The sequence below is a fragment of the Rattus norvegicus genome, chromosome 8 (assembly GCF_036323735.1).
Source record: "Rattus norvegicus strain BN/NHsdMcwi chromosome 8, GRCr8, whole genome shotgun sequence".
Classification (NCBI taxonomy): Eukaryota; Metazoa; Chordata; class Mammalia; order Rodentia; family Muridae; genus Rattus; species Rattus norvegicus.
In genome coordinates, this window is record NC_086026.1 from 23211473 (window position 1) to 23283561 (window position 72089).

General features: G+C 38.1%; 2 long non-coding RNA genes across 2 annotated transcripts; both read right to left on the reverse strand.

Annotated features, from left to right (window-relative positions):
• Window positions 1-22067: 22067 nt before the first annotated feature.
• On the reverse strand, window positions 22068-32000 carry LOC134479999 (uncharacterized). The gene is made up of 3 exons (XR_010054086.1): window positions 30491-32000; window positions 24414-24488; window positions 22068-22775 (listed from the first exon to the last, which is right to left on the reverse strand). It is a non-coding gene; the product is annotated as an uncharacterized LOC134479999 (long non-coding RNA).
• A 2584-nt stretch (window positions 32001-34584) lies between these two features.
• On the reverse strand, window positions 34585-43101 carry LOC108351657 (uncharacterized). The gene is made up of 3 exons (XR_001839263.3): window positions 41923-43101; window positions 41575-41631; window positions 34585-34734 (listed from the first exon to the last, which is right to left on the reverse strand). It is a non-coding gene; the product is annotated as an uncharacterized LOC108351657 (long non-coding RNA).
• Between the last annotated feature and the right edge of the window lie 28988 nt (window positions 43102-72089).

The following is a 72089-nucleotide window of genomic DNA, read 5'->3' on the forward strand; positions in this document are numbered from 1 at the left end:
TTATTTTCATCTGTCTCTAGGAAAAGTACTATTAGTTCATTTATTCTGTAGCTAAGCAGGGAGAGGGGAGACAGAATGATTAAGTAAATGGTAGTTCTACAATTTTGAAAATATAGTCCTCCATTTTGTGATAAACAAGAAAGGATAAATATGAAAAATAATGTGTGTACTATTTCACAGGACATGATTTTGGAGGAAGTTTTCCCTACTGACAAGTATTGAATCACAAATATGAAGAGAATACAAAAGCAGCTGAAAAGAGATAATTTCTTCAATGGTGCAAGGAAGTAATGACGGGGTAAAAGTCCAAGTGGTGGAAGATAAACACCACAAAAGTCAGAGCACATGGGAGTTAAAACTATTGAGAATGACAGAGTATGTCAATTAACCTCTGGGGATGACTGACAAGTGGCTCAAAACCTTTGATAAAACTGTCTTGGATGATAATGTGGACAGAAAAGAATATAGAATATTGAGATGAATAAAAAGGAAGCATGGCTTTAAGGGGGATATAAGGACACTGGATACAAGGCTGACAGGTTAAGAGTACTTGTTGCTGTTCTGGAAGGTCTGGAATCAGTTCTCGGCACTCACATGGGCTGCTGCACAACTGCCTATAATCAAAATCTTAGAGGACTTTGTTCAATTCTGGCCTCTACAGGCATGAGACAGGTATATGGCACACAATCACATATTCAGGTAAACATGGGTATAAGTGAAGAGAGAGGGGGAAGGGGAAGGGGAGGGAGGGAGGGAGAGAGAGAAGAGAGAGAGAGAGAGAGAGAGAGAGAGAGAGAGAGAGAGAGAGAGAGAGAGAGAAAATAACAAAGCATGGATAACTGAGATCAGAAATAGTATTAATTCATTAGGGACGATACCAGAGTACGTGAGAAAGTGAAAAGTTGGTATTCTATCTAGATTTTAAAGACTGTATGAATGACATATGTCAAAGCGAGACAGAGAGAGAAGGAGAGAGAGAGACAGAGAGACAGCAAGGCAGAGACAGAGACAGAGGAGAGAATTTTTAACACAAACGTGTGTGCCATTATTGAGACGCTGAATAACCAACAAGAATGCAAGCCCATACACCTGTCTCAGAAACACTCAGATAAATGTGTATATATATATATAGCTGAAAATACAAAATGGGAAGCATAATGAGTCTGGAGTTGCACATTAGGAAACTATCAACATAATGATACTACAAGATAATATCATCTAGGAAGTAAACCTTGACAGTGAAATATTAAGTTGTGTTATAGTTGACCTTTCATTTAAATGTAATGACTTGTAGCGGATCATTATGTTAAGAGTCTAAGATACAGACTTTCTGGCAGCAGAATCTCTAATTGGTATATTAAAATGCAGCTATAAAGAGCTAACTTTCATTCCAAAGAGAAGGTTGAGTCTCTCGCACACCTTAAACGAAGAGAGTAAAGATAACATTGATACGAAGAGGTACCTGTTCCTCACTGAAGAAGAAAATGGTTGAAAATACCATGTGTTATATATCTTTGGGAGAGTGGTACCTAAACGGGAAGGTTTGTTTCTGTTGAATTGAGATACTAATGATTCAAAGACACAGGGTAAAATACCTCTTATTGCCAAGATTTTCATGGTGCTGAATTCTAGAAAAAGACTGTACCTTCTTATAAACTAGACAATGTGTGTCTGGACCCATCTTAGTTTAGAATATAACATTATACTAAGTCAATTATAATAAGAAATAGACTGCAAAGCTTATATCACTATTTTCAGTTAACAGTGAGGAATTTTGATTTCTACCTTGGATTTTATGTATACTGACTCTCATTTGTCAATAGACTGAATGTGGTTCGTCCGCTGTGGGATCATGTTTGAATATTTGGTCTATAGGACTGGGATATAAAGAAGGGCCTTCCTGAGGTGGGACATGGTGAGCTGTTCTTCAGTCACAGAAAAAAAAGAAACATCATTGAAAGCAATTTAGACTGCTGTTGGGAGATCTTCTCTCTACTTTTTCTTCTAAATCAGAGACTGGTTTCTCTCTTGGTTTGGGTGGCTGATATGATATACAACTCTTTCCACTTGTTTCAGCTCCTTCCTCAATATCATTACCATGGAATCACAAAGCCCAGTTATTCACCAGAACTTGGGCAACGCTCCTCAGCCCCCAGAAATATAAACTAAATAAACATATTTATTAAAAATTATTCAACTTCATGGAATCAGAAAAAAAATCATCCTGAATAAGGCAATCCAGACTCAAAAAGACAAATGTTGTGTGTAGTTGCTTATATGTGGATATTAAGTGACCTCATACCTGACCTGAAAGCTAACTCTAATTGATAAACTCTAATAAATAAAAATTAAGTTTTCTTCAGGGGAGCCTACTGGAAAAACTGTTCTTTAATGTAAGCTGAGGCTGCATGCCCAGAAGTAGACAGATAACAGAAAATAAACTCTATTTGGAGGGTCCTAGTCTTAAAATATTATATACCCTACAGGTCCTTTGTGCACAGACACACACACATGTATAAAATGGCATCCAGTCATCTGTGTGTGACAAAGTGGGTCTCTGTATCTATCTTTTGTTTGTTTCTTTGGGAGGACTCTTTTCCTTCTGTTTGTTTTGTCCTAGTCAGATGTGATAATTTTTTGCTTTATTTTATTCTACTATTATCCCTGAAATGCCATTTTGTGGATTGGTGAGGGTATGTATCCAGATATAGAGGAAAATGGGGAAGAGCTGGGATGAGTGAAGGGAGTGAAATTTATAATCAGATAACATTATGTGAGGGGGAAAAATCTCTTTTCACTAAAAGGGGGGAAGTGTTTATGCTATTCACAAAACATCCAACTTCACATGTTAATTGTAGTAATAGAAAAAATGTAGGTGGTCTTTCTTTAATATCTTTTGTGTAATCAATTTTCATTATAAACAGATTATACTGATGAGATAAAGGCACCATCTTATTAAAATAGTATTCTCAGTATATTGATACCATATCCTCCTTTAAAAAATGCTTTTAGTTTTCATTACTAAGATAAAGTGAAGACACAGTGAAATGACTTTACATATTTTTGACATATGTACAACTGCCCAGCTTGTGAAGTTCTATTACTGTCAGTAATTGAGTTAAAACATCATTAAAGACCTAGGAAAGACAAAAATCAAAACAAACAAACAAACCAATAAGACAAAGCAACAATCCCAAAACAAAAGCAAAATAATCAAATCAAAAAATCTACCCCAAAACAAAGCAAAAACAAAAACAAAAATGTGGAGTTTGTATTGTGTTGGCCAACCACTTCTGTGCATGGGACCTATAAAACAGTTACACAAATATTATGGAAATAGCCAACTGCTTTTTCAATGAAATTAAGGCTTAAATCATCACAGGCAACCCAAACCTAGCGTTGCTAAAGTGGCCAAGAATTGGAGACTAGAAGGGTTATAAACCTAGACAAACACCTACTAGTCTTGTTCTATTTAAGAAAATAACAATAAAATGGCTCCGAAGGAACAATTGCTATACCTATAATCAGTGCATCACTCAACCCCCACTAAGGGGTTGCTGTAGATAGGAATTTAAAAAGGGACAACAACTGGGCAATGTTCAAAGAGTGAGAAATTTTGGAGCACCCAATCATAAAGGGAATTTCTTCTCAGCCATCTATGCAGAAGAGGAGATAGAAAGATTGTAAGAGTCAGAGGTAGTGAATGACCAAAAAATAATGTCTTCCAGACATACCAGGTCTGATGCACATATGGACTTATGAAGAATGTGGCCGCACATGTAGGACTTCATCATTCCAAGCTTAATAGAGTCCCGGAATTAACAGAGAAAAATTGAGGCAGGGTCCCACCCTAACAATTTATTTTCTGCCAAAGGGAAAAATCAATTCTCCCCAATGGAATGTCAGTGGTTATATAAACTGCACTTCATTTTGTTTTCAACATTTTCAGAGAAAGAAAGAAGCCCCTTGACATATCTGCGTAAATGTGGCAGTGACTCTATCAGGTGGCTCCTTTGCTTAGTGACAAAACTTGCCACAGAAATCCACAGATCTTTTGGTGATAGAGCATATTTCATATCATTCATAATATTCAGGTAATGCCATCTGCAAAGGTGTAAATAGGCACAAATCAGAGTGTTTTAAAAGGAGACTTAAAAGAAGAAGGAGATTACACAATAAAAGGAAGAAGTAAATCTAAATTGGATAAGGCAAGCATCCAAGAATAATGATTTCCTGTTGTTCTCCATGTTACTGAATGATAGACTATGAAGTCAGAAAACCTCAATAATTTAACATGATGTTGTTCATAATGATGTGTTCTTAGAAAATAAATAAAATTTGAACATGTTATGAGAATGTTGATTCTTACACATGCTATAGCAGAGTATCAGGCAAATTCCTTTTTTGATCACAAGCTAAGTTTTATTGATTCATTAAAAAGTTGACTTCCTTTAGAGAGCCAAAATCCTGACCAGTAAGAAATATTCTTGCTCACTTAATTCCATGTAATGTATGTTAGTTTAAATCATTCTGAGTCAAGTTTGCACATCATCCTTGACAACTTTCCTCTCAGATAATACATCTCAGGTACACAGCTGTATTCTTAGATTGAGTTTTCTTCTAGAAAGATGTTAGTTCCTCTGTAGATGGACAACTGGGATTCTACTATTCAAATGCTTGGAAGTTGCTTTAATGACAATGGCCTACCAGCATCAGACACCCTTCTAGAGTGTTCAAAATGACCACTTTGACTTTGTGTTTCTTCTGTAAGTTGTGTCCTTAAAAGGGCTCTAGCTCATGAGAAGCAAAGGCACAGTAATAAACAATTGTGAAACATTGTTAACAAAGTTACAATTTACCACAAGGAAACAAAGAAAAGATAAATTTGTAAAGGAAAATAGAAACTCTTCCTTAGAGAATTGGGTATTTATTTAATTCTATAATATTAATGTTGTAATGTATAGCACTAAAATGAATAAGAATGTATTATTCATTAGAAAATACACTAGATTTCAAAGAATAGTTTCAAAACATACCAGACCATTGGGATTCACAGTAAGTCTAATAAAATTGGTCATAGGAAAAAAAAGAGTAGAGGTAGAACAGGGATGGAAAAATGGCTCAGTGGATAAATTACTTGCTCTTGCAGATGAGTTCAGGTCACATGATGGATCACAACAAATTTCAAATCTAGTTGCAGAAGATCTGAGATTCCTGAGGTTCCCCTCCCCTTTGGTTTTTGTTTGTTTGGTTGGTTATTTTGGTTTTTTTTGTTTGTTTGCTTGTTTTTTCATTTTGCATGCACATGGTACACATGTACTCACACAGGATGACACAAACATATGATAAAAAGGAATGAATAAGTAAAATTTAAAAAGAAAAGAAAAAATAGGGTTGGGGATTTAGCTCAGGGGTAGAGTGCTTGCCTAGCAAGCACAAGGCCCCCCCCCCCCAAAAAAAAAAGAAAGAAAGAAAATAAGGGAGAAAAAAAGAGGAAAGAACAGCAAAATGAAGAAAACAAAAATAATAGTAATAAAACAGAACAAAAGACTCAATAAGGAAGTAGAACAAGGACCTGAAGGGACCGGATCAACAGTTCTCTGAACCCAAATCCCCTGGGAGGGAGAGCTAAATCTTCAGAGGGGCAGACACACCTGGGAAGCCAGAAGAGACTATATTATGCCCACATTTCTGACTCCAGAGGAAAACACCTAACGCCATCTGGGACCCCGGTGCACAGGGGCTTCCAGTACAGCGCAGGCCCTCCTGGTTGCCACCCTCACAGAGAGCTCAAAAACAACCCCCCATGAGAAAATGTGAGCCGCGGGACCACAGGTAAGACCAACTTTTCTGCTCCAAGAGACCTGCCTAGTGAACTTAGGACACAGGCCCATAGGAACAGCTGAAGACCAGTACACAGGAAAAACTACACGCCCAAAAGTAGAACACTCTGTTACCATAACTGGCTTAATGAAAACAGAAAAACAGGTCGACAGCACTCCTGACACACAGGCCTATAGGACAATCTAGGCACTGTGAGAAATAGCAGAACAAAGTAACACCAGAGATAATCTGATGGGGAGAAGCAAGCGCAGGAACCCAAGCAACAGAAACCAAGACTACATGGCATCATCGGAGCCCAATTCTCCCACCAAAGCAAACATTGAATATCCAAAAACACGAGAAAAGCAAGACCTAGATTTAAAATCATATATGATCATGATGTTGGAGGACTTCAAGAAAGACATGAAGAACCCCCTTAGAGAAAAGCAGGAAAACATAAATAAACAAGTAGAAGCCTATAGAGAGGAAATACAAAAATCCCTGAGAGAATTCCAGGAAAACACAATCAAACAGTTGAAGGAATTAAAAATGGAAATAGAAGCAATGAAGAAAGAACACAGGGAAACAACCCTGGATATAGAAAACCAAAAGAAGAGACAGGAAGCTGTAGATACAAGCTTCACCAACAGAATACAAGACATGGAAGAATCTCAGGAGCAGAAGATTCCCTAGAAATCATCGACTCAACTGTCAAAGATAATGTAAAGCAGAAAAAGCTACTGGTCCAAAACATACAGGAAATCCAGAACTCAATGAGAAGATCAAACCTAAGGATAATAGGTATAGAAGAGAGTGAAGACTCCCAGCTCAAAGGACCAGTAAATATCTTCAACAAAATCATAGAAGAAAACTTCCCTAACCTAAAAAAAGAGATGTTCATAAACATACAAGAAGCCTACAAAACTCCAACTAGATTGGACCAGAAAAGAAACTCCTCCTCTCACATAATAGTCAAAACAACAAATGCACAAAATAAAGAATATTAAAAGCAGTAAGAGAAAAAGGTCAAGTAACATATAAAGGCAGACCTATCAGAATCACACCAGATTTCTCACAAGAGACTATGAAAGCCAGAAGATCCTCTACAGATGTCATACAGACCCTAAGAGAACACAAGTGCGAGCCCAGGTTACTGTATCCTGCAAAACTCTCAATTAACATAGGTGGAGAAGCCAATATATTCCATGAGAAAACCAAATTTACACAGTATCTTTCTACAAATCCAGTGCTACAAAGGATAATAAATTGTAAAGCCCAACATAAGGAGGCAAGCTACACCCTAGAAAAGGCAAGAACTTAATCGTCTGGCAACAAACAAAGAGAAGAAAAGAACACAAACATAACCTCACATCCAAATATGAATATAACAGGAAGCAATAATCACTATTCCTTAATATCTCTCAACATCAATGGTCTCAACTCCCCAATAAAAAGACAAAGATTAACAAACTGGTTATGCAATGAGGACCCTGCATTCTGCTGCCTATAGGAAACACACTTCAGAGAAAAAGACAGACACTACCTCAGAGTGAAAGGCTGGAAAAATTTTTCCAAGCAAATGGTCAAAAGAAGGAAGCAGGAGTAGCCATTCTAATATCAAATAAAATCGATTTTCAACTAAAGGTCATCAAAAAAGATAAGGAAGGACACTTCATATTCATCAAAGGAAAAAATCCACCAAGATGAACTCTCAGTCCTAAAGATCTATGCTCCAAATGCAAGGGCACCTACATACATAAAAGAGAACTTACTAAAGCTTAAAACACACATTGCACCTCACACAATAATAGTAGGAGATTTCAAATCCCACTCTCATCAATGGACAGGTCATGGAAACAGAAATTACACAGAGACGTAGACAGACTAAGAGAAGTCATGAACCAAATGGACTTAACAGATATTTATAGAACTTTCTATCCTAAAGCAAAAGGATATACCTTCTTCTCAGCACCTCACAGTACTTTCTCCAAAATGACCATATAATTGGTAGTAAACCAGGCCTCAACAGATACAGAAAGCTAGAAATAATCCAATTTGTCGTATCAGAAAACCACGGGCTAAACCTGGTCTTCAATACTAATAAGGGAAGAATGCCCACCTATACACGGAAGGTGAACAATGCCCTACTCAATGATAACGTCATCAAGGAAGAAATAAAGAAAGAAAAGAAAGACTTCTTAGAATTTAGGGAAAATGAAGGTAAAACATACCCAAACTTATGGGACACAATGAAAGCTGTACTAAGAGGAAAACTTATAGATCTGAGTGCCTGCAGAAAGAAACAGGAGAGCTGTCACCAGCTTGACAGCTCACCTAAAAGCTCTAGAACAAAAAGAAGCAAATACACCCAGGAGGAGTCGAAGGCAGGAAGTAATCAAACTCAGAGCTGAAATCAACCAAGTAGAAACAAAAAGGACCATAGAAAGAATCAACAGACCAAATGTTGGTTCTTTGAGAAAATCAACAAGATAGAAAAACCCTTACCCAGACTAATGAGAGGACACATAGAGTGTGCCCAAATTAACAAAATAAGACATGAAAAGGGAAACATAACTACAGATTCAGAGGAAATTCAAAAAACCACCAGATTCTACTACAAAAGCCTATATTCAACAAAACTTGAAAATCTGCAAGAAATGGACAATTTTCTAGACAGATACCAGGTACCAAAGTTAAATCAGGAATAGATAAACCATTTAAACAACCCCATAACTCCTAATGAAATAGAAGCAGTCATTAAAGGTCTCCCAACCAAAAAGAATCCAGGTCGAGATGGGTTTAGTGCAGAATTATATCAGACCTTCATAGAAGACCTCATACCAATACTATCCAAACTATTCCACAAAATTGAAACAGGTGGAGCACTACTGAATTCCTTCTATGAAGTCACAATTACTCTTATACCTAAACCACACAAAGACCCAACAACGAAAGAGCACTTCAGACCAATTTCCCTTATGAATATCGACACAAAAATACTCAACAAAATTCTGGCAAACCGAATCCAAGAGCACATCAAAACAATCATCAACCATGATCAAGTAGGCTTCATCCCAGGCATGCAGGGATGGTTTAATATACGGAAAACCATCGACATGCTCCATTATGTAATCAAACTGAAAGAACAAAACCACATGATCATTTCATGAAATGCTGAGAAAGCATTTGAAAAAATTCAACACCCCTTCATGAAAAAGTCCTGGAAAGAATAGGAATTCAAGGCCCATACCTAAACATAGTAAAAGCCATATACAGCAAACTAGTTGCTAACATTAAACTAAATGGAGAGAAACGTGAAGCAATCCCACTAAAATCAGGGACTAGACAAGGCTGCCCACTCTCTCCCTACTTACTCAATATAGTTCTTGAAGTTCTAGCCAGAGCAATCAGACAACAAAAAGGAGATCAAGGGGATACAGATCGGAAAAGAAGAAGTCAAAATATCACTATTTACAGATGATATGATAGTATATTTAAGTGATCCCAAAAGTTCCACCAGAGAACTACTAAAGCTAATAAACAACTTCAGCAAAGTGGCTGGGTATAAAATTAACTCAAATAAATCAGTAGCCTTCCTCAACACAAAAGAGAAACAAGCCGAGAAAGAAATTTGGGAAATGACACCCTTCATTATAGTCCCAAATAGTATAAAATGACTGTGTGTCTTTAACTAAGCAAGCAAAAGATCTCTACAATAAGAACTTCAAGACTCTGAAGAAAGAAATTGAAGAAGACCTCAGAAGATGGAAAGATCTCCCATGCTCATGGATTGGCAGGATTAATATAGTAATAATGGCCATTTTACCATAAGCGATCTACAGATTCAATGCAATCCCCATCAAAATACCAATCCAATTCTTTTAAGAGTTAGACAGAACAATTCGCAAATTCATCTGGAATAACAAAAAACCCAGGATAGCTAAAACTATCCTCAACAGTAAAGGACTTCTGGAGGAATCACTATCCCTGAACTCAAGCAGTATTACAGAGCAATAGTGATAAAAACTGCATGGTATTGGTACAGAGACAGACAGATAGACCAATGGAACAGAATTGAAGACCCAAAAATGTACCCACACACCTATGGTCACTTGATTTTTGACAAAGGAGCCAAAGCCATCTAATGGAAAAGAGATAGCATTTTCAGCAAATGGTGCTGGTTCAGCTGGAAGTCAACTTATAGAAGAATGCAGATCAATCCATGCTTATCACCCTGTACAAAGATTAAGTCCAAGTGGATCAAGGACTTCCACATCAAACCAGAAACACTCAAACTAATAGAAAAAAAAGTGGGGAAGAATCTCGAACACATGGGCACTGGAGAAAATTTCCTGAACAAAACACCAATGGCTTATGCTCTAAGATCAAGAATCGACAAATGGGATCTCATAAAACTGAAAATCTTCTGTAAGGCAAAGAATACTGTGGTTAGAACAAAGCGGCAACCAACAGATTGGGAAAAGATTTTTACCAATCTACAATAGACAGAGGGCTTATATCTAAAATATACAAAGAACTCAAGAAGTTAAACTGCAGGGAGACAAATAACCCTATTAAAAAATGGGGTTCAGAGCTAAACAAAGAATTCACAGCTGAGGAATGCCGAATGGCTGAGAAACACCTAAAGAAATGTTCAACATCTTTAGTCATAAAGGAAATGCAAATCAAAACAACTCTCAACAGCAAATGCTGGCGAGGATGTGTAGAAAGAGGAACACTCCTGCATTCTTGGTGGGAATGCAGATGGGTACAACCATTCTGGAAATCAGTCTGGCGGTTCCTCAGAAAATTGGACATTGAACTACCTGAGGACCCAGCTATACCTCTCTTGGGCATATACCCAAAAGATGCCCCAACATATAACAAAGACACATGCTCCACTATGTTCCTAGCAGCCTTATTTATAATAGCCAGAAGCTGGAAAGAACCCAGATGCTCTTCAACAGAGGAATGGATAGAGAAAATGTGGTACATCTACACAATGGAATATTACTCAGCTATCAAAAACAATGCCTTTATGAAATTCATAGGCAAATGGAGAGAACTGGAAAATATCATCCTGAGTGAGGTAACCCAATCACAGAAAAACACATATGGTATGCACTCATTGATAAGTGGCTATTAGCCCAAATGCTTGAATACCCTAGATGCACAGAACACATGAAACTCAAGACGGATGATCAAAATGCGAATGCTTCACTCCTTCTTTAAAAGGGGACAAGAAGACCCTTGGCAGGGAATCGGGAAGCAAAGATTAAAACAGAGGCAGAAGGAACACCCATTCAGAGCCTGCCCCACATGTGGCCCATACATATACAGCCACCCAATTAGATAAGATGGATGAAGCAAAGAAGTGCAGGCCGACAGGACCTGGTTGTAGATCTCTCCTGAGAGACACAGCCAGAATATAGCAAATAAATAAGCGATGTCAGCAGCAAGCCACTGAACTGAGAACCGGACCGCTCATTGAAGGAATCAGAGAAAGGACTGGAAGAGCTTGAAGGGGCTCGAGACTCCATATGAACAACAATGCCAATGAATCAGAGCTTCCAGGGACTAAGCCACTAAGCAAAGACTGTATATGGACTGACTCTGGGCTCCAACCTCATAGGTAGCAATGAAAAGCCTATTAAGAGGACCAGTGGAAGGGGAAGCCCTAGGTCCTGCTAAGACTGAACCCCCAGTGAACTAGATTGTTGGGGGAAGGGCGGCAAGGGGGGGAGGATGGGGAGGGGAACGCCCACTAAGAAGGGGAGGGGTTAGTGGGATGTTGGCCCGGAACCTGGAAAGGGAATAACAATCGCAATGTAAATAAGAAATACACAAGTTAATAAAGAAAAAAAAAGTAGTAGAACAAAAACCTAACAAGGAAGCAGCTATGGAAAAAGAAAGGCATAAAGTAAAATAGAAGGCAAAAAAGAGAGGAAGAAGGCTTTGTGAGTAAAGGTATTTGCTACCTAATGGTACAAGTCTGACAATCTGAATTTGATCTTCAGAATCCACATAACTATGGAAATAGAAAACCAACTTGTATGTATATAGATGTATGTATTTCTGCACACACACACACACACACACACACACACACACACACACACACACACATGGAGTGGGGGTTATCTCAGTGGTAAAGTACTAAGACTCAAGTAAGAAGACCTGAGTTTCATTCCCAAAACCCGTAAATAAAACAAAAGCCAAGAGTATTCCTCTAGTGTCAGCCCTAGGAAGCTGAAGAAAGATGGAGCCTTGAGCTCCCTGGCCAGGAAGGCCGGTCTGCATATTGGAACCCAGAACAATGAGAGACTATTCCTCAAAAAACTAATATCGACTGCCCCGAATAACAACATTCGAGGTTGTCTTCTTATGTCCACATTAATTGTCACAAGTTAATTCAGGAGCACAGATATTAGCCCATGTAAATACACACAGAAATATGGACATACACAGAAACACATACATGCACATACACGCACACACACATATATACATAATGTATGTATGTATGTATGTATGTATGTATGTATGTATGTATCAGAGAAGAGATAGATATATAGATATATGCTAATAAATTTTGTAAGAATTAACTACCTTGCCAGATTATGTGGCAGTGGTCAAACATCTTCTAGGATGGAAAATGAATGCCTGAAAGATAAAAAATCAGGAATAAAAATATATACAAAATAGCTACAACAATAGTAAAAACAATAAACTTACCAAATCCTGTTTAATTTGAGTGTGGTGTTATATGTCTTGAAGTTGTCCTGAAATTAAAAGAAAAAGAAAAACACAAGAGGAAGGAGAATCCTTTTGCTATATGATTTCCTGCAGTTGTCTTGGCTACTTTGTATCTATCCTGGCATCATGGCATTTAAAGAAAGTATCTTCCTTCTCATTCTACAAAACCAAAGCAATAGCATTCTGCTGTCAAAGTGTTTTCTGCACTGAGTTACCTCTTCTATTCTAAAGCTAGATATTCTTAAATTAATTTCATTTCTCTTAAACTGATCATCTCTGTGCTATGGGATCACAACAGTGCTGTATTCCTGTTTGAAAATGAAACTGAAATTAATTTTCAATATCTTTTTTGTATTCTTTACCCTAGATGGGGAATCTGGGGATGCCATTGAACCAGTTGAGTTCTACTAAGTGTAGTAGTAAAAGAATTTTCTAGTTTTATCTACCTTTATCATTTTGAACTAGTTTGTACAAATCTCTAAGGAAGGAGCTGAAAACCTGGCTTCTGGCATATCTCTAAATACAAACATATCCTGAGTGGATTCAGTAAATTGGGGTAAAAATAAAAATTCAGTAAATTGGGGTACAGTGCTAAGAGTAAAAAACCACCATAGAGATCTCCCCAGATAACCTGGTCAAGATGTGAATCTGAATGAGAAAATATTGTATATTTTACAACTACATTTTTAAATAACCCAGGGCATCATTACACTTTGACACATAGCATCAGGAGAAAGAATATGCACTCGTATGATTGCACATTATGGGAATGGATCTTTGGGGTTTCTAGTCTCCTGGCTGATCCTCTCACTTTTGTTACCTATATCTTAATTCTCAACTCAGGTGGACAAAGTGACATACTTCAGGGCCTCGCATTATGAGGAACAGGAAGCTTAAGGCCTTCTCTGCCGGGTTTCCAGTATTCTATTGGTCACTGTTGGTATATGTATGGGAGGGGGTGGATTCAGGAGCACTCCTCCTCCTCTCCTGTAGATTACACAGGTGACAGGCAGGACTTGTCATGGGGACTATTGCCCTGTACATACTTGTTTCTAATTCTTTCATTGACTCAATAAGCTATATAATTGTTCTGATAGGCACAGTGACTGGGAAGAGAAGCAGAAGTACCCTAATGAGAGATAAGCCTTTAGGCATTGAGTGGTCTCTAAAGTGAGTGCATTAGATCATCTCTTCACAATTTACACATTAATGCGTCAAGAGATAAGGCTTCCACACATTTTCTGAACAAATTAAATAGCTACCACAAACAGTGAGTAAAACTTCATTTGCGGCATTGGCAATCAAATCTGAAATTGTCTGCTTTTCGCAAGTGGCTTTCAGCCGTTGTAAGTCCATACTCAAGGACCTCTTTATAAACTGATAAATTTTTTTCACTATGTCTTTTTGTTTCACTATTTCCAAAGCATTTTATGGTATTAGTCTCAGAAAACTGAGGTAATGAGAGATGGACCTAATGAGATTAGTATTTGGCTCATTTTAAAGCAATATTTAAAGAATGCAATTTTTCATAGTTTGAATGATTTCAAATTTATAAGAAAGTTACACAGTCAGCCTTGCACATGCTTTTTACCTACTATTGCCTCTTTTCTATAAATTAAAAAATGCTTCTATTTATTCATTTTTGGGGAAGGGGAGAAGTGTAAAATTGAGTTTATGCTCTAGCTTTTATCCTGAAACTCACCTTTGCCCACTGGTAAGTTGCTTGCACAATTCCATTCTTACTCCTCCTATTGTCAGTTAATTTCAACCTTCCACACTAAGATAGTGAAAAAAGTCTTTACAGAATTGATAGGTGCTCACTTTGCCAACCTATTGAAAAGTCATCCTATTGATACGTGGTAGGCACTAGACTCAGACAAATTAGGCCTTATCTGAAACATGCAGTTAACATTTCCTCACCCCAAATATTGATCAGACTTTAGTTATAAAAAGGGGTAGCAACTTTATGCATAACATTCTTTAGTAATCTAAAAACATATGGTGTTTTCGATCTAGTTATTAAATATAGGTTAATAAAGTAATCAATATAATCAACAGCAGAACCTAAATTGAGGCATCTACTAGATTGTAAAAGATTGGTGGCTTTAGAAGTGGCATCTGAAGATTTTGTGTTTGTTAGTGGAATCATCGGGTGATATTCTTGCTCAAAAATCAGTTTTTGGGGTCTATAGACAACATGCTCTTGACCAGATGTCTGAATAATTCTTTGTTTTAGAAGTACTCTGAGCATTCTAAAACAAACATTTTAATACATTATAACAACTTTAAGTTGTTTTTAAAATAAGATAAAAATGATTATCTATTTTAGTAATAATATACTGGGAGCAAACGGTGTTACTAAAATTTAATAGAGTTGGAAAATAGCACGACTCAGAGCTTAAAAGTTAAACTGTAGTTCATTAATCTTTTTTTTCTTTTCTTTTACTGAATATTTTCTTTGTTTACATTTCAAATGTTATTCTTTTTCCCAGTTTCCTCTCCTGAAACCTCCTATCCCATTCCCCTCCTCCTGCACCTATGAAGGTGCACCCACCCACTCCCTCCGGATTCCCAGACCTGGCATTCCACTACACTGGGGCACCAAGCCTTCACAGTACCTGAGGTCTCTCCTCCCACTGATGCCTGACAAGGCCATCCTCTGCTACATATGCTGCTGGAGTCTGAGGTCCCTCCATTTGGTGGTTTAGTCCCTGGGAAACCGGGGATCTGGTTGGTTGATATTATTGTTCTTCCTATTAGGTAGCAAGACACTTCAGCTTCTTCAGGCCTTTCTCTAACTTCTCCATAGGGGGACCCAGTCTCGCTCCGATGGTTGGCAGCGAGCATCCACCTCTCTATTTGTCAGGCTCTGGCAGAGCCTCTCAGGAGACTGCTATCAGGCTCCTGTCAGCATGCATGTCTTGACATCCGCAATAGTGTCTGGGTTTGGTGACTGTATTTGGAATGAATCCCCAGGTGGGACAGTCTCTGGATACCTTTCTTACAGTGTCTCCTCCACACTTTGTCCACATTTCCTCCTGTGGATATTTTATCTCCCCCCCCACTGTTTATTCCCGTGGGAAAACCCTCTGTTTATTTGATTAAACGAAAATAAAATAAGCCGCATAGCAAAATTTTAAAGTTCAAAGAGACACCGGCTTTGTTTTAAGGCTGCAGTAGCTGAAACAACATCTCCTTGCTACTCCCCACAGCGATCTCTGTGGACCACAGATACATTCAGAAGCCTGTTAGCTCACAGGAGGTTTGGAACACTTTTCCACTGGCTTATCACCTGTTCACTACCTGTCATGCCTGTGGCTGGCAATAGTAACATTTAAAATTTTAAAGGTGAAAGCCCCAAAGAGGGTAAAGGGCTTGCAAAAAAATAATTTAAAAAATACATTTTGCCTTGAGGTTTTGGGGGAAAATCCCCCAAGCCACCCATTGCCTTTACAAGCTCCTAAACCACAGTCCCAAAGGTGGCAGAGGCAGCGGAGGACTCGCAGCCAGGGCTCCGTTGTCATGGTAGGCAGTGTGCTCCTTCATTCAGCTTGTAGAGCTCAAAACGCTTAGCTCAGCTCTAGAGTCAGGCAACATGCCTCTGTGTGTTCCACCCAGAAATGTATGCATTCACTTTTCTTAAACAAAACAAAAAGACCTAAGTGAGTCGTGAATTCTACAGTTATATAAAAATTAAAGATTCTTCTTTTTTTCTCCTTCTCCTTCCCCTTCCCCTTCTTCCTCTTCTTCTTTTTCTTCTTCCCCTTCTTCTTCTTCCTCTTCCTCTTCTTCTTCCTCTTCCTCTTCCTCTTCTTCTTCTTCCTCTTCCTCTTCCTCTTTCTCTTCTTCTTCCTCTTCTTCTTCCCCTTCTTCTCCTTCTTCTTCCCCTTTTTCTTCCTCCTCTTCTTCTTCTTCCTTTTCCTCTTCCTCTTCCCCTTCCCTTTCCTCCTCCACCTCACCCCCCTCTTCCTCCTCCTCCTCCTCCTCTTCTTCTTCCTCTTCTTCTTCTTTTCCCCTTCTTCTTCTTCTTCTTCTTCTTCTTCTTCTTCTTCTTCTTCTTCTTCTTCTTCTTCTTCTTCTTCTTCTTCTTCTTTTCTTCTTCTTCTTCTTCTTCTTCTTCTTCTTCTTCTTCTTCTTCTTCTTCTTCTTCTTCTTCTTCTTCTTCTTCTTCTTCTTCTTCTTTTCCCCTTCTTCTTCTTCTTCTTCTTCTTCTTCTTCTTCTTCTTCTTCTTCTTCTTCTTCTTCTTCTTCTTCTTCTTCTTCTTCTCCTTCTTCTTCTTCTTCTTCTTCTTCTTCTTCTTCTTCTTCTTCTTCTTCTTCTTCCACTTTCTCTTCCTCTTTCTCTTCCTCTTCTTCTTCCCCTTCTTCCCCTTCTTCTTCTTCCCCTTCTTCTCCTTCTCCTTCTTCTTCCCCTTTTTCTTCCTCCTCCTCCTCTTCTTCTTCTTCCTCTTCCTCTTCCTCTTCCCCTTCCCTTTCCTCCTCCACCTCATCCCCTCTTCTTTCTCCCCCTCCTCTTCTTCTTTTTCTTCTTCCCCTTCCCCTTCCTCCTCCACTTCTTCTTCTCCTCCTCCTCGTCCTCCTCTTCCACCTGCTCCTCCTCCTCCTCTTTTTGACTGACCAGACATAAAAGAACTAATGAACCGTATCAAAAAAGATTCATTAAAACAAAACCAAACAACCCTCCCCCCCACAACTACATGTAACATGCTAGGTCATCCACACTTTGGTCTTCCTTCTTCTTGAGCTTCATATTATCTGTCAATTTTTTCTTAGGAATTCCAAACTTTGGGGCTAATGTCCATTTATCAGTGAATGCATATTATGTGTATTATTTCATGACTGAGTTATCTCACTTAGGATAATATTTTCTAGTTCCATCCATTTGCCTAAGAATTTCATGAAGTCATTATTTTTGATAGCTGAGTAGTACTCCATTGTGCAAATGTACCAAAATTTCTGTATCCATTCCTCTGTTGAAGAACATCTGGGTTCTTTCCAGCTTCTGGCTATTAAAAATAAGGCCTCTATGAACGTAGTGGAACATGTGTGCTTTTTATATTTGGAGCATTTTTTGAGTATATGCCCAGGAGTGGTGTAGCTGGGTCCTCAGGTACTACTACGTGCCATTTTCTGAGGAACCTCCAGATTGATTTCCAGAGTGGTTGTACCATCTTGCAATCCCACCAACAATGGAGGAGTGTTCCTCTTTGTTCACATCCTCACCAGCATCTGCTGTCATCTGAGTTATTGATCTAAGCCATTGTGACTGGTGTGAGATGGACTCTCAGGATTGTTTTGATTTGCATTTCCCTTATAACTAAGGATGCTGAACATTTCTTTAGGTGCTTCACATTCATTCAATATTCCTCAGTTGAGAATTCTTCATTTAGTTCTGTACCCCATTTTTAATAGGGTTATTTGATTCTCTGGAGTGTATTATTACATTATTCATGTCCCGCGCTATGTCTCGCCAGCAGGAACGACGCGGCACACACAGGATCCTACTGCAGAAAAGCTTTAATGCGTCTTGAGAGGGAGAGCATAAGCTTACAATGCAGAGACGCCGAGTGAGGAATAACCGTCCCTTATATAGGAAACTATCCTCGCCTAGGACGTGTCACTCTCTGACTGGTTGCTGCCAATTATGCCAGATGACGTACCAAAACGTATGTGTCCCTTTGAGTAGGGAAGTTACCAGACGCCTGCATATTGCCCTTTTTACTAGGTGCATTCTGGCGGATGCCGGTGCCATCTTGTAATGGAGTATGTGAGGACAGCTCCTCACATATGTGAGGACAGCTCCTCGGACAGCTCCTCGGACAGCTCCTCACATCTCCCCCTTTTCTGTTTTTTTTTTTTTTTAAGCAAACAGGACACCAGATATAGGAGGGCGAAGACAGAGGTCATATCCTCGTACAAAGTTGGCGAACCTGTACAAGAGAGATACCCTTAGGCTGTTGTTGGGACCCAGGGCACTCCCGACCCGTCGCACTGCCATTTTTCGAGGGAGGGAAAACTGGGGCAGAAACCCTCATGTAATATGACATGCCTTCCAGGGAGCGTATTTGGTAGAACTTCCCTGTGCAATGCTAAGCTCGTCACCCCTCATGGGCTGCTCAAGCCGGACACTCTAATCCTGTGCAATGAACCGAGGTTCTAAGAGTGCAAGAGCTGTCCAGCTGGCGACCTGTTGCTTGAGCATGGTCAACCAGATATCGGCTGACGCTCCTTGTTCAAGGGCTACAAGCGCCTGGGCAATCACTACTTTGTCCTTTCTTGTTTGAGATCTCAATTTGCAAAGCAACCAGAAGAGTAACACTAATCCACAGCAGAGGATCACTCCAAAACGTCCCACTCCCACCCATTCCTTGAAATAAGAGACTGCTGAGGTGATCCAGGACGACAATCCCTCCGTCAAAGACAGGTCCAGTCGGGTAGAATTTACTCGAATGATGGTCGTTCTCAGCTCTCAAAGTGTCTGTTCAAACTCCGAGGTCCAATTCTGTAACAGATGCTGTGAAAGACTCTTAGACAGATTAGCAGCTCGGGTAAATTTGTCATATTATATGGAGGTGACACAAAGGCCTGGGAGTTTTTGCTCACAGCCAAGCTGGGCCAGTTGCCATAGAATGTCTAATTGCTCTCGGACCAGATCTATACGTTGGTTGACAAGCATAAGGCCTCCCTATATCTGAGTATTGGCTGAGGCCTGTCTGTCCCGAGCCACAGAGACGGTGGCTGATAAATCATTGATAGTTTGGGTTGTCTGTACTGAATTTGACAAGGCCAATGCCGAGGCAGTAACCGAGGCAGCGACTGCTGTCGTAGTAATAATGCCAGCAATAATTGCAGAAGTACCAAAATCTCTTTTTCCTGTAAATAAGGTCATAGTCCCCAGGGTATCAACAGGGATCGGGATAAAGCGAGCCATGCGGGTAACTACTGCGATATTTTATATGAGTAGCTGTCCAGACAGAGGCAGCAGGTTTGATGTTCCCCGTCCAGGAAAATGACAACCGTCCCTTTTCGCCCTTTCCTCCAAGTAGCATCGCCATGGGCGTAAGATCAGTGCAGCTACCATTAACGCAATGTAAGGCCACCACCATAGAGAACTGTGGCGTTAGCCACAATGTCCTCCTCACCAGTTCCCCATGTGGCCTCCCTTAACCAAGCAGAAGATTAATTACATAACATAATGCAAGGGAGATCAAAAGATGTTTTGTTGAATATGCCAAAACAAAGGCTGCCCTTAAGGGGAATAGTCCTATTTTCTTTTAGTTGTTCAACCTGTGGATCCTTAGGTAAATAGGCCAACCCTAAATCCCTGTTAGTGGTACATCACCGGCATCGGGAGTGGAAAGGTTGACATTATTCCCCATCGTAGCTCGCCCTGCACCGTTGCTGGCATCCATGGAAGAAGAGTGAGGAGGTGCAGGAGTCCCAGTCCCTTCTTGATCACTTGCTGTGATGCTCCGAGTAAGTCGTCCTGGGATCCATATGGGATTTTCATTGTCCTGTGGAAAAACACAGACAGCTCCCTTGGATCTTATTAAAACAGGATCCGGGCCTTTCCATTCATTTGTCAATACATCCTTCCATTTGACTAATTCTTTTGTCCTCTTGGGCTCTGAGCAATGTTGCTCAGCCGCTGTTTGTCCAGCTTCATCAAGATTTAAATATGATTTGAGCGTCCGATGAGCATGCTCTATGATTTCCTGTCCTTGAGGGTTGTAGGGTAGGCCCGTCAGGTGGGTAACCTGCATCTGAGCACAAAACTGATGGAATTTTTGAGATGTGTAGGCGGGGCCATTGTCAGTTTTTACACATTTTGGCTTTCCCCAAGCACTCCATGCTTCAAGGCAGTGCTGAATGACATGTGTTGTTTTTTCTCCTGTAAGTGGGGTGGCATGTAGAATGCCAGAACATGTGTCTATAGATACATGCACATACTGTAATTTTCCAAAAGTAGAATTATGAGTAACATCCATTTGCCAGATTTGCAATGGCTGTATTCCTCTCGGGTTGACCCCGATGTGAGGAACTGGGAGGAACTGGCAGCACTGTTGGCATTGGGTGACTATATCACGTGCCTCTTTTCTAGTTATAGAGACGCGGTGGCGTAAAGTTTCTGAGGTGACATGGAAATTGCCATGAAAGGCTTTAGCGGCCTCTAAAGGAGAGGCCAGGGCCACAGCTATCATTTTTGTGGCTTTGTCAGCCAAATCATTCTCTGAACTCATTGGGCCAGGGAGTCCAGAATGGGCCCGTATATGACTAATGTATACTGGGAATCTTCTACTTAATAGGATAATTTGGATTTTTCAGAAAATATATGCCACCTTACTAGTGGTTTTAATTATACCGGCGGTTTCAAGAATACTAACAGCACTAGCTCGGCCTCCTCCTCTGAGTCTAAGGTTTTATTTTCAGAGCTTTCAGAACTGTCGAGGTTCAGCGCTTCTAGTTCTTTCACAGGGTATAGGCTGGCTCCCCCTCCTGGTTTATGTGTAGAGGAGGAAGTGCTGGAAAATTTCAATGCTCCCTTGTCTGCGGACTTACCGGGAGGGCCTTTTTTCTTTCTTAGGACGTCCTTTTTCTTGCGCGTGCCCAACCTCTCACTACGTTCGGTTTCTGACATACTTTCCCGGACTACCTCGAGAGTGGCCTGTCCTTCTACTACTGCTGCCTTACACGTTTAATCCTTTAAACAATTCTTAACCAGCTTCCATATAGCTTTGGTCCCTAGGCGCAGATCCTCTTCCGCCAATTTTCTGTTAAGGTCTTTTCCAAGTTTGTTCCATGAGGCAATTGTAAATGAGCCTGAACAGGCAAACCAAGGTGCCAGCCTCTCCACCTCCTTCACAAAGTTTTTAAGTGTTCTTCCTCCAATTTTGATGTCCCTCTGCTTTAACACTGTTTCCAAGGCCGTGACCACAGACTGTGAGGATCCCATGATGGGCCAGGAACGCCGGCGGCTTATCTACGTCCGTCTGACAAGGCGTGAGGTGAAAGGTAGAGATGGACACGCTGCTGTCTTATGTACGGGAGTCTTACACGCGCCTCCCCGGACGGTGCCGCTTATCTACGTCGGCCTTATCGCGTCCTTCCTCCTCAACAGTCAAAATCGAAGGTAAAAGGGAGCTGCGCGAAGCTCACTTATATACGAGAGACTGAGACGCGCCTTCAGCTGCTGTGATCGTCCTTTTAACAGCGAAAACGGTGAAAACAGAACATAAAGAGTAGGGTGGCTCCCAGGACAAATACTATAGCCTCAACAAATCCTTCCCAAGGCGGTGACAACCCCAGACCAAAGTCCAAGAGAGGGCTGCCTCTCCGAATGTACCTACCTGCAGTTCTGAATCCTCCTTGTCGCCAAGGGATCTCCGAAGGTGCTGACAATGGCGAGGTCGTTCCCGGGTTTTCGGCACCAGATGTCCCGTGCTACGTCTCGCCAGCAGGAACGACGCGGCACACACAGGATCCTACTGCAGAAAAGCTTTAATGCGTCTTGAGAGGGAGAGCATAAGCTTACAATGCAGAGACGCTGAGTGAGGAATAACCGTCCCTTATATAGGAAACTATCCTCACCTAGGACGTGTCACTCTCTGACTGGTTGCTGCCAATTATGCCAGATGACGTACCAAAGCGTACGTGTCCCTTTGAGTAGGGAAGTTACCAGGCGCCTGCATATTGCCCGTTTTACTAGGTGCATTCTGCCGGATGCCGGCGCCATCTTATAATGGAGTATGTGAGGACAGCTCCTCACATATGTGAGGACAGCTCCTCGGACAGCTCCTCACATCTGTGAGGACAGCTCCTCGGACAGCTCCTCACAGTTGTACCATCTTGCAATCCCACCAACAATGGAGGAGTGTTCCTCTTTGTTCACATCCTCACCAGCATCTGCTGTCATCTGAGTTATTGATCTAAGCCATTGTGACTGGTGTGAGATGGACTCTCAGGATTGTTTTGATTTGCATTTCCCTTATGACTAAGGATGCTGAACATTTCTTTAGGTGCTTCACATTCATTCAATATTCCTCAGTTGAGAATTCTTCATTTAGTTCTGTACCCCATTTTTAATAGGGTTATTTGATTCTCTGGAGTGTAATGTCTTGTGTTCTTTGTATATTAGCCTTCTATCAGATGTAGGATTGGTAAAGATCTTTTCCTAATCAGTTGGTTGCCATTTCATTCTATTTGGAAAAAAACAACTTTTATTATATATCAAGTTACAATAATTCAAAAGCAACTTCAGTCTGTAACAATACTTTAATAACCAAGAAAACAATGCATGTTTAATGTATACATTTTAGAAAACAGAGAAGCATGTAATGCCGGGATCATATATCAAGATGCTAATTCTGCTAGTTCTTAGAATATTTTCTAATGTGGACTACAAGAAAGCATTTAGAGCTCTTCACTCTCCAAACTTAGAAAAGAGCTTTACAAAGCTACAAGCAGAAGTTATATGTGGACAATTTCCTTTCTTGGATTTCTCAGAGAGAATGTTTGAGCTCCTGAAGCAAGAAATTACTCTCGAGAAACAAAATAAATAAGTGTTTTTAAGAAGAAAGGAATGGTTGTCATGGACCCCTGGGACTGAAAAAGATGGTCAGTGAAGGCAGGGTTCAAGGTCAGAAAGGATAATGGCATGCAACTAAAATATTTCTAGTATTTTAAGAAGAGATACTGGTTCAGAGATGGCAGATGTAGTGGGAAGCACTGGCTTAAAATATTGGGAAGCCAGTTCTATGGAAGTTGCTTAAACAGTAAAGTGTTTTACCACACAAAAATGGGGACCTGAGTTTTAATCCATAGATTGATGTAAAAAGCTGAGTGTTCAGTCAGGCAAGATGAGTCCATTGGTTCAATAGTGTCAGATGTAATATGTGAGTAGTTAACCATGTTCTGTTGGGATTTGATGTTCCCTCAACTACAAAGAATTCACAACTGGTATATTAAACCTGCCAAAAATGCAGTGACTAGAGAAGGCATTGGTTCTAATTACCACTGCTGTTTCAATAAATGGAAACAATGTGGCTATCAATGTGGCTTCTACATAATTACATTTATGTCCATAGAACAGTGTTATTATCATCTTTATTCAGAAACTCTTTCTGCAGTGGTCACTAAAAACATTAGTAAATGGGAAAACACAGAAATTAAGTGATGTTTGGATGACCAGACATAAATGATACACCTACATTATCCTGTCCAAAGTTTAGGGAATTTCATCCAAGCAGGAAAGGAAAGAATGTGGAAGCCATGAAAGGTGAAGAAGAAATATGCAGTGCCAACTTCATGGGCATAGCATAGTTGTTGCGCTCTTGAATACAGCTGTGACTTTACCAGATCTTTACGAATTTGTGCCTGTCCACATCCAGTTATGGAAAGGAGTGGATCTCATGAAGTACTACCCTCTTGAGAATTCATATTTATTTAAGAGGTGACTAGAAAAGGGATAGACATTTTAACTGTAGTGTGCCAACTGGCAAAGTGCCTATGTTCCTGTAATGAGCCTATGGAAATCATTGAGTCAAAGATAAACAGATATACGTCATGAAAACAGAAGAGACTTAGTTGGGAAAATGAAAGGGATTGACTGTATAGGGAACATAATAGGACAACAGAGTAAGTACATCATGTATACTATGAAAATGTAATAATTAAAGATATTACCACAATTAACTAATACTGGTTTGTTTAAAAAACAGGCATGGTGATATTTGCTTTTAATTCTATCACTAGGAAGGCAGAAATAAGAGCATCCCTGTATTACACTAGCTAACCAGTTTTTAATAGCTGCGTGGTACTCCACTGTATAAACTTACCATATTTTCTGTATCTATTCTTTGTTGAAGGACATCTGTGTCTTCAAAAGTTTTTCTACTAGCTTATAATAATAACTGTGTAGAATATATCAAAAAGAATGGTGATTAAATTCCATTTATTTGAACTAAGGAATAAAATTTGATAACACTTCCCTATTTGTATCTGTATCTGTATATTTAAACCCATATTCTATAAAATCCCAACAATATCAGTTTCCAAAATTCATGAATCTTATCTTCTAAAACTAAAATTAAGGCTAGGTATTGAATGTACTAGAGATAAACTCTAAAGAAAGAGAAACAGTACAGTTGTAAAATAGCTTGCAAGGAATGCCTTATTTCATGCATTAACATAAAAAACAGGCATAGTAGCCTATGCTAGTAGCCCCAGAGCTGGGCAAGCAGGCACTGGCAAGTCTGGGGTCATGTCACTTTAAAAAAAATGGATATCTTCTCTCTGCTTCATTAGACAAAGCTAAATGTCCAGGATTTCCTCATTTTTTTCCATTGGACAAATTATAACTTGGATTAAACGGTTTTTTGTCTTCCTTAAAGTGCTATTTAAAACATGTCACCACACACACAAATAACATTGTACTGACTGTGCATCCTATATGTCGTCATGTATTTGAGCATAAATATATTCATGCAATAATAATGATAAAAAGAAGGTTATGAATTTAGAGAGTATGAGCAGGTGTACTCTTGATAAAAAGAGGGTTATGAATTTAGAGAGTATGAGCAGGTGTACTCTTGATTTGGAGAGGGAAAATGGAAAGAGGTGTTGTAATTATATTATAATATCATAAAATAAATAAAATATTGAAAATTAAATAAACAAAACATGTGAGCAGTTCTATAATAAAAGTGGGAACAAAATCACAACACTCCGTCTATTGTCCCTGGTACACTCTTATGGGAGAAAATAACCTAAAAAACAGAGATGGAAAAAAAGAGCTTGCCTAACTATGTATTGGGGCTATGTGCTATGTATTATGTGCTATTTGCATGGGGCCTCTCTCTGACTGACCAGGACACAATTTATGGCCTAACATAATGATTACCAAAGCCCAACCTTCACTCTGAGAAATGATTATCTTTCTCTAGGCACATCTTGACTCAAATGAAAATGCAGTGTCAGTCCAAAGAGGTGTATCAATTGATGAGACTATGGTTCCCAGGAAGCAGACAGTTAGGTTAATTAATGAACCACAGGTGACTGAGGTTTCAGGTATAGAATGACCTCAAAAGGATAAAACATCACTAAAAACTCCTGAATTATGTAAAAAAAAAATTCCTTTATTTCATTCCCTGTTTTCTGTGTTGGTGGCCATATTTTCAAAGTTGTACTGAAGGAGAATGAGAAAGAGAGAGTGGAAAGGAAAGATGAAAGAGGAAGGGAAGATTAGAAGTAGAAAAGGAGAGAGAACAAAAGCTCTCCAATCTAGAGATGGTTGCTCAAAGCCCCAGTGATGGTATGATTTCTATATGTTCATTATACCAAGGCACAAGGCAGAAAATTTAATAACAGTCATCAGGAAGATCTCCATCTGGTCCCAGAGGTGAGCCTGTCCAATATTCTACAGAACTCAAAACCTGCCAGGAGCACTCTTATCCCTAAGATCACAGGCTGACAAGAGGGCTAAGTTCCAGTCAAAGAAAACAAGACAAACAAACATCAGAGATAACCAGAGGGCAAAAGGCAAGCACGAGAACATAATTAACAGAAAACAAGATTACTTGGCATCATCAGAACACACTTCTTCCACCAAAGCAAATACTGGATATCTCAACACACCGGAAAGCAAGATTTAGATTTAAAATCACATCTCATGATGGTGATAGAGGACTTTAAGAAGGACATAAATAACTCCCTTAAAGAAATACAAGACAACACAGGTAAACAAGTAGAAGCCCTTAAAGTAGAAACAATAAAGAAAGACAAAAGAGAAAGTCCATGAGATAGAAAACCTAGAAACGAGATCCGGAGTAAGACTGAAGCATCACAAATTGAATACAAGAGCTACAAGAGAGAATATCAGGGGAAGGAGATGTCATAGAAAACATGGACAAAACCATCCAAAAAAGTATAAAATGCAAAAAGCTCCTAACCCAAAACATCCAGGAAATCCAGGACACAATGAGAAGATCAAACCTAAGGATGATAGGTATAGAAGACAGGGAAGAAAGAGCTAATAAAATTTTTCAACAAAATTATAGAAAAAAACCTCTCTAACTAAAGAAAGAGATGCCCATAAACAAACAAGAAGGCTACAGAACTCCAAATAGACTGGACCGGGAAAGAAATACCTCCCATCTTATAAGAGTCAAAACACCAAATGCACATAACAAAGAAATAATATTAAAAGAAGCAAGGGAAAATGGTCAAGTACCATACAAATGGAGACCTATCAGAATCACATCAGATTTCTCAACAGAGACTATAAAAGCCAGAAAAACCTGGTCAGATGTCATACAGATCCTAAGAGAACACAAATGCCAGCACAGGCAAATATATCCAGCAAGACTCACAATTAGAATATATGGAGAAACCAAGGTATTCCATAACAAAAACAAACTTACACAATGTTTTTCCACAATTCCAGCCCTACAAAGGATAATAGATGAAAAACTCTAACACAAGTGGGGAAACTACACCCTAGAAAAATAAAAAAGTAATCTCCTTGCAAAAAAACCTAAAGAAGAGAGACACATAAGCATAATTCCACCTCTAACAATGAAAATAACAGGAAGCAACAATCACTATTCCTTAATATCTCTTAACATCAATAGACTAAATCCCCCAATAAAAAGACATAGACTAACAGACTAGATAGGAAAAGAGGATGCACATTTTGCTGCATATAGGAAACACACCTCAGAGACAAAGACAGATACTAACTCAGAGTAAAAGGTTGGAAAACAACTTTCTAAACAACTTTCTTGTTTCTTGGTCTGAAGAAACAAGCTGGAGTTCTAATAGCAGATAAAATCGACTTTCAAGCAAAAGTTATCAAAAAGATAAGAAAGGATACTTCATATTCATCAAAGGAAAAGTCCACCAAGATGAACTCTCAATCCTAAATATCTATGCTCCAAATGTAAGGGCACCTACATTCATAAAAGAAACCTTACTAAAGCTCAAAGCACACAGGGCACCTCACACAATAATAGTAGGAGATTTCAACACCCTGCTTTTGTCAATGGACAGATCGTGGAATCAGAATTTAAACAGAGACATAGAGAAACTAACAGATGTTATGAACCAAATGGACTTAACAGATATTTACAGAACATTTCATCCTAATACAAAAGGATCTACCTTCTTCTCAGTACCTCATGGTACCTTCTCCAAAATTGACCATATAATTTGTCACAAAGCAAGCCTTGGCAAGTAAAAGAAAGTTCAAATATTAGAAAACCATGGATTAAAGCTGGATTTCAACAAAAGCTCATTGGCACAGAACATCTCTACTTAATGACCACTAGTGAAGAAATAAAGAAAGAAATTATGAGCTTTCTAGAATACAATGAAAATGAAGGCACAGCATACCCGATCTTTTAGGACACAATTTAAGTGGTCCTAAGAGGAAACTTTACAGCATAAAAAAAACAGAGAAATTTCATACTAGTGAATTAAAAACATACCTGAAAGGTGTTTAAAAAAAGGAAGCAAACACACTCAAGAGGAGTGGATGGCAAGAACTAATCTCAGGGCTAAAATATATAAACTAGAAACAAAAAGAACAATACAAAGTGCCAACAAAATGAAAAGCTGGCTATCTGAGAAAATCAGTTATGTAAATATGCTTAGCCAAACTAACCAAGGTAGAGAAACAGTATCCAAATTAACAAAATCAGAAATGAAAAGGGTGATAACAACAGACACTGAAGAAATTAAAAGAATATTAGGTCTTATTTGAAAAGCCTATATTCCACAAAAGTGAAAAATATAAATGAAATAAGTGACTTTCTAGCCAAATACCATGTTCAAAGTTTAATCAAGATCAGGTAAATTTAAATTGTACTATAATCCCTAAGTATATCAAAGCAGTTACTATAAGTCTCTAAACCAAAGAAAAGCTCAGGGACAGATGGTTTTAGCATAGGATTCTACGAGACTTTTGAAGAAGTCCTAATATCTGTCCTCCTCAAACTATTCCACAAAATAGAAACAAGGAACACTACCCAATTCTTTTTATGAAGCCACAGTTACACTGATACCTAAACCACAAAAAGACTCAACAAAGAAAGAGAATTTCATACTAATGTCGCTAATGGACATTGATGCAAAATTATTCACAAACCAAATTCAAACATCAAAATCGTCATTCATCATGATCAAGTAGATTTTATCCCAAAGATGCAGGGGTGGTTTAATATATAAAAGTCCATCAACATAATCCACCATGTAAACAAACTGAAAGGAAGAAATTCCCATGAATATCTTATTAGACACTGAAAAAGCCTTTGATGAAATCAAACTCTCCTTCTTGTTAAGTCTGAGAGAGATCAGAGACATACCATACACACCTAAGCACAATAAATGCAATATGCAGGAAGCCATTAGCCATCATCAAATTACAAGGAGAGAAACTTAAAGAAATCGTAGTAAAATCAGGAAAAGAGGACTGCCCATTCTCTCAGTATATATTCAATACAATACTTGAAGTTGTAACTAGAGCAGTAAGACAACTAAAAGAAATCAAAGAGATACAAATTGGAAAGAAAAAAATCAAAGTATAACTATTTCCAGATAACATGATCATATATATAAGTGACTGAAAAAAATTCTACCAGAGAATTCCAACAGCTAATAACCTTCAACAGAATGGCTAAAGAATTAACTCAGAAAGTCATTAGCCCCTTTTTATACAAACATTAAATGGGCTGAGAAAGAAATTATGGAAATGACAACCTTTGCAATAGCCACAAATAATATAAAATATCTTAGTGTATCTCTAACCAAGCAAGTGAAAATCTGTAGACAAGGACTTTAAGTCTCTGAAGAAAGAAATTGAGGAAGACATCAGAAGATGGAAAAATCTCCCATACTCATGGATCAGTAGGATGAACAGAAAAAATGAGCATTGTACCAGAAGCAATCAACAGATTCAATGCAATTTCTATCAAAATCCCAACATGATTCTTTACAGACTTTGAAGAAACAATTCTCTACTTCATATGGAAAAACAAAACAAACAAAAAGAGAATGCAAGAACAAAGACCAAAAAAAAAAAAAAAAAACCGAAAAAACAAAAAACAGATCAGCTAAAACAGTACTATACATTAAAAGTACTTCTGGAAGGAATTACAATCCTTGGGTTCAAGCTGTACTACAGAACAGAACAGTAGTAATGAAAACTTCAGAGTACTGGAATCAAAACACAGGTTAATCAATGGAATAGAATCAGAGAGACAGAATGAAACCCACACACCTAAACCTACCAATACTTGATTTTTGATAAAGAAGACAAAACCATTTGATGAAAAATAAAAAAGAAAGAAAGCATCTTCAACAAATGTTGGTCTTACTGCATGTATGTATTACATGTAGAAGAATCCCAATAGGTCTTTATTTATCTCCCTGCACCAAACTCAAATCCAAGTCAACTATCCTCTCCTGGGTTATCACATATCCACCCCACTGAAGCGATATACTTTTGTGTTTTAGGCCAATCTTCCTGGAAATATTTAGTAGTTACTGACAGATGAATTCTCCCATCTTAGAGAAAGACTTCATTTTTAAAAAATAAGTTATTCTTATGGTCTGTTATTGCAAATTTCAGAGTCTTTTTCTTTCTGCCAATGACACTGATTGTCTTCATGTTATGACTGGATGACAACCATAGGGTTGAAAGTTGTTGAGTTACACAGTGGATCTGATTCACATCAAGACCAAGCAAGGCAATGTTGCCTCTTCTTTCATTTCTCATGTGACATGGCCATGTTCAATCTAATGCTTAATAAAAAAATTACATTTTTTTCTAATTTAATTTTATTTTATACTTATTCACTTTACATCCCACTCACTGTCCCCTTTCCTGTCAGCCCTCCCACAATAATTTCCCCATTACCTTCTCTCCTTTTCTTCTGATGGTGGGGACACTGCTGGGTATCCTGCACCCTGGCCCTTCAGGTCTCTGCTCCTCTAAGCACTTTCTTTTCCACTGAAGTCAAACAAAGACAGCCCAGCTAAAGCACATCTCACTTACAGGCAACAACTTTTGAGATAGCCTCCATTCTATTTTTTTGGGACCAACATGAAGACCAAGCTGCACATCTGCTACATATGTGCAGAGAGGCATAAGTCCAGCCCAGGTATGTTCTTTGGTTGGTGGTTTAGACTCTGACAGCCCCCAGGGTCCAAGTTAGTTGATTCTGTTTGTCTTCCTGTGAAGTTATTATCCCCTTAGTGACCCCCACAATCCTTCTTCCTATTCTTCCATAAGAGTCCTCAATCTGCATCTACTGTTTGTCTGTGGGTGTCTGTATCTGTCTGAGTTAGCTGCTTAGTGGAACCTCTGAGGGGAGAATGGTCCTGAGGACCCATGGGATGGGTCTTAAGTTGGGGCATTGTGTGGGCTTTCCTTCTTGTTTAACTTCTTTGGGTCTGTGGAGTGTAACATGTATCTTGTATTTTATGGCTAATACCCACTTATTGGTGAGTATATACCATGTATGTCTTTTGGGGTCTGAGTTACCTCACTCAGGATGATATTCTCAAGTGACATCCATTTGCCAGCAAAATTTGTGATGTCTTTGTTTATAATAGCTGAATAATATTCTATTGTGTAAGGTATACCACATTTTCTTTATTCATTCTTGAGAGATATCTAGCTTCTTTTCAGTTTCTGACTACTATGAATAAAGCTGCTATGAACATAGTTGAGCACGAGTCTTTGTCGAACGTTGGAGCACCTTTTGAGTATATGCCCAGGACTGGTATAGCTGGGTCTTGAGGTAGAACTATTCCAAGTTTTCTGAGAAACTGACACATTGACTTATAAAGTGGTTGTACAAGTATGCACTGCCTCAAGCAGTGGAGGAGTGTTTCCCTTGCTCCACATGGTTGCTAGCATGTCCTATCTTTTGAGCTTCTCATCTTAGCCATTCTGATGGGTATAAGGTGCAACATCAGAGTTGTTTTGACTTGCATTTCCCTGGTGATTAATGACTTTGAGCATTTAAGTACTTCTCAGTCATTCAAGATGCCTCTTTTGACAATTCTCTACTTATCTCTGTACCCCATTACTTATTGGGTTATTTGCATTGTTGGTGTCTAAATTCTTGAATTCTTTGTAATTTTGGATATTTTTCCTATATCAGATGTAGGATTGATGAAGATTCTTTTCCAATCAATCTGTAGACTGCCAATTTGTTGTATTGACAGTGTCCTTCTTTGCCTTACAGAAGGATTGCATTTTCATGAGGTCCCATTTATCAATGATTGAAGTTAAAGCCTGAGACATTAGTCAGAACTATATTTTCAGTGTGTGTGTGTGTGTGTGTGTGTGTGTGTGTGTGTGTGCTTGTGTGTGTGTACACATGTGTGCATGTGTGTGTACATGTAGTATTTGTTTTTTAATTTAGTTTGTTTAATGCAGGGTCCACAAATTGCTTTGAAGCGTGATGTGGTGGCAGCCTAATTGCAAGAAGTCTCTTCCATGTTTTATGAAGATATACATGTCAGATAAGCTTCAATCAAACAGTTCATACAGTGTTATGATGCTAGCTATTAATTTAATATTTTACTCAATCTTATAATAAATATGGTATCTTTAGGTAGAAATACGTTTTTAATAGATTATCTATGTGTTAAACAGGTAAAATATTGAGAACATGGAACTAAAAGAATGCATCTAGATATTTTTGATATCTATATTTAAATTTATTTTTATCTTAAAATGACCATTCCCAATATGTCCACTCAAATACTCATGTTATAATTTACATTGCCTGTATTCTGTGTCTTTCAGTTATCACCTCTTCATGTCTGACTGATATATGGTGAAGATATATGTATATGTGTATGTATGTATGTATGTGCATATGTATGCATGCATAAAACACAAGGTAGACTGATGGTCTGAACAAGCTATATTTATATATTTAAAAGTACATATTAATAATTAAAGATGAAGAGGTCAGGAAATTGACAAAGAGAAATGGGGTACATAAGAAAGTTTGGAGAAAGGAAAGGGAAAAGCAAAATGTTGTAACTACATTTTAACTTTAATAACATAAAAAACCCATGTTCAGCTTTTGAAAATGTATAGCCAAGCCTGTGCCCTGAGCTGATCTTTGGACACAGCTCTCTGTACCCAGATCCCATGGGTACAGAGCTGGATTCTCAGGAGTCAGGACAATCCTGAGAGTACAGGTGAGACCACCTCTTCTGCTCACATTTCTGGCCCAAGAGTAACCAGCCAAGAGCTCTCTGGACACAAGAACTAAGGAGCAGTCTGGGACAGGATCCTTCCAGTTTCTCCCTGTGCCCAGAGTTGGCCCTGTGACACCAGTCTCTGTACTCAGATTCTGCTGGGAGAAAGCTGACCTATAGGAGTGCTGGTACACAGGCTTACAGGAGGGTCAAGCTACTGTCAGAGACAGCAAGACCAAGTGACACCAGAGATAAGCAGATGGCAAGAGCAAGGGCAAGAACCTAACCTACAGAAACCAAGGCCACTTGGTGTCATCAGGACCCAGTTCCCCCACCACAGGAATCCCTCCATACACCAACACACCAGAAAAGTAAGATTTTGATTTAAAATCTCAACTCATGATAATGTTAGAGGACTTTAAGAAGGGCATAAATAACTCCCTTAAAGAAATACAGGACAACACAGGTAAACAGGTAGAAGCCCTTAAAGAGGAAACACAAAAATCTCTTAAAGAATTACAGGAAAACACACACACACACACACACACACACACACACACACACGCACGCACGCACACGCACACACGCACACACACATACATGTGAAGGAACTGAACAAAACTATCCAGGATCTAAAAATGGAAATAGAAACAATAAAAATGGGCTGAGAAGCCCTTGGTCCTGTCAAGACTTGTGCCCCCCCACCCCCCCAGTGTAGGGGAATGTCAGGGAGGGAAGTCAGGAAGGGGTGGGTGGATGGGTGGGGGAACACCCTCATAGAAGAAGGGGGAGGGAAGGTGATATAGGGAGTTTATGGATACGAAACCCTGAAAGGGGATGATATTTGAAATGTAAATAAATAAAAATCCAATTAAAAATAAATAAAAGAAAATATATAGCTCTAATTCAAACCTATGTTGATAGGATTCCAGAGCTTCCATTTACTGTATCATTGTTTCCCACTAAAAGCATGGTTTTCAAGTGTAAATAAATGTACTGTTCCTCTGCTATTACAAACACTAAAATCAAGCTTTTTGACCAAATGGAACAACCAGGTCTGACTTTATCCTATTAGGCACTAGTATGTTTATTCACTACCTTGACATACTCTCTTTAAAGTTGGCCTCCTTGGGAGTTGCAATTCTTTGTTTGATATGTCCTTTCTGTAAACTCGCAAAAGAAACCAGCATTTACCTCATCCAAAATAATAAAAGTTCAGAAAAAATCAATAATGGAAAGAAAGAACATCTACTCTCCAATTTTGTTCTCCACAAACAACAGCAACAAAGCATGAAAGACAAGAATCACTAGGTACTACTATTTTGTACTAGACTTATATCATTATAATTTGCACTCTGCAGAAAATTGCTCTATTTCAGGTTTATGTTACAATAAAGACAGGGTCAGATTAACATATGCCTTGGGTCTTGTGAGATCCATGTATACATACTTAATCCTGTGGTTCAGTTCCAGCTCTGACTTTCTGAATGTTAAAAGAAGCAGCAGTACAAAAAGTACTTATGCGAATCAAAGAAATAGAGGGTCTGAGTTCAAGAGACATAGTTTTAGGTGTGAGATCAAGACCTGGAGTTCTACCACGATCACTAGTGAGGAAACAAATAATTAAGCAAACAAAGTTAAACAAAGGGTATAAATGAAGCCGTAGGAACTAAAACATAGTTGTGGATATTCTGTTTTGGCATGTTTTATGCCATTTAATTCTTTCTGCTTTATATTTATTTATTTATTTATTTATTTATTTATTTATTTATTTATTTATATCCCAATTGCTGCAACTCCTCCCAGTCTTCTCCCTCTTCTGAGAGGGTAAGCCTCCCTCAGATAAACCCTCATTTACTCACAATCAGGTCTACTTTGTTATGCTTGGAGACCAAGCCTAACGTAACTGTCCTCTGAGAGCTTCCATCAAGCAGTTGACTGAAAGAGATGCAGATATTTAGAGTGAAACACTGGACAGAGATTAGTACTCTTATAAAAGAATGGGGAGAGGATTGATGGCCCCAAATGGAATAGGAACTCCACAGAGGACTAACTAACCTGGACCCTTGGCAGATCTCAGAGACGTAGTCAGCAACCAAAGAGCATACATGGGCTGGACTGACACCAATAGCATGTAAGTGTCAAATGTGCAATTCAGTCTTCATGTGGGTCTACCAACAACTGGAGCGGGGGCTGTCCCTAAAGCTGCTTGTTGTAGGTGGAATGCAACTGAGCTACCTGGTATGGCCATGGTAGGGTGCAGCTAACCCTGGAGAGACTTAATTTTTTAATTAAGTCATTGAGAGTATCATACATATACTATGAAATAACCACAAATGATAAATGTCATATTTAACTTCCTTCTTCTCTTTCATCTCCTCACAGACCCTCTCACAAAGAAGCCTCCCATTGCCCAATTCCTGTTGTCTTTATCTGCGTGGATATAAACTGATACAAAATGTCATCTCTGAAAACATACACACAAGTAGCATCATACAGCAGTTGAGCTGAGTGTGTGTGTGTGTGTGTGCGTGTGTGTGTGTGTGTGTGTGTGTGCGTGTGTGTGTGTGTGTGCGTGTTCACACATGTAGAGTTGTGAGAATATGTAACAATTCAAGAAAAAAGAGGTTGTGTCATCTAACTCTTAAAGAAACTCTTCTAAATATCTTTCTTAATTCCAGTAAAAAGAGAATGATTTTTAACACACGACTTGGATTCTTATTCAGACTCTACAACTTCTGGTACCTTTTGTTCATTTTCTGGGTCTATCTATGGTGAACAAGATTTTAATTGTTTAAAGTAATTTAAAAACTTGATTTGCTTCTACTTTTATCCTAAAGCTGATGTGTAGTGCTTTGTACATTGTGTCCTCCCATACACAGAAGCCAGGACAGAATGGGTTGTGTTGGTTTCCTCAAAGATAAAAAAGACCAGAATTAAGAAGATGGTAAGACTCCAGACATCAGTTTAGGATGGTTACTTAAGAAAAAAATGTTCTTTTAGTTTATCCTGTTGTGCTCTTTGAATGTGGGTTTTGAACTTACATTTTTTTCTTTCTTACATTTGTTACCAAATTTTGAGCATTTGGTACCATTAATTCTTCAAAGAATTTTTGTATATCAATTCTGTTTTGCTCCTTCTTTTCCTATCAGATTTGTTTGAGACTGCTATCTTTTATCATTGTTTAAAAGTTACGTGCCCTGTCATGTTTGCTGAGTTAAAATTTTTCCTTCCTATGGTATTGTTTGTGATATTACTGTACTTTTATTGGTTCATTACCTCAAAGTCCAAGACTCTCCACAGCTACTAATATTGAAAGTATCTAATATCAATTTGAGATTTATGTGATAAGTGACCCCTTTATGCTTTTGTTTTCATGTAGCCCCCATGGATAGCCTAAGATACATATCCACAGACAGTCACAAGGTGTAGTCACAAGAGAAACCTTAAGATCTACATCTATGGTCATTCATAGGTTCAGTTCCCAGGAAAAGTCTATGTTCCACACAAAATCCTTCATAAGGTTCACTTCCCATGGAACCTAAACTCTGTAACCATAGCCATTCATAAGAGGCAATCCTATTAATTATCTACTTTACTCTGTACCCTTTAATTGAACTCCCAGATTCCCATCATTCTCTTGAAACACACTGGAGCCTATTCCTTCTCCCTATCTGTAAGTAATGGACCCCTGCTGCTCTGAATTTTGGCTTCATTTCTCCATCACATCTCAACCTAGCTTTCTCTAGGTCAGAACCAACTTGCCTCTTTTGCTTTGCTTCTTCTTAGTCCCAACAACACCATAAGGGATAGAAATCATAACATTATACATCATAACCACATAAGCTGTCTTTAGTATGGATATCAAAAGTCCATGACCAATATTGAACACACAAGCCAGAATAAGGCTAGGAAATTGGTGAAAGAAAGACTATAGGCAGATATAGTTTGATATCATTATGCAGGTAAAGGCAGATACAGGATAGAACAAGGCCTGTCATAGGATGAGAAGGAAGGACAGATGGGAAAAAGTTTTAGAGAAGAGAAAAGACCAAAGCAGGGGGAGAACAGTGGGAGAAGCAACATGGAAGTAGACATAAATGATCCTCGTTGTGCATCCTTACATAGATACAGACTGTTATAAATAATCTTAAGGGGTGGATGTGTACCCATTTTCAGGATTTGCTGTGACTTGATGAACAAACTGTATCTTATCTAAATGGGCATTTTATACCCTTATCAATTGGTTGTATATTAATTGTGTGGTTGTATTATACATTGAGCATTTAACTCATAAATCTGGTTGTTGGGTTCCAGTTTGCTGAGTAATGATATCACTGGGTTGGTGGGAATGTGAACAGAGTCTGTGACAGGAAGCATGCTACCATGGCCCACAGAATACAATGTGAGTCTCAGGCGTGTTAACAACAGTCAAGGGGATAGTGTGTGAAAGTGGTAACAGAGAAATATCTAGAGTGTGCGGATCTACACGGAGTGGGAAATCGTGGGAACCAATCCTGTGCCTTTTCTAGTTAAACTGCAACAGGAAGTAAGACATGACATTAGAGGTGAAGTTGAGGGGCAATGCCTGGAAGCTGCCCATGTGAAAATAGAACAGAAGTGTGAGTTCAGGTAGGTGTAGGGACATTGACGCTGGAATATTCACAGCTGATGATTTACATATTGCAAATTCTCTCCCAAAATGATTACAGAAAAAGTAATGTCCTTACTTGACATTTTCTGAGTTGAGGTGGATCGAAAGGCTCAACAACAGAATATAATTGGTGTAATTATAACTTCCTATTGTGTGATAGTTGAGGTACTTCACAAAAAGACTTTCTAAAATGAAGGGAAACCCAGTTCAAAATGGTTTTGGTTTTGGTTTCCTTGCACGACTTTTCATTATTCATTGCATTCATTATCTATCTACCAGTATTATAAAATAACTTAGATAATTATTTTATCAAAAGGAAAAGCTCATTTAGCCTACAGTTTTAGAGACCACAGGCATGGATCAAGGCTTGTTTCTTTGAAGCCACTGTTGGGTTTGAGTTAATTTTATACCCAGCCACTTGGCTGAAGTTGATTATCAGGCTTAGTAGTTCTCTGGTGGAATTTTTCCGGTTACAAGTATACTATCATATCATCTGCAAGTAGTGATATTTTGACTTCTTCCTTTCCAATTTGTACCCCTTTGATCTCCTTTTGTTGTCTGATTGCTCTGGCTAGGACTTCGAGTACTATATTGAATAAGTAGGGAGAGAGTGGGCAGCCTTGTCTAGTCCCTGATTTTAGTGGGGTTGCTTCAAGTTTCTCTCCATGTAGTTTTAGATTGGCTACTGGTTTGCTGTATATTGCTTTTACTATATTTAGGTATGGGCCTTGAATTCCTGATCTTTCCAATAATTTTAACATGATGGAATATTGAATTTTGTCAAATGCTTTCTCAGCATCAAATGAGATGATCATGTGCTTTCTTTCTTTGAGTTTGTTTACATAGTGGATTAGGTTGATGGATTTCCATATATTGAACCATCCCTGCATCCTTGGGTTGAAGCCTACCTGTTTCCATGAGTCTGAAAACCCATGCTGCCACCTCAGTTTCTTTTTCTCACAAGGCTACTCCAGAGTCTCCTTGCTCGACCTGTCCACACCCCTCCACTCCTGTGCCAGCTGCAGGTTGCTTCAATTGCCCTGAATTGACACCCACCTTCACCACCCACCCACCCCCAGTCACCTGCTCCAAGGCCACAGCCAAACCTCCACATCCTTCACCACCAGGGACACCTGACTTAGTATTAGTCCTTCCTTTAAGGGAAGTTGTTGGGGTAGATGGCCTTGTCAGAGTACATGTTCCATTCTTGCTAAATGAACTTTCTCAAGTAGAAAGCAGACTGGGTTCTACACCTCTAACTCCTCTGCCTTTATTAAAGAGTTTCAGTACATTACTCTATCTTATAGCTGGACTTTCCATGATATTCATATGATCCTTACTAATAAATTACTTCCTAAGGAATGCCAGTGAGTTTGGGAGCAGACAAGAATATATGCTCACAAGATCCACCAAACAGATGGAACATATTGAATTGGATCTGATGCAGTACCAGACCAATATCCCCTGGTGGTCTTCCACAGTTGGTGTTTTACCCAGAGGTAGATTCATAACCTGACTCCTGGCTGGTCTCTGCAGAGCAGCTTAAAAGCAGTAAATTTTGAAAAAGTCTAAGAGATCATCCAGGAAAAACAGGAAAACCCATCTCAAATTTTAGGATGCCTTACAAAGACTTTTTTACAATACACTAATCTGGACCCTGAAAACCCAGAAGGCAACCAAATTCTGATGACCTATTTCTTTTCCCATAGCCACTTTGAGGTAAAAGACACTTAAAAAGCGGGAGTGGGCCCCTAACTTCACAGTTTTGGTGCTGGCCTCCAAAATGTACCATGGAAGGGATGAGAAGGCTCGAAGACAAAAGTACCATCTTCTAGCAAAGACTGTCTGACAAGCCCCTGTTACTGCCCTGGACTGCTGGTCTTCTATACTAAGAGACCCACCAGACTCCTGCTACAAATGTGGTCAGGAAGGTTATTGGGAGAGGGCTTGCCCTAAAGTCTGCAAGCCAAAGGAACCATGTCCTTGGTTGTCCATTAGGAGGGGGCAGAGGGCTACTGATTGCCCTCATGTTGAGCAGGATAGAGGCACAATCTGGATAACCTTCCAACAGATCAGCAGATCTCCTAGGTTTGGCTATAGATGACTCAAGAGGCCCAAGCTCCCTTTATCTGACCACTGCCATCACCAGTAGGAAGCCCCAGGTAACCATCATGGTATGTGGGTTGCCCATCGCTTTCCTCTTTGACACTGGGGCCACCTACTCAGTCCATACAGAGTTTTGTTTACCCACTTCTTCCTCCTGTTTTCCTATTGCTGGGGTAGAAGGACAATCTTACCTTCCTCACCAGACCCTGCCACTTAATTGCATTTTTAGGTGTGTACCTCTCGCCTATTTCTTCTTGGTAGTGCCAACATGCCTTCCCTTACTGGGAACGGATCTTCTAGCTAAGTTGGAAGTCTCTATTTCCTTTGTTCCATCCATTCATCTAAATCCAAGCTCACCAGCATCCCTCTACTCCTTCTTCTAGCCAGTCAACCTACTAACACGAACATGTTGCTTCCTTTACCAACTTCTCAGGTAGGCCCTCAAGTCTGGGGAATTCAGAACCCCTCTGTTGCTAAACATCATTCTCCTATTATTCAATTACGGAACCCTACCAGGTACATAACCAAAGCTTAATACCCTTCTCTCTCCATAATCTCAGGAGACTCAAGCCTATCATTTCTGACCTCTTAAGAAAAAGGTCCTTTGCCCTACCTCTTCCCCCTTCACCACCCCTATACTAGCAGTTAAGAAGCCTAATGGAACCTATTGACTGGTTCAAGACCTCAGGTGCATCAGTTCTGCAGTGGTTCCCCTCCATCCTGTTGTGGCTAATCCTTACAGACTTCTTTCCACTATCCCCTCAGGGATTTCTCATTTCTCAGTCCTAGATCTCAAGGTTGCATTTTTCTATCTCCCTCTAGATGCCTGGTCACAGGACATATTTGCCTTTACCTGGACAGATCCTGACACCAATTTCTCTACCCAACTTGTTTTACCTCAGGGATGCTGGGATAGCCCACACCTGTTTGGCCAGGCTCTGGCTTCTGATTTAACTGTCCTGGTCTCTTTATTTTCTTTTTTTATAAACACATCATATGATGCTGCGAGAGTCTGTTTGTGAGACTTGCTTTCCCATATGCGCTGGGACCAGCTTGCTTGCTCAGCTTACAGCTGTGAGGGGGTTGGGGGTAGGGTGGGAAGGCAGCTTTGGTCCTGTCTGCCCCTATCTGCCCTGTCTTCTTTGATTGAAGTTCTGTTTAGGCCTGCTAAAGCCTCAAAACCATGCTACTTTGTATAATTCCCTTCCTGGTCCCCCCATTCCTCCCCCACTCACCATGGTGGTACAGGGGGTGGGGCAGGGGGAATCAGCTTTGGCCTGAACCCAGAAATAGTGGTCCGGGGCTTCTGGCTGCCAGGAGTAGGCTCGGCCCCACATGCCTGGGTTAAATCATCATGTTCTAATTTATTATATACATTCTGAAATATGAAATTTAATAGAAACTAGTTATATAACTCAGATATGAATAATCTATATAGCCCTCAATCTTGTCAGAAGTCTGATAATTATTAATATATTTAATATATTATAATTGACAAAATGTCCTGAAATCTTTAACAGTTTACCCCACAAGGTCTCAGAAGATATGAACATAGTTTCAAGAGACTGCTGGACTGTGCTATGATAACCTCTGAGAAAGACAGTGGACAAAACTGTGTACCCTCAAAGTCAAATGGTTAATCTAAATGAAGGTAAGTCACTTCTCACATGTATCCATTACACAGAAAACAAGCCCTGAGTCTTCTGGCCTTGAAAAAGGCTGACTCCACTAAAGTTGCCATGAAGACCATAAAGACCATGGTGTACTGTTGGCTAGCTAGTAGGCTCTATCATTTTTAAATGATAAATGACTGCTAGATTATAGTTTATTCTTCCCCATATTTCTGATTACATTGACAGCTAAGGTGACTATAGCTTGACAACTGAAAAAAAGAGATCTAAACTCAGTTTCTAGCAACAAGTTCAGATGTAAGCTTTCACAGATGTAATAGGTTACTTCCTTATGTAAACTCAGTTTTCATTGGTTAAATGCTTCATATTTCTTCTTACTAAACTCACCGGTATATAATCCAAATGTAATCACAATTTCTTGCTTCTTCTGCTCCACAAAAAAACCTATTTTAAAGAATGTTCATGTTGTTAGCTCATGTTGTTATCTGTTTTGTAAACTTACAACTTACAAGTAATCCACTCAGACCTACCACTCATGAACCAAGTAGACTCCACCCAGATATGTACATCTGCCTGAAGTTCCCAATTACTACCTATTTCAGAGGGTGGGCTTCCTCTGGGTTTCAAATGTACATGTAAGAAAAAAAACTTTCTCCCAAATGCACTTAATCCTATTCTTTACCTATAATGATTATATATGTGTATTTCAGCATCTTGTCAAGTCCAGGCACTTACTAGATCTAGGACAGCTCCAGAGAGGTGATCTCCAGATGTTCTGATCCCTTCTCACAGACACGGATGCTCCTATTGGACCTGTTCTTTATGACCTTTCCTCGGATGGTTGTACAGATCCTGGGAAACAAGGAATTACACAAATCTAAGACTGCACAAACATCCCCACACCCACTTTTCTAGGTTCCCTGGAGACATTTCACCCAAAAGCCAGCTGGAAGTATACAGAGATCACGATGACTCTATTCCTACTCTACCATTAACTCCTTCTAGTTTTTAGTTTTTAATTAAACCAAAACAGGGAATGTTAGCATTCTCTCTAAGCTCCACTCTCAGTTACCTGGCAACATCCTGGTATGCTCATCCCCACAGTTACCTGGCAATAGCCAGGTATGCCTGAAACTATTAAAGAGGCTGTGGTTAGGACAAAACGGCAACCAACAGATTGGGAAAAGATCTTCACCAATCCTACAACAGATAGAGGCCTTATATCCAGAATATACAAAGAACTCAAGAAGTTAGACCGCAGGGAGACAAATAACCCTATTAAAAAATGGGGTTCAGAGCTAAACAAAGAATTCACAGCTGAGGAATGTCAAAGGGCTGAGAAACACCTAAAGAAATGTTCAACATCTTTAGTCATAAGGGAAATGCAAATCAAAACAACCCTGAGATTTCACCTCACACCAGTGAGAATGGCTAAGATCAAAAACTCAGGTGACAGCAGATGCTGGTGAGGATGTGGAGAAAGAGAAACACTCCTCCATTGTTGGTGGGGTTGCAGACTGGTACAACCATTCTGGAAAACAGTCTGGAGGTTCCTCAGAAAATTGGACATTGAACTGCCTAAGGATCCAGCTATACCTCTCTTGGGCATATACCCAAAAGATGCCCCAACATATAAAAAAGACACGTGCTCCACTATGTTCATCGCAGCCTTATTTATAATAGCCAGAAGCTGGAAAGGACCCAGATGCCCTTCAACAGAGGAATGGATACAGAAAATGTGGTACATCTACACAATGGAATATTACTCAGCTATCAAAAACAATGATTTTATGAAACTCGTAGGCAAATGGTCGGAACTGGAAAATATCATCCTGAGTGAGGTAACCCAATCACAGAAAAACACACATGGTATGCACTCATTGATAAGTGGCTATTAGCCCAAATGCTTCAATTACCCTAGATGCCTAGAACAAATGAAACTCAAGACAGATGATCAAAATGTGAATGCTTCACTCTGTCTTTAAAAGGGGAACAAGAATACCCTTGGCAGGGAATAGAGAGGCAAAGATTAAAACAGACACAGAAGGTACACCCATTCAGAGCCTGCCCCACATGTGGCCCATACATATACAGCCACCCAATTAGACAAGATGGATGAAGCAAAGAAGTGCAGACCGACAGGAGCCGGATGTAGATCGCTCCTGAGAGACACAGCCAGAATACAGCAAATACAGAGGCGAATGCCAGCAGCAAACCACTGAACTGAGAATAGGACCCCCGTTGAAGGAATCAGAGAAAGAACTGGAAGAGCTTGAAGGGGCTCGAGACCCCATATGTACAACAATGCCAAGCAACCAGAGCTTTCAGGGACTAAGCCACTACCTAAAGACTATACATGGACTGACCCTGGATTCTGACATCATAGGTAGCAATAAATATCCTAGTAAGAGCACCAGTGGAAGGGGAAACCCTAGGTCCTGCTAAGACTGAACCCCCAGTGAACTAGATTGTTGGGGGGAGGGCGGCAAAGGGGGGAGGGTGGGGAGGGGAACGCCCATAAAGAAGGGGAGGGGGGAGGGGGACGTTTGCCCGGAAACCGGGAAAGGGAATAACACTCGAAATGTATGTAAGAAATACTCAAGTTAATAAATAAATAAAAAAAAAGAGGCTACTTACCCCCTCCTCATTTCCTTGCTCCCTTGTTCTCTCTTGCTTTCTCTTGCTCTTACCCCCTTTCCCCTTTGTCCCTCCTCTCCCATTCCCCTCCCCCCTACTCTCTGCATGCTCATGGCCAGTCTCTACTCTTACCCCCCCCCTTTCTCTCTCTTCCCCTAATAACCTGTAAACTCCACTCCCCCCTGAATAAACTCTATTATATACTGTACTGTCACGTGGTTGATAAGTCCCACAGGAGGAAGGGATGCCTTAGCACTGGCCTGCTGAGGCAGCCCTTTTCACATACCTCACCACACCTCCATATAACATAATTTTCACTCTCTTCATCTTTCTATAAACACAAACATCAGTGTCAAAATCTGGGACCTAACCTCTCTTTCTCTTTTTATAAACACATCATCTAGTGTATGTCTAAAAAAATTGACACATTCATCCAATTTTCCCAGTTTTGTTGAGTATAGGTTTTTGTAGTGCAATCTGTTTATTTTTTAAATTTTCTCATTTTCTGTTGTTATGGCTTCCTTTTCATTCCTGATTTTGTTAATTTGGATACTGTCTCTGTACCTGCTGGTTAGTCTGCCTAAGGGTTTATCTCTCTTGTTCATTTTGTCAAAGAAAATCAACTCCTGATTTTGTTGATCCTTTGTGTAGTTCTTTTTGTTTGTACTTGGTTGATTTCGTCCTGAGTTTGATTATTTTGCTGTCTACTCCTCTTGGTGTATTTGTTTCTTTTTGTTCTAGAGGTTTCAGGTGTGCTGTCAAAGTGCTGGTGTATGCTCTCTCCAGTTTCTTTTTGGAGGCACTCAGAGCTAAGACTTTTCCTCTTAGCACTGCTTTCATTGTGCCACAGAAGTTTGGGTATGTTGTACTGTCATTTTCACTAAATCCTATAAAGTCCTTCATTTCTTTCTTGATTTCTTCCTTGACCAAGTTATCATTGAGTAGAACATTATTCAGATTCAATGTGTATGTGGGCTTTCTGTTGTTTTTGGTTTTTTTTTGAAGACCAGTCTTAGTCTTTGGTGCTCTGAGAGGATGCAAGGGATTATTTCAATTTTCTTGTGTCTATTGAGGCCTGTGTTTTGACCAATTATATGTTCAATTTTGTAGAAGATACGATGAGTTGCTGAGAAGAAGGTATATATTGGATAAAATGTTCTGTAGTTATCTGTTAAGTCCATTTGGTTCATAGCTTCTGTTAGTTTCACTGTGTCTCTATTTATTTTCTGTTCTGTGATCTGTCCATTGCTGAGTGTGGGGTGTTGAAGTCTCCCACTATTGTGTATGGTGCAATGTAAGCTTTGAGCTTTAGTAAAGTTTCTTTTATAAATGTGGGTGCTGTTGCATTTGGAGCTTAGATGTTCAGAATTGACCGTTCATCTTGATAGATGTTTCCTTTGTCAAGTATGAAGTTTCCTTCCTTATCTTTTTTGATAATTTTTGGTTGAAAGTCGATTTTATTCAATAATAGAATGGCTGGCTCCTCCAGCTTATTTCTTGGGACCATTTGCTTGGAAATTTTTTCCAACCTTTTAATTTGAGGTAGTGTCTTTTTTGTCACTGAGGTTTGTTTTCTGGATGCTGCAAAATGCTGGGCCCTGTTTTCATATTCAGCCTGTTAATCTATGTCTTTTATTGGTTAATTGAGTCCATTAATGTTAAAAAGAAAAATGATTTTTGCTTCCTGTTATTTTTGTTGCTACAGGTGGAATTATATTTGTGTGGTTACCTTTGTTTGGATTTATTGAAAGATTACTTTCTTTCTTTTTCTAGAGTATAGTATCCTACCTTATATTGGAGTTTTCTGTCTATTACCTTTTGTAGGGCTGGATTTTTGGAAAGATACTGTGCAAATTTGTTTTTGTCAGGGAATATATTGGTTTCTTCATCTATATTAATTGAGAGATTTGCTGGATATAGTTGCCTCGGATGGCATTTGTGTTCTCTTTTGTATTCTCTTATGGTCTATATGAAATCTGCCCAGGATCTTCTAGCTTTCATAGTCTCTGATGAGAAGTCTGTTGTAATTCTGATAGGTCTGCTGTTATATGTTACTTGATATCTTTCTATTACTGCTTTTAATATTCTTTTTTGTTTTGTGCATTTGATTATTATGTGACAGCAGGAATTTCTTTTTTGGTCCAGTATATTGGAAGTTCTGTAGGCTTCTTATATGTGTATGGGCATCTCTTTCTTTAGGTTAGGGAAGTTTTCTTCTATAATTTTGTTGAAGATATTTACTAGCCCTTTAAGTGGGGAATCTTCCCTCTTTTCTACATCTATTATCCTTAGGGTTGATCTTCTCATTGTGTCCTATATTTCCTGGATGTTTTGATTAGGAGTTTTTAGCATTTTTCATTTTCTTTGACTGTTGTGTCAATGTTTTTATGGTATCTTCTGCACCTGAGATTCTTTCTTTTATATCTTGTATTCTGTTGGTGATGCTTGTATTTATGTCTTCTGATCTCTTTCCTAGGTTTCCTATGTTCAGGGTTGTCTCCCTTTGTGGTTCGTTTATTGTTTCTATTTCAATTTTTAGATCCTGTATGGTTTTGTTCAATTCCTTCACCTGTTTGTTTGTGTTTTCCTGTAATTTTTTAAGGGATTTTTGTGTTTCCTCTTTAAGGGTTTCTACCTATTTATCTATTTGCTCTCCTGTATTTTTTAAGGGAATTTTTATGTCCTTCTTAAAGTCTTCTGTGATTATCATAAGATGTGATTTTAAATCCAAATCTTGTTTTTCTTGTATGGTGGGGTATCCAGGATGCTGTAGTGGGAGAACTGGGTTCTGATGAAGCCAAATAGCCTTGTTTCTGTTGCTTTGGTTCTTGTGCTTGCCTTTTGCCATCTGTTTATTTCTGGTGTTGGTTGGTATTGCTGTCTCTGACTCAGCTTGACTTCCTGTGAGCCTTTGAATCTGTAATCTTAGGTGTGTCAGCACTTCTAGGAGACCAGTTCTCTCTGGGCTGGATTTGAGTGTGGAGTGCAGTGTTAGCTCCTCGGTGCTGATGGAAACTAGAAGGATCCTGTTTCTGGCTACTTGATTGTTTCTGTGTCTTGTGATCTCCTGGCAGGTCCCTCTTTGGACAGTTATTGGAGCAAAGGTGGTTGACTTACTTGTGATCTTAAGAGTGAAAGCAGTTCTCACTGTGCTGGATTTAATATGGAGAACTGTGTCACATGGTTAGCTCCAGGGTGCAGATGGAGACCACAGGTACCTAATAGCACTTTTACTAAATGATATTCTTGAAACCTAAGAATGAGACTGGACTGAAATCTCCACAAAAGATTTGAAGATGAGAAAGAAATTTCTTAGTCACTAGTAGAGCAAGTGTTAAACTCCTTCTAGTTTCCTCAACATGTGCATTTTAGATTCAGAGTTATCTTCAAATGTGGAAAAAACAAGACATTACAACAATTTTGAAATTATCTTTGTCTGCCCAGGGCAAATATATTTTAGAAGCAAATCCACATAGAAGGTAGAGAGATGTTGGAGTAGATTGAGAAGAATTTTAAAATGTGAGTAGAATCTTTCTTTCTTTAAGTATTATAATTTTTTGTCTTAGGAAATAAAAAAATTTGAAGGTGGAAACATGATGTGAATCATGAATTAAAATATAGTCGAATTTCAATGAGACTAAGTGCAGACGTCTCTAGTGAATAACTCATACATAGATCATCTTTTAGCTACTATTCAGGTGCTTTAATTTCCATAATTGTTTATGTAAACATTATTGAAAACTGAAATGATAATTAACCATCAATTATATGTTACTAATACTTCTTTTCTGTCACTTTGTTTTTTCCCCAATATCTGTGAATATATATATATTCACTTTCATATATACACCTTCAAATTTTTTTATTTCCTAAGACAAAATAATTATAATATGTGTGTGTCTGTGTCTGTGTGTCTGTATCTGTGTGTATATGCATAACTTTGTTTATATGTAATATATATGTAAATCTATAAAAGAAAATATATAGAGAGAAGGAGTACCAATGGATTGTGTGACTAACAGAGCCTTGTCATAGAAATATTTCCTGAGAAAGTGTGTTTAACTTCTGAATCCTGGATTTGAAATAAATTCTAATTTTTCCAATATTATTTTGGGTGGGTGCCCATGCCTCAAAATGGAACTGTGCCTAACTTCTGGATATGGTCTTAACAGGTTCTCTCTCCCCCTTGTTGGGCATTTCAGCGAATGTCACCCCCTATGTGTCCTTGTAATTTCTTGCTTTCCTGACATCTGCAACTTTCTAGTGGTTACCAAGCATTCCCCATCCCTCACTGCTATACACCTTCTTTCAATTTCCTAACCCTCTGTACTTCTTCCCAGTCTTCTCCCACACCTGATCCTTCCCCCATTTTCCTTCCTCCTCCTCTCTGCCTCCAAGGTCCCTCCATTCCTCTACTTCTTCTAATTATTTTATTCCACCTTCTAAGTAGGACTGAAATATCCACACTTTGTTCTTTCTTCTTCTTGAGCTTCTTCTGGTCTGTGAGTTGTATTGTGTATGTTCCAACCTTTTTTCCTAGTGTCCAGTTATCAGTGAGTACATGTGTGTTCTTTTGTGCCTGGGTTATCTCATTCAGGATATTTCCTAGTTCTATCCATTTCTTCAGAATGCATGTTTTTAATAAAATGTTTAATCTTCATAAAGTTCCTTGAAAGATTGACAGGACAAATCATTCTAAAGTAAAAAAGAAATGGCATCTCCTTAGTTGAAGTTGGCAGTGTGGCTTAAATGCAAGATACTATGATACTTCATTAGCATTTCAGAGTATGAAGTATCACAGGAAACAGCACAAGAACATTGAGAGTTCTATCTTTTCTCTAAATTGAGCCATCATGAGTTTGAATCTGTAATTTCATGTTTCACGGGTTGCTTGTTGAATTTTGCAGGAATCATTTCACTTTTCTTCAAGGAATTAAAATTTCAAAACCTCCTTTCTAGTCTGTTCTTATTTTTTAAAGTATGTAAAGAGTTCCAAAAATCGACTCATGTAGTTTTCAATGTATGGTGACTGCATTGTGGAAAAGTAATTTATATCTACTGGACACACAATTTCTTTGTGTTGAAATTTTTAAAATCTTCCTTTCTAGCTATTTTGAAACATTCAATTTGTTATTGCCAACAGCAGTTATCAGACTTTGGAATAGGACAAAAGACATTACTTTTATTACCTAGCAGCACCCCTTCCTCATCATTCACCCCCCAACTCCCCTTTAAGCTCCTCTCCCACTGCCTTCCAGACTCAGAAAAACCACTATTCTATTCTCTCCTTTGACAATGCCAAATTTTTATTTTTTGTTTTGAAATAGTTTAAAATAATTACTTTAAAAATATAGTACTTATTTTATGTGGAGAAGTGTGCCTAACTGCCTGAGTGTACGCATGTGAACCATATGTGTACACGTGCCATGCAAGTTAGAAGAGGTTGAATACCCTGGAGCTAGAGTTCAGCTAGAGCTGAACCTGGATCCTCAGAAAAAGAAACAAGTGTTCTTATAATTTAGCTACCTCTTTGACGTCTCAATCAAAAAGGCTGCTTCTTCTTCTTCTTCTTCTTCTTCTTCTTCTTCTTCTTCTTCTTCTTCTTCTTCTTCTTCTTCTTCTTCTTCTTCTTCTTCTTCTTCTTCTCTTCCTTAACGAGCTGTCCTCTCTGTCTTTCTGCCTGTCATTTACTCTCTAGAGATTAATCCAACATCTGGTGTGTGCCAGGGTCTTGCTATAGCACTGCTTTACAACTCATCTCTACCTTTCCTCTTTAAAAATTAGGTTTTGTCAATTTTCCACATCCCTCTATCCTGTGTCCTATTGAAATTATACAACTCTACTTGTGAGGAAGCTCATAAGCAGTTCATGTAGTTGCCAGTGTTCATGTCATTGAGTTTGGTGGCCAGTAACATTACATTTGGCAATATTATACTTCTCAGTGAATCCCATTTTCAGAGAAGAAAAAGGTTTTATTCCAGATAGATTCTAGCCTATGCAAAATGCTGCTTGCTATCTAGGAACACTCATTTAAACTTACCTGATTACCCCGGGCACTAATGTAGAGATTTAACTTAGTTGTTAATACATTAGTGTGTCAAGACTTTGATTTTGACTAAATAAACTAGGAGAGTTTAGCACTTTGATCTGTATTTTCAACAGTTTGCACTACAGTGGAAACTTCAGTTGGATCTATGACATTTAGAGGGTAGAAACAATCTATAGATAAGGCAGTATTCTTTTGGCTTAGAGAAAAATTTTGCAATGAATCATAGAAAATAAACATAAAGATAGCAAGCTTGCACATTGCCTACATTTGAACCCACTGAAAAGCTATGCCACTTACAAAGTAATTAGCCATAAAGGCCCAGGCAAAATCCTGCGTCCGCATAGTGGTACTCCTAGAAGATAGGGAAACCTTGAGTGCTGAAGCTTAGAGTCACATAGAAGACATTTAGAATATTAGGTGTGTGACCTCGGGTGAATCTGCCATAAATATGATGAACTGAAAGCAATATTCATCATGGAATAAATTACCATCAGATCACTTTTACTTTGAAGATTTTAGTATAATCAGAGTTGATATCCAAGCTTGCAGCAATAATGTCCTGACCTCATGGTGATTTACTAGGTCAAAGAGTTATTTTAGACAGTATTTCTTCTTACAGAGTATATTAGCGATGATTCTCTTACATGACATATAAGGACTCTTCATCTTATAATATCTCACTCTTGATATACAAGAGACTTAAAAGAATCCTTTGAGGGTCTGATGACTTAACTCGGTGAACCAGCCAATACTTAGCCACAAACAATCATCTTTACTCACAGTAAAGTTTGGAAAAGCAGCTCTCAAGTACCATGGTCTGTAATCTGTAGTCTCAACAGAAAAATTACCCTCATCTATTTCAGTATTTCCTATACCAGCACATATTGTTTTTCTCCCATTTTGATTCTTCAGAGTCAAGGAAGGGAAGTCTGATATGTTTTTCTTCTTGCCCAACAGGTACTTCTGAATATCCTCTTTGGCCAAACACACACACACACACACACACACACACACACACACACACACACACACACACACACAAACACCATGTCATCTTGCTAACAGTAATTCTTTAATCCTTTCAAGTTGGAAGATAGGAGAGGAATCAAATGTATTACTTAATGTATTTTAGCAAGGTCATTTTGGATTAAAGCTTCCTGGGTATGACAAGTTCTAAATCCTCATAGGTTCTTAGATCTTTGACTTTGGGCTTATTTATCATGCAGATTTCTTTCTTTGTTTTTTGTTTGTTTGTTTTGTTTTGTTTTTTAATTATTATTCCTGGCTTGTCCTTCCTCTCTACATAACAAGGCATCTAAAGTTCTCCTTAGCTTATGCATTCAGATATCTAGGAGATCCTTTTAGGTGAGTCTATATTCATAGTCTGTAAACTACATCAAATGCTTTGACTATATTATGTCTAAAGAAGATCCTGGCATTTTCTGCGCTCTGATAAACAGTGGGAAGGGAAGCCTTAGAAATGAGCTTGTCATTTATCATACTACCAAGCAGTTAACTACTATATACCCTATATTACTAAGGTAACTTCAAAGAAAGTCTTTAAGTCATTCATACTTCTGACTATGGTTTCTATAAAATCTATGCATTATGCTCTCAAACTTCTATAAAGTTCTACTGCTACATCTGACCAGGTCAGTTCAATTTAAAACTCCACCCTATTATGCTCTGTGGGTCTCCTTTTCATAAAACTCTTCTTATCCTACCTTGAGTTTGGGAGTGGAACACTCCTCTGTTCTTGGGGCAGTGACTCATTAAGCACTTTCTCCAACAAAACTTTGATTTTCAGCATTTACTCCTGTTGTCAATTCTACATATCTATAAAGTACATAGCAGTAAATAGCATAAAACTGTATCTCATGTTATATGGATGTGAGGCTGGCTTCCTTGGCACGAGGCCCCCAGAGCACATGCACATACATTTCTAAATAAAAATTTAAATTAAACTATAAAATATTTCTTTTTAAAAAGCTAAATAAATTAAAATCTCTATCACACATTAAAAATGTTAAAACTGTATCTCATGAATTTCCTTTGTATTTCATCTTATCTATGGTACTATGGGTCTCTCACCTCTAGTTGCTAGTCTTGCACTGTAAAAAATGCAGTTCAAAGTAAGTAATGTCTCAATCAAAATTTCTAGTTTTAAATTCCCTTACTCTGTGTGTGTGTGTGTGTGTGTGTGTGTGTGTGTGTGTGTGTGTGTGTAGTGCCTGTTAGCATGCATGCTTATGTATTGTTTTAAAAATACCTGCATTGTCAATAGCGTGATCTGAGATAAGAGGTGAAGGGATAATTAGACATTAGATAAAACAAGAGATATGATTGATTTAAATCCAATCATAACTAGGTTTAAACTTGTCATAAACCTCAATGAGTACACTTTAACAAAAATTGCTTGCTGTTAACCAAACTTTTATTTGGTAAGCCTACTATTACTGCTTAAGAATTTCTTAGACATACAGATTCTCAGGTCATTCCCCAGTCCTACTGAGATTACATTCTGTGATGATATGAGCCTGAGATATTTTTACTTTAACAAGGTCTGTGGTAATTCTGGCATGGTTTAAATTTGGGGACCACTGTCCTAAGATACTGTGCATCTTTGTGTTAGCAATCTTGAGTCTGATCCAAATCTCATCCTTCATTCAAATGTTTCCAGGAGACATATTCTTATTAGCACCAGAATTCATAGGAAATTTGTGTAGTAGTAAACTTTGACTGATTCTTAAATTTTTTAAAGAAGTCTTGAATAACAGGATGATAATGACTAGTGTCTGGGTTTATGTCCCCAACTCTAATCCATTGTGGAAAGAAAATATGCCTCAGTAATTCCTTGCTGGTGCTCACAATTCCTAATTTCTAGAAAGTTTTGTAAAAAAAAAGTAAAAGTTATTCTTAATGTGTTTCTCCCCAAAGCTTTATCAAATTTAACATCCCTGAATGTGACTAAGAGATTTCTTCTTAGTTTGTAAAGCCACACAACTGATGCTAGGAAGAAAATATCACCAGAAAACTTGCTGAGGTCTGCTGCTAATCTGTGCATCACTCCCTTGAGTATGGAGCTTTTTTCTGGTTTAGACAAGTATCTTCCTCACTCCAGTATGCCTTGTTTAGTCTCAAATACCATTCATCCTTATCTGTCTGGTGGCAAAGTCTACATTTTATGCTCTGTTCATAGTCAGAGTTCAATGCATATAGTACTAAAATTTCTGGTGTACCTGAAGAACTTTCTCATTGTCATTTCTGGCGGCCTTACTTACATCAGAGGCTGATAGTTATTGAACAAATGGTTTCTAATACAGGGGATTTAGATAATGGGATGTAACACACAGAAACACACACAAATATGCCTTTTACAGCAAAACACACTACAAGATACTGTCTATGTCAGAAAATGGTAAGGAAGAAACCTGACATTTATTGAATACTGACTATGCCCAAAAATCTATACTATGTGCTTCAAGTGTTTACCTCCATTGCTGAATTGCTTTTTGTCCTACTATGATTACCTGCTTTCATCTTAAAAATCTCTTAATTTGAAGATGATTTAGACCTAAAATAATAGAAAAAGAAAGAGAAAAATTAGTGGTATAAATTTCAATGGAATAAAGAGGAAACTGAGGAATTCATTCTAGTATCTGAAGAAAGAATGGCTGTTGTTTTTGTTTGAGTCTCAAAGAGCTCACTTAAAATAAAGCAATGGTATTGCCTCATTGTGTTTCCACAAAAAAATCACAGCTAATAAAAAAACTGAGAATAAGCAGAGAAAAAAAGTACAAAGTGGAAAATCTTTTAAATTGATGACCAACAAATGGACATGGATTGTTTGTGATGGAATGTAATTTTTCCATAAAAGGTTTCAAGAATTTTAATTAAAATTCTAATTACCTATGCCTGTAGATGCATTTACTCAAAAGTTATAAGTGATAACCTTAAGAATCTGACATTACCATAAAGAGATTTGTAAAGTATGATAAGAAATGAGCCTTCTTTTCCTCTTTTCTGTTTTTGTGTTCTCTTATATATTGAATCCCCTCCTTTCTGTTCTTCCAGTCCCACCTTCTCCTTCCCTCTCCCTTCAGGTCTGCTCCTACTCCATTTGCCTTCACAAAAGAGTAGGCCCCCCCAGGGATACCAACCAAACATGATATATTAGGTTGCAATAAAGCTAAGAATCTTCCCTCAAAAATTAAATAGAAAATTGAAACTTTAAGAAGAGTAAAGGCTAGTGTAAGAGATATAGGTTATTTTAAGTAGAAGCTAGATACTGTAGAGTATCCTAGCTCTAGATTCATAGGTAAAATTGAAACTACTAATGTAATTATTTTGAAGTCAACAAAGTTATTTATTAGGTCATGAAAATGAAGCCCTGCTCTAAAGAAGTGACATGCTTCTATAAAATGAAAACTCTATAAAATGATATATATATATATATATATATATATATATATATATATCCCAGCCTCCCTCCCTCTACCCCCTTTTGCTTTATGTGTCTGTCTGTCTATGTCTTTCCCATTCTTTCTCCTCTCTCTTTCTCTCTTCCTTTTCCATTCCTTCCATCTCTCTTACTCTATGAAGACCTTGTGAAACTGTTCTGATGCTAAAACTCCTAGACTCCAGAACTATGAAAAAGTAAATATCTCAGTTTCAATCCAGCTAATATATAGTGTTTTATTTCAGCATCTGGACATAAAATTTATGCCAGGCACAAATGCTACTTGGTGTTCAGCAGCTTTCTATAGGGTAATGCTAAAAATTCATGTTTTTACTGCCAAATGTTTCAGCCATTAGTCACACATAGCACTACAATAAGTATTAGCTCTGGAGGGAAATAGCTAACTTGATTTAAAAAAATGTGCATCTTGAAAATATAAGAGTCTGAATTCAATCTTCATCTGAGCATTATAATTTCAGTGCTAGAATGAGAGAAAGTGGTAGATATCCCTAATCTGTCAGCCTAGCCTACTAGGTAAATTCTAGGACAGTTGGAGGCTATATCAAAATAGAAAAAAGAAAAAAAAACAAGGTGGATGTTCCTAAATAATAGCATTTGAGGTGGTTTGCTATCTTCCAAATAAATGAGCACACTCTTGTACCTCCACACACACACACACACACACACACACACACACACACACACAAACACACACACTCACACACACTTTAACTTTTCTCTTCCATTTACAAATATTTCCAATGTATTTGGGCAAACCCAATATATGTAGGAAACTTATCTCAAGCCTACTCTTAGGACTCTAGGTCATTTGTCTGAGGATCATAATGTCATCATGTTTTAAAGGTAATTATTCTACTTTGAAAGGACCTCCACATCAAACCAGACACACTCAAACTAATAGAAGAAAAACTAGGGAAGCACCTGGAACACATGGGCACTGGAAAAAATTTCCTAAACAAAGCACCAATGGCTTACGCTCTAAGATCAAGAATCGACAAATGGGATCTCATAAAACTGCAAAGCTTCTGTAAGGCAAAGGACACTGTGGTTAGGACAAAACGGCAACCAACAGATTGGGAAAAGATTTTTACCAATCCTACAACAAATAGAGGCCTTATATCCAAAATATACAAAAAACTCAAGAAGTTAGACCACAGGGAAACAAATAACCCTATTAAAAAATGGGGTTCAGAGCTAAACAAAGAATTCACAGCTGAGGAATGCCAAATGGCTGAGAAACACCTAAAGAAATGTTCAACATCTTTAGTCATAAGGGAAATGCAAATCAAAACAACCCTGAGATTTCACCTCACACCAGTGAGAATGGCTATGATCAAAAACTCAGAGGACAACAGATGCTGGCAAGGATGTGGAGAAAGAGGAACACTCCTCCATTGTTGGTGGGATTGCAAACTGGTACAACCATTCTGGAAATCAGTCTGGAGGTTCCTCAGAAAATTGGACATTGAACTGCCTGAGGATCCAGCTATACCTCTCTTGGGCATATACCCAAAAGATGCCCCAACATATAAAAAAGACACGTGCTCCACTATGTTCATTGCAGCCTTATTTATAATAGCCAGAAGCTGGAAAGAACCCAGATGCCCTTCAACAGAGGAATGGATACAGAAAATGTGGTACATCTACACAATGGAATATTACTCAGCTATCAAAAACAACGAGTTTATGAAATTCGTAGGCAAATGGTTGGAACTGGAAAACATCATCCTGAGTGAGCTAACCCAATCACAGAAAGACATACATGGTATGCACTCATTGATAAGTGGCTATTAGCCCAAATGCTTGAATTACCCTAGATGCCTAGAACAAATGAAACTCAAGATGGATGATCAAAATGTGAATGCTTCACTCCTTCTTTAAAAGGGGAACAAGAATACCCTTGGCAGGGAAGAGAGAGGCAAAGATTAAAACAGAGACTGAAGGAACACCCATTCAGAGCCTGCCCCACATGTGGCCCATACATATACAGCCACCCAATTAGACAAGATGGATGAAGCAAAGAAGTGCAGACCGACAGGAGCCGGATGTAGATCGCTCCTGAGAGACACAGCCAGAATACAGCAAATACAGAGGCGAATGCCAGCAGCAAACCACTGAACTGAGAATAGGACCCCTGTTGAAGGAATCAGAGAAAGAACTGGAGGATCTTGAAGGGGCTCGAGACCCCATATGTACAACAATGCTAAGCAACCAGAGCTTCCAGGGACTAAGCCACTACCCAAAGACTATACATGGACTGACCCTGGACTCTGACCTCATAGGTAGCAATGAATATCCTAGTAAGATCACCAGTGGAAGGAGAAGCCCTGGGTCCTGCTAAGACTGAACCCCCAGTGAACTAGACTGGTGGGGGGAGGGCGGCAATGGGGGGAGGGTCGGGAGGGGAACACCCATAAGGAAGGGGAGGGGGGAGGGGGATGTTTGCCCGGATACCGGGAAAGGGAATAACACTCGAAATGTATATAAGAAATACTCAAGTTAATAAAAAAAAAAGAAATTAAGGTCTTGATATGGTCACAGTATGCCTAGCTGTTTTAACATTGCTGCTGCCTGGTCAGCCATTGTGGACTATCTCCCTTTAAAAGTGGAACTGACCATCAGAAGAAAATGAAAGACACAAAAAACTACTAATGCAAAACATCCAGGAAATCCAGAACACAATGAGAAGATCAAACCTAAGAATAATAGGTAGAGAAGAGAGTGAAGACTCTCAAATTAAAGGGTCAGTAAATATAGCCAAAACTATAGAATAAAACTTCCCCAACCTAAAGAAAGAAAGCCCGTAAACATACAAAAAGCCTACAGAACTCCAAAGAGATTGGACCAGGAAAGAAATTAGTCGTGTCACATAATAGTCAAAACACCAAATGCACTAAACAAAGAAAGAATATTAAAAGCAGTAAGGGAAAAGGTCAAGTAACATATAAAAGCAAACCTACCACAATGACACTAGACTTCTCAATAGAGACCATGAAAGCTAGAAGATCCTGGGCAGATGTCATACAGAAAACACAAATGACAGTCTAGGTTAGCATATCCAGAAAAACTCAATTAACATAGATTGAGAAACCAAGATAGTCCATGACAAAACCAAATTTATACAATATCTTTCTACAAATCAAACCCTACAAAGGATAATAGATGGAAAACCCCAACACAAAGAGGAAAACTATACCCTAGGGAAAGCAAGAAAGTAATCTCCTTGCAATGAAACAAACAAGAGAGAGAGAGAGAGAGAGAGAGAGAGAGAGAGAGAGAGAGAGAGAGAGAGAGAGATTCCACCTCAAATAACAAACATAACAGGAAACAAAAACCACTCTTCTTTAATATCTCTTAATATCAATGGACTCAATTCCTCAATAAAAAGACATAGACTAAGAGACTGGATATATAGAGAGGACTCAGTATTTTGCTGCATACAGGAAACACATCTCAGTGACAAAGACAGTCACTACCTCACAGGAAGAGGCTGGAAAACAATTTTTCAAGAAAATGGTCTCAGGAAACAAGATGGAGTAGCCATTCTAATATTGAATAAAATAGATTTTCAACCACAAGTTATCAAAAAAGTTAAGGAAGGACACTTTATATTCTTCAAAGGAAAAATACTCCAAGATGACACTCAATTCTGAATATTTATGTTCCAAATGCAATGGGACCTTCATTAATAAAAGAAAGCTTACTAAAGTTCAAAGCAAACACTGTACCTCGCACAATAATAGTGGGGGACTTCAACATTCCATTCTCATCAACCAACAGAACATGGAAGCAGAAATTAAACAGAGCCAAATTGGCTCTGTTTAAATAGTAATAATAACAAAGGTTCTGAACCAAATGGATTTAACAGAAATCTATAGAACATTTCATCCTGAAACAAAAGAATATAATTTCTTCTCAGCGCCTAATGGTACCTTCTCCAAAATTGCACATATAATTTGTCACAAAAAAGGCCTAAACAAATATAAGAAGGTTGAAATAATCTGATGCATCCTATCAGATCACTGCGGATTTAGACTGTTCTTTAATAACAGCAAAAATAAGAGAAAGCCTGGATATACATGGAAGTTGAACAATGCTCTACTCAATGATAACTTGATTAAAGAAGAAATAAAAAAATTAAAGATTTTTTTAGAATTTCACGAAAATGAAAGTACAACATACCTGAACTTATGGGACACAATGAAAGCAGTGGTAAAAAGGAAAACTCATAGCTCTGAGTGCCTCCAAAAAGATACTGAAGAGGGCATAAACATCCACTTGACAGCACACAAAAAAGCTCCAGAACAAAAAGAAGCAAATGCACACAATAGTAGTAGAAGGCAGGAAATAATCAAACTCAGGGTTGAATCAACTCAGAAGAAGCAAAAAGAACTATGGAAAGAATCAACAAAATCAGGAGCTGGTTATTGAGAAAATCAACAAGAGAGATAAACCCCTAGCCAGTTGAACCGGAGGGCACAAAGAGAGTATCCAAATTAAAAAAAATCAGAAATGAAAAGGGAAACATAAAGACAGAATCCAAGGATATTCAAAAAATCATCAGATTCTACTACAAAAGCCAATACTCAACAAAACAGGACAATCTGGATGAAATGGACAATTTTCTAGACAGATCCCAGGTGCAAAGTTAAATCAGGATCTGATAATCCATATAAACTGTCCTATAACTCCTAAAGAAATAGAAACAAACATTAAAAGACTACCAACCAAAAAATGTATAGGAACAGATGGGTTTACTACAGAATTCTATCCGAACTTTATAGAAGACCTACTACTATTACTCTCCAAATTATTCCACAAAACAGAAACAGAAGGTACACGACCCAATTAGTTCTATGAAGCCACAATTACCCTTACAACTAATCTATACAAAGACCCAACAAAGAAAGAAAACCAGACCAATTCTGTTATAAATATTGATGAAAAATTACTCAATAAAATTCTCGCAAACTGAATTGAAGAACACATCTAAACAATCTTCCATGACAATCAAGTAGGCTTCATCCCAAGGATGCAGGGATAATTCAATATTCAGAAATCCACCAACACGATTCACTATATGAACAAACTCAAAGAAAAGAAAATCACATGATCATCTCGTTAAATGCAGAGAAACATTTGCAAAATTTAATATTGCTTCATGTTAAAAAGTCTTGCAAAATGGAGGAGTTCAAGCCCCAAATCTAAATATAGTAAAAGTAGTATACAGCAAACCATTCACCAGCATTAAACTAAATGAAAAGATATTTGAAGCAATCCCACTAAAATCAGGGACTAGACAAGGCTGCCAATTCTCTCCCTTCCTATTCAATATAGTACTCAAGTCCTAGCCAGAGCAATCAGACAACAAAAGGAGGTCAAAGGGACAGAAATTGGAAAGGAAAAAGTCAAAATATCATTATTTGTAGATGATATGATAGTATAATTAAGTGATCCCAAAAATTCCACCAGAGAACTCCTAAACCTGATAAACAACTTCAGCAAAATGGCTGGATATAAAATTAAATCAGTCAAATCAGTAGCTTTCTTCTTCTCAAAGAGTAATCAGACTGAGAAAAAATTAGGGAAATGGCACCCTTCAAAATAGTCAAAAATAATATAAAGTACCTTTGGTATTTCTTGGAGTGACTCTCACCAAGCAAGTGAAAGATCTGTATGAGAAGAACATCAAGTTTATGAAGAAGGAAATTGAAGAAGTTCTTAGAAAATGGGAAGGTCTCCCATGCTCATTGATTGACAGGATTAATATTGTAAAAATGGTCATCTTGTCAAAAGCAATCCACAAATTCAAAGCAATCACCATCAAAATTCCAATTCAATTTTTCATAGAGTTAGAAAGAGTAATTTGCAAATTCATTTGGAATAACAAAAAACCAGAATAGTGAAAACTCTTCTCAACAATAAAAGATATTCTGTGGGACTCACCATCACTGACTTCAAGCAGTATTACAGAGCAATAGTAAAACAAACAAACAAACAAACAAACAAAACCCAACAACTGTATGGTGTTGGTACAGAGACAGGCAAGTAGATCAATGGAATAGAATTGAAGACCTGGAAATGAACCCACACATGTATGGTCACTTTGTCTTTTCAAAGTAGCTATCTTGTGCAAAAAAAGACCATTTTCAGCAAGTGCTGCTGGTTCAACTGGCAGTCAGTGTGTAGAAGAGTTCAAATCAATTCCTCCTTACCACCCTGTAGAGAGCTCAATTCAAAGTGGGCCAAGGAACTTTACATAAAACCAGGTACACTCAAACCAGTAGAAAAAAGTGTGGGGAAAGTCTGAAACATATTGACACTAGGGAAATTTTCCCGGTGACTTATGCTCTAAGATCCAGAATCGATAAATGGGCCTTCATAAAAATGCAAACTTCTGTAAGACAAAGAACAATAATGTCATTAGGACAAAATGACAATGAACAGAGTGGGAAAGGATCTTTACCAATATTACATCTGATCGAGGGCTAATTCCCAAATATACAAACAACTCAAGAAGTTAGACTGAAGAGAATCAAATAACCGTATTAAAAATGGGGTACAGAGCTAAACAAAGAATTCTCGGCTGAGGAATATCAAATGGCTAAGAAGCACCTAAAGAAATGTTCAACATCTTTAGTCATCAGAGAAATGCAAATCAAAACAACCCTGAGATTCCACCTCCTACCACTCAGAATAGCTAACATGAAAAACTCAGGTGGCAGCAGATGCTGGTCTGGATGTGGAGATATAAGAACACTCCTCCATTGTTGGTGGGATTGAAAGCTGGTAAAACCACTCTGGAAATCAATCTGGAGGGTCATCAGAAAATTGGACATACTACTACTTGAAGACCCTTGGATATTTACCCAAAAGATGCTCCAACATATAACAAAGACACTTGCTCCATTATATTCACAGCAGCCTTGTTTATAATAGCCAGAAGCTGGAAAGAACCAAGATATCCCTCAATAGAGGAATGGATACAGAATATATGGCACATTTACAATGGAGTACTACTCAGCTATTAAAAAAAGTGACTACATGAAATTCATAGACAAATGGATAGACCTAGTAAATATCATCCTGAGTGAGGTAACCCAAACACAGTAAAATACACATAGTATGCACTCACTGATAATTGGATATTAGCTCAAAAGCTCAGATTACCCAAGGTATTACCCACAGACCACATGAAGGTCAAGAAGAAGGAAGACCAAAGTGTGGATGCTCCAGTCATTCTTAGAAGGGGGAACAAATATATTCACAGGAGGAAATAAGGAGACCATGTTTGGAGCAGAGACTGAAAGAAAGGCCATCAAAGGACTGCACTTTCTTGGGATCCAGTCAATATACAGCCACCATACCCAGACAATATTGCTGATGCCAAGAATTACAAGCTGATAGGAATCTGATATAGCTGTCTCCTGAAAGCCTCAGACAGAGCATGACAAATAGAGAGAGAGCTGCTCACTGCCAACCATTGAACTGAGAATGGGTCCCCTATGAAGGAATTAGAGAAAGTATTGAAGGAGGTGAAGGGACTTGCAACCCCATAAGAACAACAATACCAACCTATGAAAGCTCCCAGTGACTAAACTACCATCCAAATAATACACATGCACAGACCCCTGGCTCCAGCTGCATATGTAGCAGAAGATGGCCTTGTTGAGCACCAGTTGAAGAAGCAGCTCTTGGTCCTTCCAAGGCTCAATGCCCCAGTGTAGGGTAATAGGGCAGGGAGGTGGCAGGGGGTGAGTGGGTGGGTGGGGAAACACCCTCATAGGAGCAGGAGGAAGGGGAATGTGATAGACGGGTTATGGATGCAAATCTGGGAAAGGGGATAACATTTGAAATATAGATTAAAAAATCCAATTAAAAAAAAAGCTGAAGGCCAATCTAAATACTTCCCTCATTACCTTGTTTCTTTCCAGATATTTGGTTATAGAAGTAATATGGGCATCAGTGAGAATCTGACTAGAAAATTACTTATGCACTTTAAAAATCATTGAATATTTGTATATTTCACTGATTCAAGATTATAGCTTTATCTGTTAACTAGACTTCTTTAAAAGTAATGTCATATTTCTAATTAGTCATAACAAAATACTATATTGTAATTCAAAGGGATAGATCAGATGTTGATTTCCTACAGTAAAGTTAAGAATAGTTCTCATGAACTGGGTGGACTGGCAGAAACAGAGTTGAGAAAGATTGAACTGAGTGTTCTTGGTGAATCTGTCCCATGTGTAGGTGGCTCAGTCATTCTAACAAATGACAGGAAAGAAACCTCTGAACATATATGCTTGCTACTAGGAAGCCCACTTGCATCAAGGACTCAGGCAATAAGCTCCTCTTTTATTGTTACTGAAGTAACCATGATTGAAACAAATCTGTACAGTCAAGAGCAAACCTGGAAAAGGTGACCCTGAATGGCCTGTTTTCATCACCTCACTGGTTAGAAGAAAGAAAGAAACTTTGAGATTTTGTAAGTAAGAAAAAAATAATGCATGGAAGAAGTGTGAAAGGGAGAAATGTCACTCCTATATCATCAAATTTCTTTAATATTGTACACTGTGCTATGCTCTCAGAAAACATTAGCCAAACAAAGTTTTATGCTCTCTAACAAAGAGTTAGAGGTTAGTTGTCTAGCTAAAAGATCTTGTACTGTATGTTTAGAAAGGGCATAATCATCCCTTTTAAATATCAGGATAGTAAAAAAAACTTGATATCATCAACATATGTTCCCTAATGTTCAACATTATTGTAAATTAAGTACTTCTGTCACAGGAAAAGAAAAGCAAACACAGTAGGTGTAGCAGTTTCTTTGAAACTGATTTTCAACAGAGCAGTTTCCCAGGATGCTCCCAGTTTTCTAAATACCAGTATACTAAACAAAATATCAAACATAAAACAGTCATTCACACAGTGGTAGATTGTAATTTTAAAGATGAATAAGCACTGTGTCTAACCTGGAAGATCATTTGATTAAATAAAAGTGACAAATATGAATAAGTCATTAGATTGTATTTCCAAATATTGCGACAGAGTTTTAATAGTGATTAATTGTCTGTGCCCACAGTTGAAGATAAATGATTTCATAGAAAACATGCTTTAGAGAAAAATTGCAAAATTAATATTTGTGTTAGGGTTCTACAAAGAAACAGAACCAACAACAAAACACACCAGAGAGAGAGAGAGAGAGAGAGAGAGAGAGAGAGAGAGAGAGAGAGAGAGAGAGAGATCAGCTTACATTGAAACAGCAATAGCAGATGTATCAGACCTGAAAGTTGAGATCCCAACAGTTAGTTACTTGGTCCTAGAGCCTAGATACCTCACTATATGAAGCATTAGCACAATGGCTCTCTCACACTGAAAAGGTTGAACACCTACACCTGGTAATTGAACATGCATTTGGGTTGGTTGCCTCAGAAATCACAATCAGTTGCCCAAACCTGAAAGATTCACTAGTCCTCAATCAATGACTGAAACCAAAATAGGCTGGTTCTGACTTCAGCAAAAGGACCATCATTAACATTATCCCCACCAGTACCATCAACATCATTATCATCCTCACCACTATCAGCAGTAGCAACAGGATAAGGGTTTAGCCTATAAGTAAAGACCAAAGAGCAACAGGTAAATAATCTTCCTTGTCCCATAACCTTTCATATGGTTTGCCACCAGAAATTGCTGCCCAAATTTTGGGGGAGTCTTCCCACACTAATTAAGGAAATTAAATACCTCAATTTAACTCCCTTTTCAGGTGATTCCAGTTTGTGCCAGAATTAGATTTAAAGAAGTTATCAACAATATTTATAGAAACAATTTCCACTTCTGATTAACACTGAAATAAATGTAAGGGTGTGACTTTCTCACTTATCTAGCAAGCATTTAGAACATAAAAAAAAACCCTACTCAATCTTAATTAGTCCAAATCACATTCACTCTGAAAACATTGGCCACAAGACTTTTTAAGTCTGTGTTAAGAGAATCCTGAAGATAGGTAAAGAAATAATTGACAGAGGGGCCAGGAAGTCTGGGCCATCATCAATTTTTTAAACTTCCAATTGATTCTTCCTTAATTTTATATGCACCACAATCCCATGCATCTCCCCATTCCCTCCATATCTGCCCTCTGTCCTTGCAACCTCACCCCAAAAGAAAACAAAACAAAGAAAATTTAAAAAAAAGATCTTGCTGTGGAAGCTATGTTGTGCTACACAATAATAGTCTTTTGCCAATTAAATTTACTTGCAAATATTCATAGCGATGATTTAGGTGTGGTTCAAGGCTTCTGGTTTCTGCTACATTATCACATCATGGTGACTCCTCCCTGCTATCCTGTTATTGCCTTATGTCCTGGAGATTCTGCAGCTTCTTTTCTGCAGGACTGGCCCCTTCATGGAGTACATCTATGAACTAGATGGGGTGGATGTTAGGGTTGTCCAACTCAAAGCCTTGGATGTGGGCCTGGATGGTGGTTGCATTGTTCTGACTGCCAGCTCTCCTGCTTGCAGAACCAGCAATATAAAGAACTTTTTTCTCATGCCATTAAAGCCAGCTGTCATGCTCTCACAAACGCAGGGATTTCTCTGCAAGTCACCAAGGCCATCTTTAAAGCTCAGGACAAGGTAAAGAACCCTAATGGATGGCTACAGCCTTCCACAGCTTCCTGGGAATATAGCGATTTCTAAAACCTGAAAAGTCACCCAAGTCATGAAGAACACACTCTTTTCAGTTGTATGTTGGAATAGCCAAAGGATAAAATCAATACTGGACGACAAAATAAGTACCCCAGAACTGTGTTAGGATGTGTGGTTAAATTGCTGTGTTTTGTTTTTTTCTCCTTACATTCCACCATTAACTGTAGTTACTTCTCTACCCTTGAATTTTTTCCTTTCTAATTATCTTGCCTCCTCTATTTTTCACTGATACTTCAATAATAGTCTCTAGTTTTCTATATCTATTATCTTTCTATTCCTACACTTAGTAACTTTAATCTACAAGTTAACTATAATATTCACTGCTTCTTTATTCCATCAAAAGTATTAGAGTTTAAAAAATTGCTCCTTACTTCTCATTACTGCTGTATTTTTATGATGTGTCTATCTATTTAGTGGATATATACTTTTTTTTCTTCTCTTTTTTCTTTTTTCTTTTTTTCAGAGCTGGAGACCAAACCCAGGGCCTTGCGCTTGCTAGGCAAGCGCTCTACCACTGAGCTAAATCCCCAACCCCCTAGTGGATATATACTTAAAACACACACATACATGTGTGTGTATATGTTTGTATATGTGTGTGTGATCGTGTGTCTGTGTGTATGTGTGTGTGTGTGTGTGTGTGTATGTGTGTGCGCATCATTTCTCACTTCCATATCCTACTTCCAAACCTCACATATATCTTCCCAATGCTCCTTTAAACATTTAAACTCATGGCCCTTATTTCCGTAATTATTATTTTATGCATATACATATATACATATATATCTAAATATGACCTTTTGAACACATATACTGTTACTTATATGTATGTTTTCATGCCTGACTGCTTGGCACTGGACAACCAATTGGTTAGCTCTTCCCTTGGGAAAGCCACCTCTCCTCCAAACTTTACTCAGTTACTTAAAATACTTTGTGCTGAGCTGAGACCGATTGAACTCTTTATCTAGTTGGATATGTCTGTCAGTGTTATCATGTTTGGCTCATGTTTGTACAATCATATTTATGAGAACTAATGGGGGTAACTTGTACATATTACTAGCAGATACGAAATTAGCATTATATTCTTGGAATGTCACTCATTCCTTGAGCATGTGGACTGATATTTTGCTATAGTGCTACACTAACCATCCTATGGTATGGAGTGATATTTGACCTTTATCTCTCTAGACTTTGCAAATACTTCTATGGAAAGTGTATAGGTGACTTTTAAAAATCAATGAATGCAACTCTCAATTAACATAGATGGAGAAACCAAGATATTCCATGACAAAACCAAATTTACACAATATCTTTCTACAAATCCAGCACTACAAAGGATAATAAATGGTAAAGCCCAACATAAGGAGGCAAGCTACACCCTACAAAAAGCAAGAAAGGGAGGGGAACACCCATAAAGAAGGGGAGGGCGAGGGATTAGGGGATGTTTGCCCGGAAACCGGAAACCGGGAAAGGGAATAACATTCGAAATGTAATAAGAAATACTCAAGTTAGTAAAAAAAAATCAATGAATGCCATGATTCCACGTTTACAAGTTACATCATAAAAAATAAAAACATATTTGAAAAAGACAATATAACACTCTGAAAATTACTAATATTTCCCAAATGTATTCTAATAAAAATGAATTAAACGAAATTCCATAAAATCAGAAGATATAAATAAACTCTTGAGTGGAATAAAGGACAATACAAAAAAGCAAGTTGATGAAGAAAGGATTTAAATACAGGTTATGAAAGAGGACTTCAATAAGGAGATGATACTGAAAAGTCAAAACCAAAGTTTTAGAAATAAAAGGCTCAGTAAGACAGAAACAATAATTCAGAGCTCTAATGCAAGCATTTGGGAAACAGACATAAGGTGGATGCAAGATTCGAGGCCACATGGGGCTACATAAAAAGTTTGAGGACACCCAGAGCTACACAGTGAGAACCTGTCCCAGAGAGGAAATTTTTAAAAATATTTAAATACATAATTATACAACTCAGAAAAATTAAGATCTCAGTGGAAAACATCACCTATATAAATAAATCAAGTGGAAGGAAAAATACCAGGTCTTACAGATGCAACTCATAAATTAAGACACTTAGATAATGTTAAAGATACAATATTAGAAAGTGCAAATAGGATGTGCAAGATCCAAAAAACCAAAATGTATGAGTATCTGACATAGAAGGAGAGAATAAGTATAATTTTAAAGGCATATAAAAAGCATCAAAATCACAGAAGAAAATTTCAAAAAACTGGGAAAAGAGATTATTACCCAGATATGGAAATTATTTAGAATGTCACATAGTTAAGATGAGAAAATTATAGTTTTACAAAAAACTGTTTATAGAAAAAAGAAAGAATATTAAAATTTCAAGACCAAAGCACAAAGTTTTATATACATATATATATACATAATATATATTATATATATATTTATCAAACTCATCAAATTATACCATATTTCTCAACAGAAATCCTCCACTGCAGGAATGCTTGAGATGATGAATTTCAATCCTTGAGGAACAATAATTGCCAAGCCAGAGGACTACAGCTGAAAACGCTATCAAAATTTTCAGAAGAAAAACTCCTCAGGAAAAGCACAAATTTAAGGAGTCCATCACCAAGGAGCCAGCACTATCATTCGTACTAGAATACCACAAAGAGAAGAGATAACCACATCCATAAGCCCTCAGGAAAAATAAGCCACACAAAACAGAAAATAAGAAAGTAACATTATGAAATAATGTATATGTTATGAAATAATAATATCATGAAAATAGCAGATACAAAAACTTCAGAAATATATAATAAAAAAGTCATGAGTAAATAGTTAGGTTTATTAAAAAAAAGCTATATGTAGTAATCTGCCAGTCACCCATAAAATATAACTTATTTAATAATTTTAAAAAGAACATTTTAAAGTTTTAATAAAACTAAATACAAAGCAAAAAAAGAGGTTTACAAAACAGGACCCATTATTTCTGAAAATATTTTACTGGCCTCTTGCTACTCTTTCCTTCTAATAATTCAGTATTATATATATATATATATATATATATATATATATATATATATATATATGTTCAAAATCATCATGCCTTTCACTAATCCTCTTTCCTGTAGTGTTTTGAAAAAATTCACCTTTGCTTTAGATTTTATTTTGGGTGAATTCTAACTTTAAAGCTTAGTAATATTTTATTTATAATGTATTGACTCTTACAATAATTACCACTCATGCAGTTTTTACATTGTGTAAATTTTTATCTTTATAATATCATGTCATAATAAGTGTTACATATTGTAATAACTATTTTAATATTTTCATTCTAACACATGAGTGTGGTTTGTTTTGGTTTTGAGTGAATTTACTCATAAATATGGGTTTTCTTTAAAAGAAATATTTTACTCTAAACATCAATGTTTTTCTTTATTAGCAGAGTCCTCTGTGATAAAACACTGAACAAAACCAGCCTAGGGAATAAAAGGCTTTATTTCATCTTGCAGTCTAAGTTTGTATTGAAACCATAATTTAGACACATAGGGAGAAAGTGACTATTGAGATCAGTTTAATTAACGTTTTTTATTTACTTAGTGCAAAGACTGAAAAGATGTGGAAATTATTTCTGTGGTTTGTATTTGCAACTCAGTTTACATTGTGCTGAAAATTACTCACTGCTATCTTGGACTCCATAATAATTTATGAACTCATTCTTAATAAAAATGCTCAAATAATCCAAAACAAAATTGCACATATAATCCTAAAGATTTTGTGGTGTATTGGTTTCCTGGTTTGGGCTTTGTCAACTTGACACAAACTAGACTTATTTGGAAAGAAGATTCTCAATTGAGAAAATGCCTTTCTCAGATTGCCTTTAGGCAAGTCTGTGGGTCATTTTCATGATTCACTATTACTGTGGGAGAGCCCTGCACAGTGTGGGTAGGGACACCCTTGGGCAGGTGACCCTGGGTTATATGAGAAGGCAGGCCGAGCAAGCCATTAAGCAGCATTCCATCCTGGTCTCTACTTCAGTTCCTGTCTTGAACTTCTGCCTTCCTTTGATAGAGTGTGACCTAAAAGTTGTAAGCAGAAATAAATCTTTTTCTTCACAAATTGCTTTTTGTCATGTTGTTTCATCACAGCAGCAGAAGAGCAAACTAAGACACATCTATAAGCTATGTTGTGCATCTCTATAACACACCAGCAAGATTGCCAGACCACACTTAAGAGAGATTATCTGCTTCAAGTTTACTGGTAGAATTTTTTGCAGAAGTTACACAGCAATCATAGAGAGGCCAAGTTCCTCAATCTAATATTTCCCACCACAATCCTGTCTTATTCACCGTTTTTAAAAGTTGTGCCTAGTGCATGTGCAGTTTAGAAGATATCATTGTATTTACAGTGCCTGCCTAACTTAAATCCTGAAAGCAGATTTCCTTTGTCTTTTTCCTGCTTTAAGGCTTCATGCATGCATGATTTTCTCTCACAAAATAATATAGGCTTTGCACAGATTTAAGTGATTGCTCATCTCTCACTTAGCTTCAAGATCCAGGCTTTGTAGGTTGTATTTCACAGTCATAAAACCACAACTGTGAAATATAAATTGTTAAGGCATGAGAAAGCGTCAGGGAAACTTGACTGATGGTGGCAGGAAAAATAATAGTGTCAGCAGTAAATGATCTGATGCTAATTTGATTGTGATTAGGTACAATACCTTCTATTTCACAGTGTCATATCTGAATGAAGATCGTTTCCATAATATAGTAGAAATGAGGCTAAGCACAATGTGAAAGATTTCCCCATCAGACCAGTTTAATATTCAAACAAGAGATTCTTAGAACCAAGCTAAACTGGAACATGTCTGTAACTGAAAATATATAGGATTAGTGTGTGTGTGTGTGTGTGTGTGTGTGTGTGTGTGTGTGTGTGTGTGTTTGTGTGTGTGTGTGTTTGTGTGTGTGTCTGTGTGTGTTTGAATATTCATGTATTTTCTTATATAATGGCTCAGGTCGCTGTTAATTAAATTAAGACAAATATGTTTTCTTTACAGAAACTCATTGTTATCTTAAAAATGTATTGCCCTCCATTCTGCCTTTTATTCTAGTTGCTTCCTACCATTCTTTCAAATATATTTAAGAGTTTGGTAATACTAACTTTATCTTCCATACCACAAGAGCTGTCAAGGAGAGTGAGAAAGAAGAGGAGATTAAACACGTTTTCAATATTGCATTTCTTTGACAAATAAATCATTTGTGTTGAAATAATAGTAGTAAAATATTTAAATGAGATACTGCATATTTAATTAAAAATGATTAAGTGGAAGAGTGAATGTTAGGAATGCTATATAAATTAGAGGGAGAATGATGTAAAAACCATATACATTAAAGAATTCTTTTAAGGGATTCAGTCTTGAATTCTCCAGTTGAGCACTATTAATGTTTTGAAAGTAAAATGTCCACCCTAATCTGCTATCTTTATCTGTGGTGGTGTGATTCGAGTGGCCTTCATAGAACTACACATTTGAATGCTTGGCCATAGGGAATGGCACTATTTGGTGGTATGGCTCTGTTGGACGAGATGTGGCCTTGTTGAAGGGAGTGTGTCACTGTGGGGGCAGACTTTGAAGCCTCCTATAATCAACTTATTCCCAGTGTGGCATGCAGTCTCTCCTTGCTGCCTGCATATCAGGATGAAGAACTCTTAGTTCTCTCTTGAGCACCATGTCTGCCTTAATGCTGCCATATTCCCTGATATGATGATAATAGTCGAAACCTCTGAAGCTGTAAGCCAACCCAATTAAATGTTTTTCTTTATAAGAGTTGCTGTGGTCATGGTATCTCTTCACATAGAAATTCTAACTAAAACAGCATCTCATTTCCTGCTGTTAATGATAGTTCTGGAACCTTCAAAGATGGAGCCTCAATGAAGGAAGCACATCATTTCCTGTCTCCTGTCTGCTTCCCATTACAGCAAGATGTGGGATGAGAATACCCAGCTGCATAGTCCTGCCATCATGCAGCTACCTTCCATCACCCCTTCACCTCAGTGATGGTCTGTACAAATCAAACTCCAAGATAAAGGAAACCAATCCACCCCTTTCTTGCTATTTGCCCAATACCTGATCATAGAAATGAGGAAGGTAACTAATATAAACAAAGAAACCTGGCACATCCAAGTGAAATCTGTCCTTGCCACTGTTTCAGATATAACAAACATGGTAGTAAACACTCTATGGTAAACTGAGGTAAACAAATTCTTATTCTCTCTTTTGTTTTCAATAAAGCAGACTATTATCATGTAGCACTGGCTAGCCAGTACTCAAGTTAATCCTCCTTCTTAAACTTCTCAAATGCTGGGATTTTAGACATAAACCACCATGCCCTGCAAATCTAGATAAAAGTCCACATAGGTTGAAAGGTAACAGACGAAGGCTTTTATCTTTTAGGGTCCATTTTTGGGATATACAACATTTTGAGAGCTTCAAATCTTGGTACATTTCAAACTTTTCTATGATAGATATCTTTGAAATTGTTGACTGGTGGAACAACACAAATCTTTTCCTTCTGAAAAGATTTCTGATTTTCTTTAACTGTGGAACATAGTCATCTGACCAAAAGGTAGTGATTTAAAGACATGAGCAGCTATGAAGTGTCTTCCTGTGACTGAAAGGTCTGCCAAGAAAATCCATTAACTATTCTGTCTGGCTAAATCACGAGACCTAATTCAGAATCTGAAGAGAGAATTCTACATAACACATGAGGTGAAGTTAAAAGAAAAGCAGAGAATCTTTAAAGGAAAAGCAGTATGAATTACTTGAGAACAAAAGCCAAGCATAAAAAGAACTACAAGCTGGACCCCGCCGGACCCTGAAGGAAACAGACCGGATAAACAGTTCTCTGCACCCAAATCCCGTGGGAGGGAGAGCAAAACCTTCAGAGAGGCGGACAAGCCTGGGAAACCAGAAGAGACTGCTCCCTGCACACACATCTCGGACGCCAGAGGAAAAAGCCAAAGACCATCTGGAAC